We start from the raw sequence: 72,089 nt of genomic DNA on the forward strand, positions 1-72,089 counted from the left end.
GATGCAATAACTGATTGAACATGTCAGCTCAATGTATTTACAACATTAATTAATCATCTCCATAGCATGCCACGATGATCTGGAAAAGATAATCCTGCTGGTGTAACCCTAGATAACCCTGGACCTATTTGCCGGTAAAAGAAAATATGCAAATATGAATATTCTAATAAATAACTTTCCAAGATACGATGTCCAAACAATGTCTTCGGCATTGCCAAGTGTTTTCCATGCCATTCCAAGTGACGGTGATCACTATATCCTGCCGGTGTACCATATACCAGTGACTGTGCATTAGTCACTTGCTTGCCGGTGAATGTTGCTAGATCTCCAAAGTACCAAAGTTGATAACTGTTTAGTAGGTGTTGACATCAATGACAAAACCATACCAAAATACCAACATGAAATAGAAACTAAAACGTTCAATTAGGCTAGCAAAAGACAAGAATGGATTGATGCGATGGAAGAAGAAATGCAACAAATTGAGAAGAACAAGACTTGGGAATTAGTCCCTAGACCAGAAGACAAGAACATTATTGGCACTAAATGGGTCTACCAGAATAAGATGAATGAAAAAGGTAAAATTGTTAGGCATAAAGATAGACTTGTGTACAAAGGATACTCTCAAGTAGAGAGCATTAACTTTGAAGAAACATTTGCACCGATAGCTAGATTAGAAGAAATTAGGATGTTTCTAGTCTTTTCTGCCAACAAGGGTTATAAAGTATATCAAATAGATGTAAAATTTGCCTTCCTAAATGGAAATTTGGAAGAAGAAGTGTACATGGAGCAACCGCAAGGGTTTCTGCTACATGATGATGAAACATTTGTGTGCTGGTTGAAGAAGGCCCTCTATGGTTTAAAGTAAGATCCTAGAGCATGGTATTCAAGTTTAGATCAGTACTTGAAGGAGCAAGGATTCAAAAAGGGGAGCCTGACAACAATTTGTACATAAAGAAAGATGGAAACCACATGATTATTGTGGTTGTGTATGTAGATGACATTATCTTTGCAGGCAATAAGGACACACTTTGCAAAGAATTTATTGATCAGATGCAGTCAGAATTTGAGATGTCAATGCTTGGCTAATTAACATTCTTCCTTAGTTTACAAATATTACCTCAAGATAAGGGAATCTTTATCTCACAAATTAAGTTTGCAAAGGAAATGTTGAACAAATTTCAACTAGAGGATTGTAAACCGGTAAGTAACCCCATGGAGACTAGAAGTAAATTAAGCAAGAATGGTGAATCACCGGTGGTGGATTAGACTTTGTATAGATCCATGATAGGTAGTCTATTGTATCTAAATGCTTCTAGACCAGATATAGTACAGGCAGTATGCATGGTGGCTAGATTCCAAGCTGTACCTAAGCAGTCACATATGAATGTTGTAAGCAGAATATTTAGGTACCTACAAGGGATACTTAGTTATGAATTGTGGTACCCTAAACAAGGGGAATTCATCTTGGAAGCATATATTGATGTTGATTGGGCAGGTTGCATTGATGACCGAAAGAGCACAAGTGGTGGTGCATTCTTCCTAGGTGACTGGTTGGTCTCTTGGCATAACAGGAAGAAGGACTTAGTCTCTCTATCAACTGCTGAAGCGGAATACATCTATGCTGCTACATGTTTCTCTCAGGTCATTTGGATGAAGCAGACCCTCAAAGACATACAAATGGACATCACTGATCCTATTCTCATTTGGTGTGATAATTTGAGTGCAATCCACATATCAAATAATCTTGTGATGCATTCCAGGACAAAGCGTGTAGCCATCAAGTATCATTTTATCAAAGAGAAGGTTGAAGGACAAGAAGTAAGGATGGACTATGTCCCTACTAAAGAACAAGTAGAAGACATTTTCACCAAACCATTACCGATAAGAACCTTTGAGTACCTATGATACATGTTGGGAGTTGTGCCATCTTCCTTATGCACTTGAGAAAGGAAGGATTTATATGGTTTAGGCGGAGTTCATAACATTTTAAGGGGGATATCGGTATGGATCAAAGGGGTAGTGTATAGTACCCTTTGTCACTATGTCAAAGGGGGAGAAATGTAATAGTATGAAGTGTCTTGCAGTAAGTTGACATCAATGCCAAAGGGGGAGATTGTTGGCAATTTTGCATTTAGTTGTCATTAATGTCAACCGATTTGGCAAGGTCACCGGTAAGTAAGAAGTGGTGAACACTATGATAGCAATAAACATGAGAGTTCGAAGACAGAAGGAAGGCTATCAGTACACATGACTTGGGTCATCTACTAGTAAAAGAGGGCTTAACAGTAAGGCATAAATCAAGATGTAGGTTGTTTGGTTGTTATGAAGGCACAACAACTAGTAAACAGAACAGAGGGGAAGGTTGATGGTCATACAGGTAATATAGACTAAACTGGTAATCAACCTTGGTCGACAAAGTATGTCAAACCAACATAGGAATCCAAGCTTAGGTGGATGTTGACAAGCATGACAGTTGGATGTCAGGTGGAGGTATTGCATAGGTCAGTGGAGTGTGCATCGATGTAACAAATCTGCAAGCAAGTCGGCTTTTATGAGAAACTCGCAAGTCACGGAGGATGCCAAAAGATTGCAGCTCGAGGAACACAAGCTGTAAATATAACTGCACTAATCCTGCAAGACTTGATCTTTGACCTTGTTTGGTGAAGGAAACAACAAAGCCATTAATGGCAAGTGATAGAGAAAAGCAGAAAAGAATGGTGCAGATCTCCAGATTTAGAAAATGCACATTGGAATTATTTGCAAAGTTCTGCTGGTGATTGAATGTTGTCATAAAGATCATATCCCTAAAAAAGAAGATCGAATCAAAGGGGATGGATTGAGTTGGAAAACAAAAACCTTACATGGCAGTGTTTGAATGTATTTGTGGTAGGAATCCATGATTATAAATACATGAGCTCGAAATAGAAAAGATTGACGCTTGAGGAGAAGAAGAAGAGTGATGAGAGCTTGAGTGCAGAGAGCAATTGTCTTCCTTATAATTTATTCTAATAAAGTTGCAGAGTGAGTCAACAAGCAAACTGGTGAGAGGTTTTAGCTGGCATGATTGAGTACCGGTATAACTGTAGTAGTTCCAATAGTTGAGAAAATTGGTGAGATGTGGTATCGCAAGGTGGCATCCAAGTGTGACACAGTGAGTTGTGAGACTGTGTGAGAGAGAGATAAGAGAGGCAAAGAATCATAGAAAGTGATCTCATAACCGACAATGTAAGATCCTATAAAGAAGAGAAGACTGTTAACCGACAAAGATCTATTTGACCAAAGAGTTGTAGAATTCATTTTGAACAAGAAGCCATAACTGTATCTAAATTGTATTTCAATATACATCACTGAGTTGGAGCTTGGTGCAGGGGTTGGTTCCCTAAATTAGTAGAGGTTGGTGCTCCTTGGGTTGGTGCCCTAAATTCTTGTAATATAGTGTTTTACTTGTGAGTTTGGATTGGAGCAGTAGTCTCCAACAACATTTCTCACCGAGGTTTTTCTCATATTGGGTTTTCCTTGTACATCTGGTGTTGTGGGTTGCATCTGTGTGATTATCTTCTTTGATCTCCTCATTTTCTTTACTGGTTTGATTTTTTAGTGCTTAAGATAACAACCAGTATACTAAAGTTGCCTTTAAAGAAAAAATAGTTTAGGAACCACCGATTCACCCCCCTCTCAGTGGTACTCTGTGTTCAAAAACCATGTACAATCATTTCCCTCACCTTTTGAAGAAATCATGCTAATTTAATATTTCTCTTTGAGAGATGAATTGCCACATGGGAAAGCCACAATACTTTCAAAAAAATACGATAACGCTTTTAAAATTGTTATAAAAAAAGTGGAACTTGGCAATACCCTTGATTTGTAGATACTGGGATTTGGATGGGTTAGAACTTTTAGAAGACATTTGGTGGAACCAGCTGTTAAATTCAATGACAGTCCCAAAGACACTGACAGGGGGGGTGAATCAGTGTCTAACTAGTTAACAAAATACTTAAACTTATTAATAACTTTGCATCCCAGAATAATGTACCAGTAAATAAGAATTAGTGTAGCAAATAAGAATAACAGAGATAGCATAGAAACACACCATAACACAAGATGTTTTGGCAAGGAAACCCAGTGTGGGAAAAACCTCAGTGGGATTTGTGTCCCACAATATTCACTCACTAGCCAATGAATTAGTATTACTTACAAGAGGGGCCTGCACACGTAGGAAGGCCAACAACCTAGAGCTCACTGCTCAATTACAAAATAGAAGTCTCACTGGCTTACACAATGGATGATTAAATCCAATACAATGTACTTCTCAAATCAGCATCAACTATGCCAAGTTTAGTACCAGTTTAAGCTCAGTCTATAACCAAAACCTTTACTGTCCTAAATCACCTTATACAAAATTGCCTTCCTTCACATACATACTCTCTTTTCTCCATCCATGCATCATACAAAAATGACTTACAAGACTTCATACATATGAGTCTTTTACAATATACCAAGTTGGCTTATACAAAAGATAATTACAATTCAAAATAATAAATAACAGTTTATTCCATGTCGGCCTGAGTGTGTATGCTGGTTAGCTTCCAAATGAATACCAGTTGGTTGCCAGATGAATTTCGGTGGTTGCCATATGAATGTCGGTTGGTTGCCATATGAATGCTAGTTGGTTTCCATATGAATGTTGGTTGGTTGCCATCACTGACAACATCAACTATTCTCATAAGAGTGTAGAATGCCAACAATCTCCCCCTTTGGTATTGATGGCAACACACATGAGAAAAATCCAAAAATGTTTCCAAAAACTAAAGTCCAAGAAGATGTGCTCCCCTTGAGCAAGTGATCTCCTTTGTACATTTATTTTTCTCCTCCACTACTCTCCCTTTGACATCAATGACAAAGGTTGTCAAATATATGTCAAATGAGTTCAAAATTTCATCTCAAGGACTATAACCAGTTGGTTACAATCTGAAAAATATCTGCCAAAGTTAAATTCAAACTCTGCATAAACCTTTTGCTATCATTCAAATTTGCCTAAGTCTGTTGAATCATGTCGGTGAGATGATGCATGTGATCTTTCGATGATTTCTCTATTTGAATTAATGTCTTAGAGAGTTCATTCCTCTGAGAGATAAGATTGTCCAACTTAGGACCAAGTTTATTTCTAAGTTCCCGGGCATTTAACCTTATTCTTTACTTTTCTTTCTCAAGTTTTTCTAATTTCTCCTCAAAACCTTCCATTTCCTTCTCAATAAATGATATATGTTCAGATGAACCAATTATATTATCAGCTATGTCATCAATCTCTTTCTGTGCTTTGGTGATCTCCTTATCTATGTCTTCTATCAAGAGGTGAGGTTTGCATGTTTCCTTATATAGCTCCTTGTATTCCAAAATTGTAGAGTTAAGTATTGGTAACAATGTGTTCAAGTGTGTTGTACTCTTCTCTATAGTGTCTTCAAAGAATTTCTTTTTCTCTTTTTCAACTCTCCTTAATAGTATCCTCATTTACCTTGTCAATAGTTATTACATTATCAACAATAAATCTGGACAATGTATCCATTTTACCTATAGAATCTTTGATATGATTTGTGTTGCAATTTGGTGCAATCAAGTTAAGAATAGGTAGTGTATTATCAATTGCCTTGTAGGCCAATGCATTGCAATTTGTTATCTTCCTAATTGAATCCAAAAGTACCTCAGTAATGTTGGCAGGTCTAAATTCACCTATAGATGTGTCGGATGTCTGACCAATCATCTTTACCACCTCTTTGCTTCCATCCAATTTACTTGTGTTTTCCTCTGGTGCATCAGTCTGGGTTTGCATCTCAACCTGCAAAGGTTTCTCAGACTGATTCACAGATTCTATGATTGTCGGTTCCTTAGTCTGTGAGAGTACCTTTGCCTCTGATTGTTTCTCTATTGGTTTCACATTCTCTGGTGGCCCTGTGCTAGTACCTTTATCTCCAGTAATATTTTCAGTCTGTGATGGTTGCTCTGGTTGAGTTTGTACCTATTCCTCTGCCATGTTGCTATTGTCAACATTATCTATCTTTGCTTCAAAGGTTTCCTTATCCACAACAATGTTTACCTTTTGAGTATCCACATCCATTGTAAAAAGTATTTATGATTCAGGATTAGTATCATCATGTATGATACCTTCAGTGTCAATAACTAGTGGATCTTCTGAGTGTTTTAGTTTAGTATCCAAAGGTGGTGGTGTAAGATTGTTAGTAATCTTAATGTTTGGAACTCCACCAATCTTTCCTTAACCCTTGTCCTTGTATTTTTGATACACTTTGAATGTTTTCTTAGGTCTGTTCATTTCCTCTTGTTTTTCCTTTTCCACAAAAAATATGTCCCATTTATCTTCTATTTCCTCTGCAATTTCCTTTATTCTTCTAGCCATCAGGCTTACCTACCGGTGTCCACTAGAAAATTAATTTCTTCTTTGGAGTTAACCGGGTGAACAACCAAGAGTGCTTCAACCTTTAATTTCTTGTCAAGTTCCATCACAGATAGCCTTTTAGCTTCTAATCTCAGGTATAGATCATTTGGTAGCTCCTTAACAACTTCAATCAAAAATTTATTATAAATGTCTAAATGAAGAATAATACTTTCTTCAATAGTGTTTTTGTCAGCATCATTTGAAGAAGTATACCATTTTGTCACATTAGACAGGTTACCTTCCTCTATTATTTCATTTAGTAAATCATTCAATGTGGGGTCTGTCGGCATCTATTTTCTCTTAGGAGTAAGCTTCTTCTTAGGTTCCCTATCCGCCTATTGTTTCATCCTTAATGTTCTTGTTTTCTTCAGAGAAGGAGAGGGTACCGGTGAGGGTTTTCTCTTCCTTTCCACTCTTTGAACTCTGTTGCCTTGTTACTGTCACTGTCAGAAGATGTGTCAACTAGTGAAATATGTGCCTCTAGTTGGAGTCCTTCCAGCTCACTAGCCAATATGCCACTAAGGTTCATTACATTCTCTTTGATTTCCTTTACTTTCTTGGATGCATCCCTAATGAATTTTTCTCTTTTCTTAGTCTTTTTCTACAAAGATAATTTATTCTCTATGGTTTTTGCATTTCCAAAGAATTCTTGAGATGGCTCTCTAGGTGCATCAAGTAATGCTTTTGCATATGTTTCCAGAATATGTAGATCAACCTCATAGCCCAATTTAGTAATCCAGATAGTTCTAGGTAATACAGCTTCCATCCAGGTTTCATCTCTTTTAATCACAAAGCAGATTTGCTTGTCATAATTATCAACTATGCTCTGCGGAATCCTTACTCTAGCTTTTATCTTAGATTTGAAAGATTTAAAATACTCTATTATGTTGTTGTCTTTATCAGTTCCCATATCGGTAAAATCTTCCTACAGTTATTTTCGTACTGGTATATCATAACCAAAGTCTTTGGGTCCTGTACCGGGGATCTCTTTGGTTAAATATAGCATTAAACATACCAAAAGGTTTCCAAAGTGAAAAGTACCCTTCTTGTCACCCTTAATATTTTTTAGGTTATCAATAAGTTCATCTTTTAACCATTCACACACATCTATCTTAGCATTGTTGTTTATCATTTCATGTGCACTGTAAATACAAAGACTTGAAACATAATTGAGTCTATTAGCATGTGTGGCTTTGTATCCAGGAACCATACTTACATATCTCACATTGATGTCCTTAATGTCATTCACTCTCAGGGATCTACTGTTAGATGTTGCTCTAGTTAGGCTTGTCACCATTTTGTTTGGAATCTTCTTTGTCTTATCAGGTCTATTACTGGTTGAGGGTAAACTAGTAACTGCCCTAATTGCTTGTCGGGTTATCTTACAGACATAATCCAACCATAAGAATTCTCCATGTGCTCTACTCAATACAATTCTTACCACTTCCTCTGGAAATTTAGGGATATTCAATATCTCCACAAAACCTAAAGTCTCCACAATCTTAAGTTTGGGCTTAATAGTTCCATGTTCATCACAAATGACCTCATTAAATATTTTCATTAACTCCTCAGATCCTAGATCTTCAATATTGCAATGTATATAAATTCTAGGGTCTTCTGCAAATGCTACACCCTTAGGTATTTTCCAAAAAGCTCCTACAGAGTCATCTTGCTTCACAATTTTAGGAATTATCTTAAAGACGGGCCTGTGGCATTTCACATTCTCCACAATGGTAGGGTTTGGAATAAATTCAGGAACAGAAGATGAAGTAGCCATTATGAAAAATACCTCTTATCTGAATGCTTGAAAAACACTTCCCAGATTCACCTTGAATGCCTTGCTCAATTTCGCACTCACAAAAAGTTTGAATGCTCGATGAGTTCGAAATGAGAGTTTTCCTGTTGCTTTATAGCCAAAAATTTCTTCAAAACATCATTAAATGCTTGTCGGTTAAGTGAAAACTTAATACATCAGTCGGTAAAGAAGAAATCCATCTTCTCACCTTTAACCGAGGGTAGAATGCATGTTTTTCAATTCGCTGCCATACCCCCAAGGGGTTATTCCTCAGTTAGATGAAGAATCTCCTATCGGTGGAGTATTACTCTGTTCTACTAGTGAAGATATAGTTTCATCCGTTCTCTGATCTCTTTTCTTAATCCACTGTTTAGAAAATTCTTGCTTTACTTCTTCTACCTTCTCTTTTCCCTTCAAGTTAGATCTCATATTGTTTGCCGGTGCATTCTTGCTTCTACAGAATTTAGCAATATGTCCAATCTTGTTACAAACATAATAAGTTACATTATTCCTCTAAACAGCCTTTCCATATCCTATGTCAGTTTGTGTTCTGCATTGATTAGATAAGTGCCCAAATCTTCCACAAACATAGCATTTCACATTCATTCTTCAATTTTCTGAATTATGACCAACTTTGTTGTATTTGGAACATTGACTAGTGGGTGCATTTATATTCTAATTATTTCTAAATCTACACTGATTTTCTCTATGACCAAACTTGTTACAGTTAAAGAATTTCCCATTAAACTTATAAGTGTATATGGTGAAAATGGATAACAATAATAACAATATTGAAAGGCTAAATGAATTCAACCACAAAACCCTAGCCTAACAACAACAAAGATCCACCATAACATATGAAGATTACCTAAGACAATGCAAATCAAATGAAACCACAAAGATTATACCATCACATGTCCAATAGGGTTTTGATCTCCATTCTTCCTATCTCCATTGATCTTGCTTGATATATTTGCTCTCAGATTTTATGTGCACAAGAGCTCAACAAAGAACGGAATGTGGTTGCTAGTAGGATTGTAGTGTAGTCAAGTCTTTCAGATCTTTCATTAGGGTTTGATAATGAAGAAAGTATCTCCTTATATAAAAGACACAATATGAAATGGAGGGATAAGATTGAGAGGTGTAAAAGGAGGTCGGCTATGATTAGAGGGTAGGTAGAGGAAATAATAAAATAATGAAAGGGGTAGGTAGTGTAGGAATTAAGAGATGAATGACATGTGTCATGGGTAGAAAAGGTTAATGAATTAATTAAATAAATAAATATTTATTTAATTAATAGAAGAAGTGGGATCAATTAAATAAATAAGATATTTATTTAATTTAGGAAAAGGATAATTTAAATAAATAAATGTATTTATTTAAATGAGAAATAAGGCTAGAAGAGGATAAATGAATTAATTAAATAAATAAAGATTTATTTAATTAATAGAAGAATTAAGCTTAGATAATTAAATAAATAAAATATTTATTTAATTAGACATGACAATTTTGGGTGTCTACATTTTGCCCCTCTTTGAGACAATGCGGCTTGTCGCGTTGTTTCAAAGAAGATAAGATGAACTGATACAAAGTTGCCCTAGGATGGGAATGATATGCCCCCTAGAGAGATTGGATGAAAATGTCTGAAAAGATTGCAGACAATCTCTTGATAAGAAAGAGAGGCTAGAATGGACTGACCAGATAAAGTGACAAAGTCACGGGATAATGAAGACTGACTCGCGAGATGAGGGCTAGGGGTAATCTATAAGATAGACCACGGGGGAAAATACATCCTCATTGTCATCTACACATCTACGAGAGTAGATTGCAGAGCGAAAATAGAGCAGCAGCAGTCAGCAGCGATGGCCTTCATCCATAGATTCGATCGCGTTCGCCGATTTCAGAGGCCAGTAGAGGTAGGAGAGTCGGTAAGTACCACCAACCTCCTCGTACTTTGACGCATTTAATTTTGTCATTAATGCATGCTAGATAGGGCAATAAATGTGCTTAGACTAGGGTCCAAAAAGTGTCAAAAAACATCTAGGCGCGTCTACGTGTGAACCCGTGTCTATGTCGACTGCGGCCGCGTTTGTGTGTTTCAGTCGTGTTTGTGCCAAGAAGGCACGTCTGTGTCGCCCAGGCACGTCCGTGCAGAGCATAGGCACGTCTATGTAGGGCAGGCGTGTCTGTGTTTTTTAGGCGCGTCTGTGCAGTCTTCAAGCGTGTTTATGTCATGTAAGCACGTTTGTGTTTTAAAAAGTTTGAATTTGTCTTCTTCTAGGTCAAATCAGCAGTTCTGTGATGAACATACGCTGTCGATTAGATAAGCTGCTGAGAGGATACACTCAAGCAGGTCCTCTAGGAAGACTAGGATAGATCAAGGCACTTTGTGATGAACAGTGAGTACCAAGATAGAGTACTTTGTGATAAACAGGGAGTACTAAAGTATGAGCAACACTTTGTGATGAACAGGGAGTGCAAAATGAGGAGCAGCACTTTGTGATGAACAGGGAGTGCAAATGTGAGTAACACTTTGTGATGAATAGGGAGTGTCACACACGTAGTACTTTGTGATGAATAGGGAGTACTACTAGGATAGAAGCAACACTTTGTGATGAATAGTGAGTGTCACTAGGATAGATAGCTAGATGCATTTAGATAAAAAGTAGCATTTTGTGATGAACAGTGAATGCCACTATGACTAACATGAGTGATTTGCTTGACTACAGGAGTATTTGCCAATGCTAGAGTCACGGGAGAGATTCCTGTCTACTCAGAGGTTGCGACCTGAGTTGTCCTTCGAGGACTGAGTGGCTATCGAGGAGATGGGATTGAGACACATTCTGTATGTGCCTGAGTTTCGGGCGAACATGGGACTGTTGACTGCATTAGCTGAGAGATGGCACTCTGAGACCTGTACGTTTCATTTGCCGATGGGTGAGATGACAGTCACCCTTGAGGATGTATACCAGATTCTGAGGATACTGATCGATGGGGAGCTGATCCCATATGATCGAGACGGAGACAGGGAGGCCCTTAGACGAGTATTCCAAGACCCAGGATTGGAGATGAGGGAAGGACACTTGGCTTGGGATACCATGACAGCCACAGGATTAGCACTACCAGCAGTGGTAGGAGGAGTGATCAATGGGTTCCTGTGTCCAGATAGGGCAACACGAAGATTGGCTATGGGTTGGGGAGGAGCACTAGAGACCCTGGTGATGCAGCACACCAGATATGCTTGGGGACCGTGTGTGTTGGCACACTTGTACTATGAGCTGCATCAGTTCGTCTACCATGGATCAGTGAGATTGGGCTGTGGAGTGACATTGCTGCAGGTATGGGCTTACGAGCATCTGCCGATGACAAGGCCGATACACTTTAGAGGCAGGGGACATGGACGCAGCTTTGTGCATTTGTATGACATGATCACATCACAGCCACGGATTGGCAGGCTAGAGCATTGGCGGTGAGTGATTGATGATATTGATGAGGTCATATGGAGACCATACCTGGACTGCAAGCAGTGGGAGGATGATGTAGTTGAGCTCCCTTACACCTTCCGGAGCAGGTATCTGATTGGGCAGATGCCCTATGTGCTAGAGAGGCAGCTGGTGGACAGGGTTGGCCGACAGTTTGGCAGGATCCAGAGGATGCCACGGGGTTCACGGATGTATGCACGGACGGTCAGGGATCAGGCACAGTTTGGGCCCTTACTGTCATATGATCAGGCAGTTACATAGCTGGTGGAGATGATGCCCCTACCCTGGGACATTTGGCCAGAGATCGAGGACGCCAGCATGGATGCTGAGTATACAGCATACTGGGCAGAACATCCCTTCCCACGGTTGACAGATCCAGGAGAGCCATTGGATGGAGATGGTGGTGGAGAGGATGATGATGATGGAGGTGATGGGGGTAGAGGCCGACGAAGGAGGAGGGGAGCAGTTGGACAGAGAAGGGTTGCAGCTCGAAGGGAGGGTGGTGAGGAGAGGCAGGCTCGGGTGGTGAGGGGTCGCGGTGGATTGCTGCTACAGGTGCTTGCAGCACAGGGTCCCGGACAGGTACAGGCACAGGGACAGATACAGGGACAGGGACAAGTACCAGTACAGGTATAGGTATAGGCATAGGGGTAGGCACCCATACAGGGGGAGCCATAGGCAGAGGTGGAGGGGGCTGACCTAGTGGAGGCTGAGCTGATAGAGCTGAGAGAGATCTACCAGGGCCAGGCAGATGAGATCCAGGAGTTGGAGAGGGAGAGGGATCGACTCAGGAGGAGGCTCAGAGATACTGAGCGGGAGTGAGATCAAGCTATACAGCGCTACACTGAGGCTGAGATAGCATTGAGGGCTGGGAGGCAGGCAGCAGAAGACACAGGGGCTAGATATGCATATGTCCTACGGGCAGGCTGCGGGCAGGAGAGGAGATCGATTACTGGCGGGGTCTCTACTATGGTGCAGTGCCAGTAGATCAGCGGGCGAGGAGCTTCCATAGACCATTGCGTACAATGACAGCTATGAGAGGGAGCCAGAGGAGACAGGCATCGAGTGGTGGGGTTATGGGTCCTCCACCACCTCCAGATAGAGGGGACAGGTGGGATGATCCTGGGGCGAGTCCTTCAGGGGCTCAGATTCTGTCGAGGCCAGGCGGCTCCGAGGGAGGGAGTTCATCATAGCCATAGAGGGCTCGCTATGTATCAGTTTTGTACCATTTTTGTATTATGATGTAGACACCTATGGGTGCTTTTTGTAGCCATATGATTTTGACATCATTGTATCATGACACTTTATATATATATATGAGATGATTCATCTTTGCAGCAGCTATATGCATGTGTACCTATGTGATGTTTGTTTTATGGATGCAAATATGTATATGATGCAATGCAATGTTTTTGTTCTTTTATGTTTTATATGTTATGCATGATGTAAATGTGAATGTATGTAATGCAAATGAATATGATAATGCAAATGTAAATTGTGCTAACAGATGTTGTGTGTAGGATGTGATGCAATTGTGATGTCTATATGTGTGTATGAAATGCTTATATATGATAATGCAGGTGAAACTATATGAAATGCAAATGTTGTTGGTGTGTCATTATACTCAGTCATGTGATAGCAGACTACATGGACTCGAGAAGGACAATGGAAGTCAATCAAGAAAGGGGGATGGAAGACAGAAGATATGAAAGTGAAAGAGCTTCTTGTGCGTTATCATCATTGAGCTTTATTATGGCAAGTAGGTTATGACAATCGAGGTATATGTTCGACCCAGAAAGTTATTGTACCTGTTTGCATGGAGATAAGACAACCACAAATAAGGAATGCCCCAGTTCACACTAGACTCACAGTGTCCTCATATCCTTGGACAAGTTATAGCATTACTAAGAGACAATCCACAGACAGCAAATACAAGTAGGTGACGATACCCCATCCTCACCTTTCTAGTCAAAGACATCCTGGAGATAGAATCTCTAGTCAGAAACATCCTGGAAAAGCTAAAAGACATGTCACCAGAAAGAAAAAATCAAAAGAAAACCAAGAATCGACACCAACATCCACTGTAGTCCTCAAATTTAGTGTCTCTTGTCACTTGTATAAGTCTTATTTGATTGTGGTCACAATGTTTACTTTCACAAAATGGATAGATAGGACTGAACCGTAATGTTGTCTAAGTCTGTTGAAAGATTTGATTTGTTGAAGCCCATTGTTGTTGCTGCGTCTCATCTGAAACTGACTGAATCCATGAAACTGATACTTTATTGCGGAGAAGATGAAACTTTATTGCGGATTGTGCACGGATAGACTGAAGAAAGCTGGAAGAAACTGTACTCCTTGAAACATGTGATGTTCTCAGTTCCACACCCATCACTAGACGTAGGATTTTCCTTAGCCATAGATAGGATTTGATTTATTATGGATGGAAAGGGATGAAAAGGGAGGTTTATTATGAATGGCTAACCAATCTTAGGGAGATCAATAACAAGCCATGATGGGAATGGGTAAGTTTATTATGAACGAATAGGTTGTGAGTGTGTGCAAAGTGAAGTGATGAAAGAGAATCCTGAAGGAGGGAGGAGCAATGTCTCTACGCATGGCACTGGTGACCCAGTTTTCACCATGGTACTTGCCCAGGGTGCCACCGAAGTGGTTTTCACCATTGGACAAAATTATTTCTCTTTACTTTTTTCGATTTTTCAATGTTTTTTGTGTCACAAGGCGCCTATTTGCCAGGTTTTCATCAAGTAACGATTTTTTTGTTTTATAATTTTTTTTTGTATTTTTGAATTTTTTTTTATTTTTTTGTATTTTTGAAATTTTTGATTTTTTTTGTATTTTTGAAATTTTTTATTTTTTTTGTATTTTTGAAATTTTTTATTTTTTTTTGTATTTTTGAATTAGGATATTCCGAAGAGCTATGTGTAGAACCTGCAAAGGTGCATGCTGTTGATAGGATCCTCCAAAGGTTCACCTTCTGTAGTTGAGAGCTGATATGCACCAGATCCATATGCTGCTGTAATAATGTAGGGACCAAGCCAGTTTGGTTCGAACTTGTCCTTCTTCTCTCTGTCTTGTTGATTTTTAGGATTTTCTCTGAGAGCTAAGTCACCTACCTCAAATGTGCAAGGCTTGACCTTGTGATTGTAGCTATGACTCATTTGTTGTTGGTAAGCCTTGAGATGACTAAAAGCAATTTGTCTTCGTTCATCCAATAGTTCCAACTCTTGTAAGCGAGAGACTCTGTAGTCTTCATCACTGATGATGTTTTGCAAAGAAACCCGTAAAGAGGGTAGCTCGACCTCAATAGGCAAGATGGATTCAGTACCATAGACAAGTGAATAGGGTGTAGCTCCTGTAGGTGTGCGAACACTTGTGCGGTAGGCCCAAAGTGCAAGATTAAGTTGGATATGCCAATTACGACCAGCATCATCGACTGTCTTCTTAAGGATTTTAAGGATTGTTTTATTAGACGCTTCAGCTTGGCCATTACCTTGGGGGTAATATGGTGTGGAAAAATGATGGGAGATATGGAAGTGGTCACAGAGTTCACGAACATCCTGATTTTTGAAGGGACGCCCGTTATCAGTGATAATGGAAACAGGAATACCGTATCGGCAAATGATATATTAAGGATGAATGTAGCAATCTGTTTTCTAGTAACTTGTGTGAAAGGCATGGCTTCAATCCATTTTGTAAAATACTCTATGGCAGTGATAATGAATTTATGACCATTGGAGGAAGGAGGGTGAATCTTGCCTATGAGATCGAGTCCCCACTGACAAAAGGGCCAAGGAGATGCAAGTGGTTGAAGTTCTTGTGCTGGTGCATGTATGAGGTCTCCATGAATCTGACATTGCTTACATTTCTTGACAAACTGATATGAGTCTTTCTCCATATTGGGCCAATAATATCCAGTCTTGATGGGTTTCTTGGCCAGGGTAGGACCACTAGCATGTGGACCACATATCCTTCATGCACTTCCCATAACGCAATTTGAGCTTCGTCGCTTTCTAAACATCTAAGAAGAGTGCCATCTAGACCTCGCCGGTATAGGATATCAGCTAAAATGACATATCGAGAGGATTGGCAAATGAAGGTGCGACGTTGGTTATTTGATAGATCAGGAGGTAGAGTATTGTCACGTAGGTATGTGAAAATGGAACCATATAACTGGGATTCGGGACCGACAATGCATATCATCTCAGTAGGCATGATCTCATATGAAGGGACCAAAAGGTTATCCACCAAGAACTCATAGCGGGTCTCGTTGGGAGGTAAATCAATCAGTGAAGCAATTGTAGCCATGGCATCTGCAGCACAATTCTGCTCTCTTGGTATCTGCCAAAGTCTATCTTTGTAAAGTGTTGTTTCAGGTCATCCATCATTTGTTTATAAGGCATTAATTTCTCATCTTTTGTTTGGTAATCATTAGTTGCTTGACGGATGACAAGTTGGGAGTCCCCAAAAACATGAAGTTCTTGGATCTTCCATTGAATTGCAATTCATAATCCTATTGTTAATGCCTCATATTCTGCTATATTGTTAGTGCAAGGAAATGATAAGCAGTATGATTTTGGTATAGAATCCCCTTGAGGAGTTATAAAGAGGATGCCAACTCCTGCCCCATGCTATGTATATGAGCCGTCGAAGTATAGTTGCCATGGCTTTGCATGTGACATTGTTAAAATGGATTCATCTGGAAATTCTGAACTGAGAGGAACATCATCTATCATGGGAGCATCTGCTAATTGATCCGCAATGGCTTGTCCTTTTATGGCTTTTTTGTCTACATACTCGATGTCAAATTCACTCAGTATCATTACTCATTTGGCCAGTCGCCTAGTAAGTGTTGCCTTATTGAGGAGATATTTCAATGGATCTATCCTTGGAACTAACTTAGTCTTATGAGTAAGCATGTAATGTCGTAATTTCTACGAAGCAAAGACCACAGCGAGACATGCACGCTCAATTGGTGTGTAGTTTAGCTCATATCCCACCAATGTGTGACTGATATAATATACTACTTTTTCCTTTCCTTCAGCAATTTGTTGCGCTAAGAGTGCCCCCAATGCTATTGGAGTAGCTGAAATGTATAATAACAGTGGTTGATCTGGAACTGGTGGCATCAGAACTGGCGGATTTAGAAGATAATCTTTGAGCGTCTGGAAAGCTTGTTGACAGTTATCATCCCATTTGAATTTGATGTTTTTATGTAGTAGCTGCTGAAAAGGATTACACTTATCTGCCAGTTGTGCTATGAATCTTGGGATGGACTGGAGTCTGCCTTATAAGGATCGAAGTTGACTGATATTTCTTGGTGGTTGCATTTCCAAGATGGCCTTGACTTTTGCTGGATCAGCTTCAATTCCCCTTTTGGATACAATGAATCTGAGGAGCTTCCGGGAGGTTACTCCAAAGACACATTTCTTGGGGTTTAATCTTACTTTGTATTTTTCCAACCGATCAAAGATGACTGAAAGTATGTCCAAATGTGTATTTTTGTCTATTGATTTGCCCAAGAGGTCATCAACATAATCTTCCACGGTTATGTGCATGAGATCATGAAAGATAGTAGTAATGGCTCTTTGATATGTAGCACCTGCATTCTTTAGCCCGAAAGGCATGACATTCCAGTAGAAAGTTCCCCACGGACAAGTAAATGTTGTTTTGTGTTGATCCTCGGGTGCGATTCTTATTTGATTATAACCAGAGAATCCATCCATCAATGATAACATTTCATGACCTGCTGTGAGATCAACCATCAAGTCAATATTTGGTAATGGGAAGTCATCCTTTGGACAAGCTTTGTTGATGTCTCTGAAATCTGTACAAATTCTGATGCTGCGATCTGGTTTACTGACACGCACTAAGTTGGAGATCCATTCGGGATAATCGATTGGATGTATGAATCTGACATCCAATAACTTCTCAAGTTCTGCTTTGACTAGTAATGCCACTTGTGGATGCATTTTTCTTAATTTTTGTTTTACTGGTTTTGCCCCCGGTTTGACTGTCAAATGATGCATTACCAAATCCGGATCTAATCCAAGCATATCAGCGTATGACCAGGGAAAGTTGATTTGTCGTTCTTTGAAGAAACTTATGAATTTTGACCTTTCGGACTCTGTCAATGATTGAGCTAGAAATATGTTGTGTGGAACCTCTTCTGTACCAATGTTTGTTTTGATAGTCTCCTCTACCAACATGGATGACTTTTCCTCATATGAGGCTGGGAGAATGTCGAGCCTTCCATCCTCGGGTGCCTCAGAGAGGTTTTCACCCTCAGATACGTCCTTTCTTTTTACTTTTTTGGGGTCAGACAGCGCCACAGCGTGGTTTTCGCCATAAGACCCTTTAGTTGTTCTTATTTTCACATTTTTGCGACTGGAAGGTCCGACACCCTCACCAAAATATGCCACGCTATTGAATTCTATAGTGTATCCCGCTTTATGGTCTCCAGGGGGAAGATCGTCTCATATGCCCAGGTAGTCAATAAAAGCTTCATCATTTTGAAATGTGTCAAGCTATGCAGGTCCTTTATGATCCCAGTCAATGAGTTGGTGGTGAACAATGGGAAGGCATTCAATGTCTTCGAAGTTAGCGGAGCTAAGAGTAAAGATGTGGTTATATTCGGGTATGTCAAGGTAATTATCGAGGTCATCGATGGCACTCTCCTCATCAGTCTTGATCGCGAGCGAATCCAAATTATCATCACTAGTAGCGCACTTTGGGACAGGTGTTCTCATCCTATGTGATTTCAACCTAGAACCTTGAGACAAGGACTGTGTAGACTCCTCATGTGTTGTTTCTTGACCAACTCTAAACTTGTTATAAAATTCCTCTTCTTCTATGGGTTCATCTGGCTCTCTGAACATCTTGGTGAGCTTGTAATCACTAGAAGACTTGTCTGAACCCCATTCCCATTCCTTAGAATCTATGGAATAGAGATCCTCTTGTTGCATTTTGGCAGCTTTGATTTGCAAGGCTTTTTCTGTCCTTTGAGTGTGGACCTTAGGAGTTAAGAAACCAAGTCCTTTCAAGCATTCCTTCTTAAAAGTCAATTCAGGTTGTAAAGGTTCAATGATGCCTTCCTTTCGTAACCCCAGAGGGCTTTTTCCATCATACCCAAATTTTTGTAGAATTTTGAAGCCTTTGCCATATTTCTCACATGGTAGATTGATGTGATCTTGTGTTTCCTCTTCATTGTCTCTGAAAAGCATTTGGTATAAATCTTCCTCTTCTAGTTCACCCTATCTTTGAAAGGTAGTAGAGTCCCATTTGAGCATCATGATGGAAATTTGCTTGTTAGGATGTGGTCTTTCATATTCTTTTGGGGAACTCATGACTTGTTGTAAGTACATGGTCTGATTTAAAGTATATTCCCCCATGCCCTTGTCTTGAAACTTGCCTTTAAGCTCACCTTGTTTTGATGTCGAAGGTTTTAATGGCTCAGGATCAACGTATGCCGAGGAAGGAACAGCCTCACGATTACTAGGAATGATGGGCTCAGTCTTTGATTTCAGGTTATTGCAGTATATGAATGGATTTGGATCACCGTTAACTGTTACTTCCATGCCATTATGAGGAAACTTAATGCATTGGTGATATGTGGATGGAACTGCCCTCATTTCATGGATCCATGGGTGTCCTAGCAATATGTTATACGTGAGATCAAGATCAAGTACTTGACAAACCACATCCTTTGTAACTGGCCCAACTCTGAGAGGTAAGGTAACTATGCCCTTGGATGAACGCTCTTCATCGTCATATGCTTTGATGGTGATTTTGTTTGTAGAATTCACAGCTTTATCAAAATATCCCAATTGTGTAATAGTGCTTAATGTGCAAATGTTTAGACCTGCTCCTCCATCTATCAGGACTCTTTTTATTTGATGTTTGTGTATGAAGGCTTCAATGTGTAATGGTGCATTATGTGGTCGACATACGAAGGCGTCATCGGCTTCTGTGAATGTAAGGGAGTGTGGAACGGAAAGGTATCCCACCATGGCTTGAAACTGGTCCACGTTCAAATCAGTAGGAACGGTAGTGTCTCTCAAGATTTTGTCCAGAATGGCTTTATGTGCGGGGGATATGCGTAAGAGCTCAAGGATGGAGATAAGTGTGGGTGTCTTCCCTAACTGTTCTACAAGATCATACTCAGGTTTGGTTGATGAAGAAGCAGCGTTTTTAGTTGGAGCACCTTGCAAAGTGATTTTACCTCGACGAGTTGTGACATGACATTCAGAGGTAGATTCGGAAGAAGATCCAACACCTTTTAGGACAATCTTGGGTCTCTGGGTAGAATTCTCAGGGTTTTTGTCCTTGATTATGATAGTAGAGACATAATTGTCCATTGAGATGTGATTGATAGTTGAATCATAGTTGTAGGATGCTCTGGTATAGTTGGTTTGGTCATCTATGGCTTTAGCTTTTCCCTTGTCATGTTTTGGGAATGGTTCCTTAAACATCTCATGTTCTTGATTAGATGAATGTCCCTCAATCTCAATGTCACCTCTATCAATGAGATCTTGTATGATGTTCTTCAGTCGATGACAATTTCCTATCTTATGACCCTTGGTCTTATGAAATTCACAATATTCATCATCATTCCACCAATTTGGTTTAACCTTTGGTTCATATGGAGGAAAATCTGGAACTGTGATTACCTTGTTTGCCACAAGCTTCTTGAAGACCGACTCAAGTGGTTCTCCCAATGGAGTGTACTTCCTTCATGATCTGGAAGTTGTTTGAGTATTCACTTGATTGTTGGTAGAACTTGATCCTGAAAAGATGAATTTGGGTCGCATTGTGTTGGCCTCAACAACACCATCATTGACTGTGTTCTTGTTTTTATTCCAAAATCTTGGCTTGTCTTTTCCTTTAAAGTCATCTTTGTTTTCCTTGAATATCTTAATGACTCCTTGTTCAATTAGGGCCTTTTCTATCACTAAGCCTTTTTCAATAACATCCTTGAAGGTGGACAAACAAGCTTTCCTTAAGTCATGGCCAATGTCTTTGTTAACATTTTGTGTGAACATCTCTACCATTTGTTTTTGTGGAATTTCACAAGAGCATCTGCTGGCTAGATTTCTCCATCTTTGTAAAAATGATGCAAAAGATTCTCCCTCTTTTTGCTTGGTGTTGCACAAAGTAGTGACTGATATGTCTGTCTCTATGTTGTAGGAGAAATGTTGAATAAATGCCTCTGCTAAGTCACCCCATGACTTAATACCAGGTGGGAGTTGGGAGAACCATTCCATAGCTTGATCACCTAAGCTTTGTGGGAATAATCTCATCAAATATGTCTCTTTTGCTGCTACCTCAATGCAAGCTATGAAAAATTGTCTTATGTGTGCCTTAGGATCCCCTTTTTCTCTATACTTATCAAATTTAGGCGTCACAAAGTGTGTAGGAAATGGAGGCATTGGAATGCTCTTGTCAAATGGATAAGGACATATGTCTCTCATTGTGTATGTTGGCTTTGGTGTGTTTATGTCCTCCATTTTCTTTTGTAAGTCCTTGATTTGTTGCTCCAAATTGCTCTTAGGTGGAGATCGACTTCTTGGACCATACCCCCCACTTGAGGCACCAATTGGAGGAGGAGCATGTTGCATATATGGATGATATTGATCATACACATGTTCATATGGAGGAGGTCTATAATGATGCTGCGTATATGGACCACTTGGTATAGATTCATGTTGAGGAACACCATATCTATTTTGTGCATGTATACCATACTCTACAGGCATGTCATATTCTATTGTATTGCCCCCAAATTTGACACGGGATTTCCTTGTGTCCAAATTTTGAGCATGCCTTCGAATATCCCATTGCTTTGGTGGTTGATCCTTAGCATTGATATGTGATTGAGCATATTTTTCTCCATAAGACCTCCATAATGGTCTACGAAGGTGAGTATCATATGTTTGACCATGTGTATGTGGGACCTCTGGTTTTTGAAGCAAAGCTGATGGTGATTCAGGTACTATATGTGGTCCTCTATTTCCCCCGCTATTAGGTCTCCTTTGATCCATGTTGGAGTGAGTTTGTTGCAAAGGACGATTTTCCATTATTTGAGACATGTCAAAATCATGAGGTATCTTGGCTCCACTTTGTGCCATCATTTGTAAGAAGTATTGTCTATCCCTCCTCATTATTTCCTCAACCAATCGATTGAAATGGGGATTCATAATGGATTCTTCCACATCTGCTGAATGTACTGAAAAGTTGTCCATATTGTCATTGTGTGTAGCATTGTTGTTTATTGTGTCCATGTTCTCAACATTTGGAATGTTTCTATAGGCATCCATGTCAGGTAATGTAGTATGATCAGAATTGAAAAAGATATCATTGTCATACTCATAAGAACTCATGTTTGCGGACTCTTGAGCCTCTTTAGGTTCTCTCCTAGATTTTTGAAGACGAGTTTCAACCATGAACTAGGTATTGACCAAGATATGTGAGACTAGATGAAAAATGGAAAAAAGTATGGAAGACCAAGAGTTGGATGGAATGTAAATGAATATGAGGTGTACATGCAATGTCCAAAGTGTAAGACCAAGTATGCATGTAGTAGAGTAGGTGTGACTTCCAAAGAGAGGATAGTTTCTCTTGATGAGGTAAGTTGACCTTGACTCTAAGTAAGACCAAATGAGACCCAAAGGTAAGAAACCTTGATGAGGGACCACTTAGCAAAGTGTTGTTGTATGTAGTGTGTTGACAAAGTATAGTGAGGACAAGCAAGTGACCTTTTGACTCAAGTTTAGACAAGTGTGAATGTAAAGTGAGATGTGAAGCAATGATGGATTTTGTGAGACCCAAAGATAGGTTGAATGCTAAATGAAACCTTGGAGAAATGACCTAGGAAGCTCAAGAATTCTGAAACTAACTGTGTTTGTTTGCTGGACTATAACAGTTTTTCAATTCTGGACACAGACGCGCCTGTATACTTCACAGACGCGGCTCTGTTTAACACAGATGCATTTCTGAGATTTTTTTTTGCAAAGTGTGATGTTGACTGTTGGAACACAGACACATTTCTGCCCTTCACAGATGCGGTTTCCTGACATAGACGCTATTATGTACGACACAGATGCGTTTCTGTAAAATTTGTGCAATTTTTTTTCCAATCTGTGAAGTCATTTTTGTTGTGACCAAATCTGATTGTTTGACTGTTTTTCGTGACAAGAGGACATAGTGTTAATGAGGACTCAATGTTTGCAAGTGTCTAGACTCAAAATGACTCCAAGAAAAGTGTGTTGTTTGATGTAAAAATGTTTTCCATACACTTGAAGACACAAAAGACACAATGTTTTGTTGTTTGGTCTTGAATGTTTTAAATGTTTAAAATAAGTCAAGCACAATTCTTATGGCTGGCCAAGACAATAGTTGTTGATCCCACATGGGGTTTTACCCCCGAGGCTATGCTATTCAGAGCGGATACTTAGATGCTTGACCTCACTGGCTCCACCCTCGGCACTCACTTCTTGGGTCAGCCAAGCATCAGTCCCCATGAAAATTCCCCATGGTGAACTTTGTATCTCTACTAAGAACCGTATGTGTGTGGGCCGCTACTAGAGGTCTGACCTCCTGCCCCAACAACTAGAAGGATTTGGGCTTCTAAAACAAAAAGGTGCCAGTAAGGGCATCTACTCGTGTGGCCATATATGTGGCACTTTCAGCTCTGTAAATACAGAAGGCTCCCAGCCGGTAGGGGTTACGCCCTACAACTAATCAAATAAATTTGATCAAACAGGTTTATGGGGAGACATAGTGTCGGTATGAACTAATCAGCACACGTTATTCATAGTTTTCACCATGAATATAGTTATTTATAGTGGTTTGGAAGAAGATGGCTTTTCTTTTGCTACCACTTGGGTCGTTCTCTTCTCACTAGTAGTCCTAATGACCACACGGGAAGATAGGACCTCTAAAGATTAAACAAAAAGAGCCTATTGCTCAAGACACAAAAGATAATGATTCAATTTTAGTGCACCAATTGAAGTGTTTGCTAGTCTATGAAAACAAGGCACACAATAAAAATCCAAAAACCCTTGCCAAGGACCTGCAACAAAGAGGTGTTAGTAGTTTGGATTGTTTCAAATGATCACCCCTTCCTGCAAGCACACAAGTTAGGTAAATTTTAAAACCCAAAAGACTTTGTGAAAATAGGGGCCTTCAACCAAACGATTTTGCTTCCAAGACAAGCTGCACCAATTTTGTGAGCTAGATCTGAAAATGTTAGCTCAAGATAAACCAGATCTGAAACCCTAAATGCAAAATCCAAAAACTGAATCAATAAAAACTCAAAATTTGAAACTGATGAACACAAATACGATTACACTCGACGCAGACGCGACTTTGAGACATAGACATGGTTCTATGAGACACAGACGCGGCTACAGAGCACAGACACACTTTCTGTACACAGACGTGGATAAAAGCAGCTCAGACACGATTCTGTGACACAGACGCGCTTTCCTGGAACCTGCAAAATAAGATATTATCGAAAACACAGACGTGGCTCCAGATGTCGCAGATGCACCAGAAAATCAAAGACACGATCCGAAAGTGCGCAGATACGAAAATGTCGAAAATGCCAGATCTGCAACTTCAAACACAAAATCTGCAACAAAATGTTAAATGCAAAAGGGACAAGAGTCCCACTAGGCATGCCAAAATGTATATGGTGAAAATGGATAACAATAATAACAATATTGAAAGGCTAAATGAATTCAACCACAAAACCCTAGCCTAACAACAACAAAGATCCACCATAACATATGAAGATTACCTAAGACAATGCAAATCAAATGAAACCACAAAGATTATACCATCACATGTCCAATAGGGTTTTGATCTCCATTCTTCCTATCTCCATTGATCTTGCTTGATATATTTTCTCTCAGATTTTATGTGCACAAGAGCTCAACAAAGAATGGAATGTGGTTGCTAGTAGGATCGTAGTGTAGTCAAGTCCTTCAAATCTTTCATTAGGGTTTGATAATGAAGAAAGTATCTCCTTATATAGAAGACACAATATGAAATGGAGGGATAAGATTGAGAGGTGTAAAAGGAGGTCGGCTATGATTAGAGGGTAGGTAGAGGAAATAATAAAATAATGAAAGGGGTAGGTAGTGTAGGAATTAAGAGATGAATGACATGTGTCATGGGTAGAAAAGGTTAATGAATTAATTAAATAAATAAATATTTATTTAATTAATAGAAGAAGTGGGATCAATTAAATAAATAAGATATTTATTTAATTTAGGAAAAGGATAATTTAAATAAATAAATGTATTTATTTAAATGAGAAATAAGGCTAGAAGAGGATAAATTAATTAATTAAATAAATAAAGATTTATTTATTTAATAGAAGAATTAAGCTTAGATAATTAAATAAATAAAATATTTATTTAATTAGACATGACAATTGTGGGTGTCTACAATAAGCATTAGGTTTTCTTACCGGTTTACTATGATCATGATTATTTGCAGTACTGGAACTTTCTCCAACTTCAAATCCAAGTCCATTAGTATCTCCATCGGGTTTCTGACTTTTTAGCATCTCATCAAGCTCCTCCAAACTTTTATTGAATTTGTCTTTGTTCTTATTTGCAGTAGCCAACTCATTTTCTAGAATTCCAACTTGTCTTACAAGCTCATCCTTGTCATGTTGCATGTGAATCAGATCTATCTTTAGCATATCATTCTCATGACTAAGTCTCAAATTCTCATTTCCAGCATCATTAAGTCTCCTAGGCAAGTCTTCTTCATTCTTCTTCCTATCTTCAATGTCCTTGGATAGCCTCATGGTCAAATCTTGCATTTCATTCTTCATGTTACTGTTCTATATCCTCAATTTGTCTGCAATGTCTCTGAGTGTCTCTTTTTCTTCATCATCTTGATTCTACAATTGCATATGAAGTTCTTTTCCCTTATTCTTTGCAATAAACAGGTTATCTTGAAGTGCCTGAATGAATTCTCTAGCAATTTTAAGTTCATCCTCCAATCTGATGTTCTTCACTTTTTCTGCATCATAGTCTACAAGAGCTCCTTCCAACTATTGTCTTAAGTTCTCCATCAGTACCGGTGTCAAAATCTTCCTCAAGCTATTAGGATTTTGGAAATAGAGGACCAGGCTCTGATACCAATTGTTAGATTTAATGACAATCCCAAAGACACTGACAGGGGGGGTGAATCAGTGTCTCACTGGTTAACAAAATATTTAAATTTATTAATAACTTTGCATCCTAAAACAGTGTACCGGTAAATAATAATTAGTGTAGAAAATAAGAATAACAGAGACAACATAGAAACACACCATAACACAAGATATTTTAGCAAGGAAACTTGGTGTGCGAAAAACCTCAGTGGGATTTGTGACCCACAATATTCACTCACTGGCCAATGAATAAGTATTACTTACAAGAGGGGCCTGCACATGCAGGAAGGCCAACAACCTAGAGCTCACTGCTCAGTTACAAAATAGAAGTCTCACTGAGTTACACAATGAATGATTAAATCCAATACAATGTACTGCTCAAATCAACATCAACTATGCCAAGTTTAGTACTAGTTTAAGCTCAGTCTATAACCAAAACCTTTACTGTCCTAAATCACCTTATACAAAACTGCCTTATCCTTCGCATACATACTCTCTTTTCTTCATCCATGCATCATACAAAAATGACATACAAGACTTCTTATATATGAGTCTTTTACAATATACCAAGTCGGCTTATACAAAAGATAATTACAATTCAAAACAATAAATAACAGTTTATTCCATGCCGGCCTGAGTGTCAGTATGCATTATAGCCTTTGCCGGTGAAGTTCTTGCTAGTGTATGTAGAAGTCTATTATTGATGTCAGTGCATGTGTCTGTCGGTTGGTTTCTAGATGAATACCAGTTGGTTGCCAGATGAATGTCAGTGGTTGCCATATGAATGCCAGTTGGTTGCCATATGAATGCTAGTTGGTTGCCATATGAATGCCGGTTAGTTGCCATCAATGACAACATTAACTATTCTCATAAGAGTGTATAATTCCAATACCAGCTACCATGTTGTGGCCTATAAATCTTCTCTAACTTTCCCTGTTCAGTAGAACCCATGCTAGCCATACATACCAGAATGAGGTTCTCAATAAATGTACTTAATTCTTCCAATTGTAGACTAACAGTGAACAAGATTTTTAGAATAAAATTTTTACATTTAAGAGTATTTATGCATGCATATGGCACCCTATCCAATATATATTCTTGAATTGCTTTTGACATATTATTCCAAAAATCTTCAAAATTCAGGTCATATCTAATCTAAAATTCATAAATACTAGATCCCCTACCTGAATGGACCAATGTAATTAGTATTTCAAAAGATGCATTCTCTTAAAACCATTTGCCTTTAAGAAATGAGGATTGTTATTAAAGACAATCATTTGTTTAAAAATGGATAATTATTTACTATAATTCAATCCTTCATTTTAATAATGCATCCATCTAATTCTTTATACTTAATGCTAGGAAGTGTGATCCATAAGCATCAACAAATTAGTTTTAAGTTTCTTAACCAATAAGATTGTGAGTATGGAAGCAAAATTAGTTCTTGGAAATATCTTGGCGAGCCAAGAAACCATGTTTTTTTAATTTTTTGGGATTAAATGGGATAAAAATCAAGTTATGATTAGTGAAAGTTAGATAAAAATAGCTATGTACAAAAATCAAGAAAAAATGTCGCCTTAGAATTTTTAACCAAAAAATCATGATCCAAGAACAAAAACACGCATAATAAAAATTACAATGTGTTGGTGGGAAACATCAGTCAACAAAATGGCATAGGGGGTGATAAGCAATCATAATAAATTGCAATTTTTTTTAAACATACGCTTCTATGGAACTTGTGAGGTTTTTATACTCATTTAGCTTATTCATATTAAGTTTATAATTGGCAATCTTAAGAATGTGTACCTTGAAAGTTCATCATTTGAAATCTAACACATTGAACTATCTTCTCATTGTATGGGAAGAAAGACAACACTTCCTCTATTCTAGTTGTAAAGTATGTTAAGGAGGAGACCTATGCATGTTTCTTCTAGCATAGAATTAAAATTCATTTAAGTTTTCAAGGGATCATGAAGTAGTTGGCATTTTTAAAAAAAAATTTATACAATAACTTCTACTTTGATTAGTTCATTATCTACCACTAAAAAATAACAAACATAAAAAAGAAACTGATAAGTAGGATATATTTTTCACGGCAAGTCAAATTGTGATATTGCTATTAGGATTCAACTGTGTAGTTTTTTAGTCAAATTCATTGAACCATGATTCATAAGTAGTGGTTCACAAGAACCCATCTCTCATGAGAATGAATGGAACACTTAGCACTCATTGAATCTAGGTTATGCTCACAGAGGTGAAGGATTGGGACTTCTTGGGAGGTCACCCATCCCATTACTACTCCAGCTCAAGGGAACTTAACCATGGAGTTTTCTCAAAGGTTAAGCCCACTTGGCTTGCAACCCAATTCTTAACCTTGGAGGAAACTCTATGGTTAAGCACACTTGAGTTGGAGTAGTATTGGGATGGGTGACCTCTTGGGAAGTCCCAATGCTCATGAGAGATGGGTTCTTGTGAACCACTATTCATGAATCATGGGTCAATGAGTTTGACTCAAAAACTAGATAGTTAAATCCTAATAGAAATATCACAATAAACAAGAAACATTAAAAACAAAAATATAAATTATCAAATAACTAAACATGAGAGGATGTTGGATATTGCTGTTGCTAGGTTATGTTTTTGTCATTAATGTCAACATATTCTTGTGTTTTGGTGTTACTGAAAGTTGTTTGGTGATCCAATGTTTGCAATGAGTTGATCTAGTTGGTTCATTTGTGTGGGATTCTAAGTCAACTATAAATACTTCATTCTTTATTGATTCCATGATTCTATGTGGTGATTTGGTCAAGTTGTGGATTCTGGTATGAAGATTGTTCTTTTGTGTTCAGTCGTTGGTAGAGTTTGGTATTTGATCTGTCGTGCTCTGGTATGAACATATCTTTGGTTACGGATTTGGGAGAATGTTTTGGATGTTCATGTGTATCTTCATTTAGGATGGTTCAGGATTTGGTGCTCCGTAGGTCATCTTTCTAGTCCAAATTGCTCTTGATAAGTGTTCTTGAGTGTTAGCATGTTGATCAATGAAGATTTGAATAAGTGGTGTTGTGTAGCTATTGCAGATGATTCTAACATTCTTGTTGGTGTTTCCTAATTGTGTTCTATTTGTTTTGATGGTATGCATTGATCCATGTGTGATATATTGAATATCTTTTGGGTCCACTGATATTCTTTGTGTTATTTAGTATTTTTGGTGGTGTAACGTGTTGTGGTTGATCTTAGTGACATTTTTGGTGGTGATGCATGTTCAAGGGTTTGGTTTAGGGCCATGCTATATTGTCTATGTCATTGTATTAGTTTGGTCATTAATTTATGTATCGTGTGGTGTAATTTTGTAATTAAGGGTTGAGCGTTTGGCTAACCTTGTAGTCAAGGTTGATGATCTATATAAATAGGTGTTAGATTCACGTAATTTGGGTGTTTATGTTGTGTCTGCATTATCAGAGAGTGGTGTATGTGAAAACAAATGAATTCATCAATATGTGTGGTGTATTGAGAAGAGATTGTTGTAGAGCAGAAAAATGAGCTTAAGTAGAAATATCATCAGGCATTAGCAGATGCTATCTTTGCAGTTCATGTATTCCGGATTGTAGCCAGAACATTATTGTAAGGTAGTGAACCTTCCTTGTGATGGTATGATAAAAGAATAAGAATCTGGTCAACTACTAAGAGGTGGGGGTGAATCAATAGATATAAAAACTGATACTAACTTCACCAATCTCAAAATCAATCTCTCAAAGTAAACTTAGAACTATCAATGCAATATCACTGTCAAGATAAAAACCATCAAGATAAACTGATTGACTGTTACAACATATTAACATTAAACAAATTCAAACTCATAAACATCCAAATGCTTTTATTGACATAATTAAAACTTCATTTCATAATGTTGCTGGTTATCATGACTTATCAAAGTGGATTAAGTAGTTAAGCAAATTAACCATAAGAACATAACCACAAAAACATTCACCACTTGACACAATATTTTTGACGTGGAAACCCAAATGGGAAAAACCATGTGATGAGACTCACAAGATAACTATCTAAACTCTTCTGAAGTTTGCCCTATTAGGAGCCTAGCCTGTTAAAGCTTTACAAAAGTCTTGTTAAGAACAGATCCTATTAGGGACCACCTGGTTAAGGGATTGACTATAATGCCTCATTAGAAGCAATACCATATAAGGAGTAACCTTGGTAGAGGATTTGAAACCCAGGCTAATGGATCACTTGGTTAGAGGATTTGAATAGCACTAAGCTTGTTAGAGCTTACCTAGTTAAGGGATTTTACTGTTGTAATTGTTAGAAAAAAATAAGAGTTTGCTGATATGTTTGAATAGCACTACACTTACTTGTTCAGTTCCTTTTCATGCTCCTATCTGCCCTTACTCAAACTATGGATACATCATCTGGTTCGGCAACCACAGACTCAACTAAAACTTTGCCAACTCTGAAACTAAATAAATCATCGACCTTATAAACAAATCAATTAGGTCGGTAACACAACAAAAACCTAATTCTCTCATAGAGATTACAAATAAGTCAGTTCAAGTATGACCATTGGATTACATAGCAATCTCTGCACATCATTCAAGAAAGCCTCGACCGCTCCTTGATCACCACTTCATTGAACTTAGTAACTCATCACGTGCTTTGCATTACATGAAATATACTTTCTCTTTCCCTAGACAAAAACCATTTCATCAACCTGCCAAAATCACTTTGAAACTCTCTTCATACAATAAGCATACATGCCATAATCATTACCGCTCATCATCAGATCATAAACCAATATAACCAATTCACCAAACTTAATCGGTTAGGGTTTATCAAATCAACAGGTAGGGTTTACCAGTTACATTTTCCTTCACTAGCTCTTCCTATCGGTTACAAAAAATCATTACAACAATATCAACAATATCATTACCAGTTAATTGACATCAATGACAACATAACATATCATTAATTCAATCTTCATGCAAACGCTAGCAATCTCCCCCTTTGGCATTAATGGCAATACAAATATTAGTACCATTGATTTTTGTGATTGTATTCACCTTGTCTTCAGCTTGTCTTCCTTCTCTCTATCAACCATACAAATCACATAGTTCTTCTCCCCCTTTGACAACAATGCCAAATTGAAAGTAAAACACGAAATGTCAAATCTCACTGTTCAGCATCAACAACCTGCAACTTGATGCTCCCCCTATGGAATAACTCCACTTCTACACCAATCCTGCTGTAAAATTCTGCAAGTAGCTCCAGGACTGATGTAATCTACATCATGCTCAATTGACCTCATGAAGGGGTACAACCCCTAGCTAACTTCTAAGATACTCAAAAGTGGTCTTAGGCATAGGTTTAGTAAAGATATCTGCAAGCTGCTCCTTGGTAGAAACATGCTCAAGATCACATCTTTACTCTGCACTTTTTCCCTCAAGAAATGATACTTCAATTTGATATGTTTGGTTTGTGTGGGCAAAACAAGGTTCTTGGAAATATTTATGACACTTGTATTATCACATTATATCTTTACAGGTTCTAAAATCTTCATCTTAAAACCTTCCAATATGTGCCTCATCTAGATAGCCTGGGTATAGCTCATATAAGCTGCAACATACCCAGCTTCAGTAGTAGATTGTGATATACAACTCTTCTTTTTACTACTCCATGAAACAAGTCTTCCTCCAAGAAAAAATGCTCCATCGGTTATGCATTTCCTGTCATCAACATTTCTTGCCTAATCTGCTGTGTACACCTTCAACTCAAAATTTCCTCCATATGGATACCATAATCCATAGTCAATAGTACCTTTCAAATATCTGAAAATCCTCTTGGTTGCTATCAAATGTGTTTCCTTAGGATTCTTTTGGAATCTAGCAACTAGGCCAACTGCATGAGCTATATCTGGTCTGTTGTGAACAACATAGTGCAATTTTCCAATCATTGCTTATTCCTTCTCATCAACATATGTGGATTCATCTTCCTTAGACAACTTACAACCTATAACCATTGGTGTCCCAACTAGTTTACAGACACTCATACCAAATGTCTTCAAAACCTCTTTCACATACTTAGACTGTGTGACGAAAATACCACTCTTCATTTGCTATATTTGCTAGCCTATGAAATTTTTTATCTCTCCCACTAGAGACATTTCAAACTCATTTTTCATTTCATTTGCAAAATCATTGCTCATGTCATCATTACCTCCAAATATGATATCATCTACAAATACTTTGCTGACCAATATTTTATCTCCTTCAGATTTGAGATATATGTTACTATCTTCACTGGTTCTCATAAAACATATATTCATCAAGTGTGCATGAAGCCTTTCATACCATGCTCTCGATCCCTGATTTAATCTATATAAATCCCTATGCAATCTACATACAATGTCTTTCCATCAGTCAAAGCATAACCATCTGGTTGCTTAATGTATACTTCTTCTTCTAGTATCCCATTCAAAAATGTTGACTTTATATCCATCTGATTTACCTTGAATCCCTTATGTGCTGCAAATGCAAGTAAAGTTCTGACACCTTCCAGTCTAGCCACTGGTGCAAAATTCTCACCATAATCTTCTCCCTCTTCTTGTGCATAACCTTTGCAAACCAACCTATCTTTTTTGCGGACTACAACACCATCGTCATTCAGCTTGTTCCTGAATACCCACTTAGTACCTATCAAATTTCTATTTACCAGTCAGGGTACTAGGGTCCATGTGTTGTTCTTCTCAATCTGATCTAGTTCCTCTTCTATATCTTTAACCCAATGATCATAACCAAATGCTTCCTTAGCAATTATTGGCTCAATAGTGGAGATCATGCAAGAATTCTCTTTGATTCTTCTTCTGGTTAGTACTCTAGCATCCTTATCTTCAATAATCTATTTAGGATTGTGATTGAGTCTGACATAATTCAGAATAACATGATCATTATCTTCAAGTTCATCTTCTTCTAAATTTACTTGTTCTGGTTGAACTGGTACATCAATATTTGCTTTACCAGTTTCAGGTTTCACAGTTTCTGGTTCCAAAAACAAAATGCAAGGATCTTCATCCTTTTCCTCCACACTAGTTTCCTCTAAGACTTTAGGACATTCATCCACTCAAACATCAACACTCTCAATAATTCTCTATTTCTAATTGTTAAAACATGTGTAGGCCTTACTCTTGGTGGAATAACCAAGAAATATACCTTCATCACTTTTAGCCTCAAATTTTCTAAAATAGTAACATCTCTTAATAAAATAATTGCTTCCAAATATCTTTTAATAACTAACATTAGGTGATCTACCATACCAGTATTCATAAGGAGTCTTGTCCTTACCTTCTTTTACCAAAATTTGGTTCATAGTGTAGATAGTTGTGCTGACAGCTTCTCTCCAAAAAGTTTTTGCTACACCTCCTTGTATCAACATCATCCTAGCAACTTCAACAACTAACTGGTTGTTTCTCTCTACAATACCATTTTTCTCTAGTGTCCTAGATGTAGAAAGGTGTCATTTGATATCATTTTCTTCACAATATCTAGTGAATTACTCAAAAGTAAACTCACCACCTTTATCATTCCACAAACACTTTATCTTCTTACTGCTCTCCTTCTCAGCTAAGGCCCTGAATGCCTTGAACTTACTAAATGCTTTAGTATTATCCTTCAAGAATGTGACCCACATCATCCTTGAGCAATCATCAGTGAAGATCATAAAATATTTGTCACCTTGAATACTTTTAGTCCTTATTGGTCTACAAAGATTTGTATGAACCAAATCTAACAGATGTTCCACTGAAAAAGATTTTCTCTTGAAATTTGAGGATGTCATCTTTCCCAACTAACATTCCTTACATAGAGCATTAACTGGCTTGTACAACTGAGGCAAACCTCTCATTGTCTTAGACTTACTCACTTTAACAATGTTATCAAAATTTATATGACAAAATCTCCTATGCCAAAGCCAACTATCATCTATATTTGCAATTAAACAATTGATGACTTTAGGATTAAGGTGACAAAGGTTACCTTTAGTCTACTTCCTAGTTGCAATCAGTTCACCTTTGCTCCAATATATTTTGCACATACCATTCTTAAACTCCAATGGGTATCCTCTATCATTGAGTTGTGCAACACTCAAAATATTATGCTTTAAACATTCAACCCAGTAGACATCATCTGCACTGCTCTTTCCATTAAGAGAAATAGTTCCCTTACCTTTAACCATGCAGGTTGAGTCATTACCAAATCTTACAACTCTACCATCAAATTCCTTCAAGGAAAGAAATTTAATCCAATCACCGGTCATGTGATGTGAACAACCACTATCAATGATCCAATCATTAGAGTTATCCATTCAAGACACTAACACCTTCTGATCAGATACCTCCTCATTAATAGCTACAAACACAATATCTTCATTAGCATCACCATCAGATTCCGCATCAATGATACCACCATCAACAACAATAAGACAAACTCTTTTTCCTTTTCCCTTATACTTCTTGAATTTATCTCGCTTGTGCTCATTATCACCATTAGGACAGTTAGCAACTATGTGTCCAATCTTGTTGCATGCAAAACATTTCAAAGGTAATTTACCTCTATATTTACCAGTACCTCTAGGCAACAGCTTGGCCAACAATGCTTCAAGCTCAACGAAATTGTCTTCATCATCAACTTCTCTACTAGATGTAGATTCATAACTGTGACTGACATCTCTACTTTTCCTCATAGATGGGTTAGAAACAGAAGCTCTAAATGCAGACTCAAATTTCTATACACTACCATCATAACCATTTAATTCAAAAGTAGTAAGCTTTCCAATGATGGAGTCAAGGGTTACCTTAGTTTTGTTAATAGACTTTAGCTCTTGAATGGCTACAACTTGGATAGCTTAGACCGATAGCAGGGTTCTCACTACCTTACTAATCACTATGGAATCTTCCACTTTACCTTCTACACTCTTAATTTCACCGACTATCTCTTTTATCCTTTGACCATACTGTTGGATATTCTCACCTTCAACCATCTGCATGTCATCAAAATTTCCTCTTAGGCTTTCTTCTTTAGCAATATTTACATGTTCATCACCACTATAAATCTCTTCAAGTTTCTTCCATACCTCATATGCAGTCTCTAGACCATGAACATCTACATACTCTACATCAGACAAAGAACTGATAATAGCCTCTAATGCTTGAATGTTTTCTTGTTTCTCTTTCTTCTAATCATCAGTCATAGTCCCACTAGGTGCAACATATTGAGTAACAACATGTTCCCAGTATTGATTTCCTAGACTCTTGATATAAATTTTCATTTTCACTCCATATCCTATAGTTCTCTCTATTAAACTTCAAACCTTCCTTCTTCATCATGATCTTCAAGATCTTTACCTCAAACTGTTAGGCTTAGACCTTAGAGGACCTAAGACACTCTGATACTAATTGATGGTATGATGAAAGAATAAGAATCCAATCAACTACTGAGAGGTGGGAGTGAATCAATAGATAGAAAAACTGATACTAACTTCACCAATCTCAAAATCAATCTCTCAAAGTAAACTTAGAACTATCAATGCAATATCATTGTCAAGATAAAAACCCTCAAGATAAATCAGTTAACTGTTACAACAGATTAACAGTAAACAACTTCAAACTCATAAACATCCAAATTCTTTTACTGACATAAGTAAAACTTCATTTCATAATGTTGTCGGTTATCATGACTTATCAAAGTGGATTAAGTAGTTAAGAAAATCAACCATAAGAACATAACCACAAAAACATTCACCACTTGACAATATTTTTGAAGTGGAAACCCAAATGGGAAAAACCACGATGAAATGAGACTCATAAGATAACTATCTGAACTCTTCTAAAGTTTGCCCTCTTAGGATCCTAGCTTGTTAAAGCTGTACAAAAGTCTTGTTAAGAAAATATCCTGTTAGGGACCACCCGGTTAAGGGATTGACTATAATGCCTTGTTAGAAGCAATACCCAGTAAGGAGTAACCTTGGTAGAGGATTTGAAATCCAAGATAATGGATCACCTAGTTAGAGGATTTGAATAGCACCAAGCTTGTTAGAGCTTACCCTGTTAGGGGATTTTACTGCTATAATTTTTAGAAAACAATAGGAGTTTCTTGATCTGTTTGAATAACACTACACTTGCTTGTTCATATCCTTTTCATGCTCCTATCTTCCTTTACTCAAACTGCAGATACATCATCCGGTTTGGCAACCACACACTCATCTAAAACTTTGCCAACTCTGAAACTAAACAACTCATCGACCTTATAAAAAAATCAATTAGGTCAGTAACACAATAAAAACCTAATTCTCTCATAGAGATTACAAACAAGTCAGTTCAAGTATGACCGTTAGATTACATAGCAATCTTTGCACATCATTCAAGAAAGCCTCGACCACTCCTTGATCACCACTTCATCGAACTTAGTAACTCATCACACGCTTTGCATTACATGCAATATACTTGTTCATTCCCTAGATAAAAACCAATTCATCAAACTTAATCAATTAGGGTTTATCAAATCAACTGGTAGGGTTTACTAGTTGAACTCTCCAATACTTAGCAATATCGGTTCACTCCACAAACTTACCTATCGGTTACATTTTCCTTCACTAGCTCTTCCTATCGGTTACAAAAAATAACTACAACAATATCAACAATATCATTACCAGTTAATTGACATCAATAAAAACATAACATATCATTAATAAAATCTTCATGCAAATGCCAACACCTTGAGGGTTGAAGCCTTCTGGGTTATCATATTTTGAGCAGTGAGATCTAGGAATTGTTCCTGAATGCATGTGCATTACCCATTATAATATTTACACATACTATTGCAAAGTATCATCTTATTGTGGGTAGGTTCCCACAATGGTTTTTTCCTTAACCAAGTTTTCCACGTCAAAAATCTTGGTGTTATGTGTGTTGTTGTTATTGTGTTTATCTTTATTCTTGCTGCAGTTGATTAGATCTAAGATTGTGTTTAAATTATTTAATTCATTGAAAATTGATTCACCCCCCTCTCAGTTTTCCTTCATTGTTGTTGCCAACAATTGGTATCAGATCTAGATCCTCCGAAAGAAGCTTGACCGCTTGAATAGATCTAGGATGGAAACTTATGTGTTCAAGGAGGAGAGTCAGAGATTTGATGGAAGTAATTATACTATTTGGAAGGACAGGATGGAAGTTCATTTGAAATGTTTTGGAGATGAGTATTGGAAGATTACAAATAATTTCTACAATGTTCCTCAGACTAGACCGGTTACTGCTACTGAGATCAAGGATGTTGAATATAACATAAGAGCTAAGGAAGCATTACTGAGTCCCTTGACCGATTCAAGAATGACTAATGTAATGGGTTTGCAAACTGCACATGAAATTTGGAAGAATCTAGAGACCTTTTATGAAGGAGATGCACAAGCTAAAGTTACTAGGTTGTAGAGTTTGAAAGGAAAGTATAAAGCATTGAAGATGGGAGAAGATGAAAACATAACATCCTTTATCGCTAAGGTGAATGATCTTGTCATGAAAATTAGATATGTCGGTGGAACTCTTGAAGAAGATGAGACTGTTTCTAAGGTGTTGAGATCATTGCCTCCTTACAAACATAAAGTAGTTGCTATTGATGAAATACAGAGTGTGACTACTATGATAAGAGATATGTTGGTTGGGAAGCTTGCTGCATTTGAGTTGAGTTAATTTGGAGAATCACATGGAAAATCTGAGACTGCATTTAAAGCCTCTGTATTCGTGAAGCAGAAGTATGATCTAGGAGAGTGTTCATGTTGAGTATCCAGTTATGAAAGAGAAAAATAGAGAGATGGAAGAGCAAGAAAGAGAATTCAATGAGCTTGAAGCCTGTATTGCTCAGAGATTGCCTAAGGGAGCTGGTAAGTATGATGGAAATTTACCTACCTTTGAAATGTTTCTCTTGTAATAAGATAGGCCATTTTTCTTCTAGGTGCCTTGAAAGAGTGTCTAGTTATGATAAGCATGAAAGGTATGATAGATCTGATAAGTATGATAGATATGAGAAGCATGGAAATAATGATAAGCCCTACAAGCCTAACCGGAAGTTCAAATATCAAAAGAGATATTGTTATGTTGTTGATGAAGGTGTGATAGATGAAGAATCATAGAATAGGAATTCAAAAGACGAATTTGTATTTATTGCTATCAAGGAAGATGATCCGGTACTGGTGAATTCTACAAGCTACATTGTTGAAGATAAATCTTTGGCTTCTAAGATTGAAGAAAAATATGAATGGGTAATTGACAATGGTTGTTCACATCATATGATAGGTGAAAAAAACAAATTTGTGAGTATTGAAAGGTATGATGGTGGCATAGTGAGATTTGGAGATGACAAAGCTTGTGTGATTCATGGTAGAGGTTCTATATCTTTAATGCTAAGCATAATATTGATGATGTCTTGTATGTTGAAGGTTTTAAGAATAATATTTTGAGTGTTGGAGAGATGGTTGACAAGGGATATGATTTGCAATTCAAGAATGGTAAAGGTAACATCCTAAATGCCTCTGATATAGAGATTGCATTAGGAAATAAGACAAAAGGTAATATATTTCACTTGAATGTTGGTGAGAAAAGTTTGTTTGACTGCTCAGGTTGATGAGAGTTGGTTGTGGCATAGGATTGTGTGCCATGTTAATTTTGATTGCATGATAAGGATTAGTTCTACTCAAGATGTTAGATATTTGCCTAAGATTGTGAAGCCTATTAATTTGGTATGTAATGAATGTTAGATGGGAAAGTAAACAAGAACTTCATTTAAGAGTAACTTGTATTCATCTAATGGATTGTTAGATCTTATTCCTACAAGAGTAAGAAGCATACAAGGAGACATATATTTCATGTTGTCGATTTATGATTATTCTAGGATGATGTGTGTTACCTTTCTAAGGGAGAAATCAGAAGCGTTGGAGAAATTCAAGTTATTCAAAGCTAGAGTGGAGACTAAGACAAGATTAAAGCTAAAGTTCTTGTGATTTGATAGAGGAGGAGAATTTACATTAGGAGAGTTTGATACATTCTATGAGAGGAATATAATTAGAAGATAGTTATTTGCTCCTAGAACCCCTCAACAAAATGGAGTTGTTGAAAGGAAGAACAAAACTATTTTGGATGCTACCATGACTATGTTGATAGAAGGAAATGTTGCACAGATCTTGTGGAGAGAAGATGTTAGCACTGTTCTTTACACATTCAATTGGGTGCATATTAAAGGTGATTTCAGTTAGACTCCTTATGAGATATGGTTTGGTCATGTTCCTACAATTAGATATTTTAGAGTTTTTGGAAGTAAATGTTATATCAAGAGAGATGAGGATATAGAGACATTTGATGCAAGATGTGATAAAGGAATCTTCTTGGGATATTCTACTAATAGCAAGGCCTACTAGTGTTACAACAAGAGACGGAGAAAGATAGTGGAGAGTGCAAATGTGAAGGTAGATGAATGTCTTAGAAAATAGATCAGAGCATGTGGTTATGATTTTGATGATGAAGATGTTGTTTCAAATCCTGTGCAGACTGAGATCCTAAAGTAGAATGATTCGGTGGAGATAGTTAATCAGGATATTGTTGTTGTTGGTGAAGAAGAGCTTGACAATCAGAATAATCAAAAGACTCCAAGGTATGTAAGATTAAATCATTCAAAAAATTAGATAATTGGTGATTAAAATAAAGGTGTGATGACTAGGAGGAGGATTACTGGTGAAGAAATATGTTTGATTTCAAAGATTGAACCTAACAATGTTGCAGATGAATGTAAAGATGAGAATTTGATAAAATCAATGGAAGAGGAGTTGAATTAGATTGAGAAGAATAACACTTGGGAGCTTGTTCTGACACCTAAAGACAATAATGTGATTTGTACTAAATGCATGTTCCAGAATAAACTAAATGAGGTCATGAAGTTGTCTAAAACAAAGCAACATTGGTATGTAAAGGTTGTTCTCAGATGGAAGGAATTGACTATGAGGAGACTTTTTCTCTAGTAGCTAGAATTAAAGTTGTTAGATTGTTGTTTGCATATGCATATGCTACTTACAAGAATTTGAAGGTGTATCAGATGGATGTCAAGTCATCCTTTTTGAATTGTAATTTGGAAGAGGAAGTCTACATTGAGAAAACGGATGGATTTTCTCTATCAGATGAAAGAGATATGGTATGCAAATTGAAGAAAACATGAAATAGACTAAAGGAAGCCCCTAGAGCTTGGTATGCTAGATTGGATAAGTACTTGTTGAAATTGGGAGTCTGTAAAGGTACTTATGATAGTAATTTATAATTTAAGTTTGAGAATGATAACATTTTGATTGTTGAAGTCTTTGTTGATGATATCATTTTTGGAGGAGATGATGATTTGAGTATGAAGTTTGCTAATGATATGAAAAAGGAATTTGAAATGTCTATGATTAGTGAGATGAAATTATTCTTAGGACTATAGATTACACAGATTGAAAAAGGAATTTTCATTTCTCAATCTAAGTATGTGAAGGAATTATTGAAGAAGTTTGAGTTAGATTATTCCAGACCTTTTGGAAGTCCTATGGTGACTGGATGCAAGTTGTCTAAGAATGATGAATCTCATAATGTTAATCAAAATTTGCATAGATCTATGGTCGGTGGATTGTTGTACTTAACTTGGAATAGAGCAGATATTATGCATGTTATTTATCTTTGTGCTAGATTTCAAGCTAATCCTAAAGAGACTCATGTTACAATTGTGAAGATAATTTTTAGGTATTTGAAGTGGATTGTTGACTATGGCTTATGGTATCCAAAGAGTGATGATTTCATGATATGAACCTATAATGATGTTGATTAGGAAGGTAATGTTGAAGATCGAAAGAGCACTATTGGTGAAGTTTTATTTTTGGGAAAGAAGTTTTTTTCATGGTCCAGCAAGAAACAAGATGTTGTATCTCTATCTACTGCTGAAGTTGAATACATTGTTGATGCCAGGAATTGTACTTAGGTAGTTTGGATGAAGTAAATTTTGAAGGATATTATAGTTGTTTATGATGATCCTACTATTATATAATGTGACAATTCAAGTCCTATTAATATTTCCAAGAATCAAGTCCTATAAAGCATGTATCATCAAACTATCATTTCTTGAGGGGGAAAGTCAATGATGAGGAAGTCAGATTGGAATATGTATCTACAAAGGATTAGATTGTAAATATTTTCACTAAACCTTTGCCTATAGATACATTTGTATATTTGAGAGAAAATTTAGGGGTCTCTACCCCTCCGGATGAGAACTAGATGTGTGGAGTTGCATCAATCTGGTGGACTTCAAAGCTTTATCTTCTTATCCGAATTGATGAGTTGGTGTTGCTACTCAGCTAGAGTAGTCAGTGATTCAGATGGTTTGAGTTGTGATTTTATCCTAAGGGGGAGAGATTTTCCTTCTTAGAGGATGCATTGTGATGAGAAAAAAATGATTTGCATTATGTCTATGGCATTGTTGTCAAAGGGGGAGAGAAGCTTGTGAAAAATTGCTTTATCTTTAAGCTTTGTGTGCTTGATCTAAGTGGGAGTTTGTTGCAAATTGCTAATGTTGATTCAGTTCTTTGCATTGATTTTTTTTCACATTCATATGTTGTCATCAATTCTAGAGGGGGAGATTGTTGGATATTGTTGCTGCTAGGATATGTTGTTGTCATTGATGTCAACATATTCTTTTTAATGGTATACATTGATCCATCTGTGAGTTATTGAATATCTTTTGGGTCGGGTGATATTTTTCATGTTATGCGGTATTTTTGGTGGTGTAACATGTTGCAGTTAATCTTGGCAATATTTCCATGGTGATGTGTGTTCAAGGATTTGGTTTAGGTCCATGCTATGTTTTATATGTCATTGTATTGTTCTTAAGGATTATTTATGTATCATGGGGTGTAATTTTGTAATTAAGGATTGAGGCTTTAGCCGACCTTGTAGTCAAGGTTGATGATCTGTATAAATTGGTGTTACATTCATGAAATTTGGGTGTCGATGTTGTGTTTGCACTATCAGAGAGTGGTATATGTGCGAACAAATGAATTCATCATTTGGTGTGTTGTATTGAGAAGAGATTGTTGTAGAGGAGACAAATGAGCTTAACCAAAACTATCATCAGGCATTAACAGATGTTATCTTTACAGTTCATGTATTCGAGATTGTATTCCGATTATTATTGTAAGTTAGTGAACCTTCCCTGATAGTTAGAGCCTTCTAGGTTATAATATTTTGAGTAGTGAGCTCTAGGTAGTGTGCCTAAATGCATGTGCATTCCTCATTGTAATATTTACACATACTGCTGTAGAGTATCATCTTATTGTGGGTAGGTTCCCACCATGGTTTTTTCCTTAACCGAGTTTTCCATGTCAAAAGATTGGTGTTATGTGTGTTGGTGTTATTGTGTTTATATTTATTCTTACTATAGTTGATCAAATTTGAGATTATGCTTAAATTGTTTAATCTAGTGAAAACTAATTCCCTCCCCCTCTCAGTTTTCCTTCATTGTTGTTTCCAACAGAGGATAGGTGAAGAAAGTAGGAGAAGGCATGATAAACACATACAAAATTTATTTAAGGAAAAATTCCAATGAGGCCTCCCATTGAATAAGTAGTAAATATAAATATATATCTGCTAGTGTGTTCTTTAATTCGGGTTTAAAAAGATCTCATCATTTCCTAATGTAGGAAGTACCACAAGCATAGGATCTTGTAAATCCTCTTTTAAACTTTAGCATCAAGTGTTGGAAGAAATGGTGTCTGAACCTTGTATTTTCATGAGGTTCCTATTTGTAGTAAGTTTTCATTTGAATACAAAATGGTGCAAAATTCTTCCTGAAGCTTCTTGTTGGCTAGATATGCATTCCAGTAAAGTTACATTATAAGATCATAGCTAGTTATGAAGATATTAAATTTTGTGTTTTGGAGGGTTCCAATGAAAGGTTTAAATTTAATTTTGAAGACTTTAGAGGCCACAAGATGCCTTGAAAAGTGAGCATAAGTGACACAGTGTCTTACGAGGCAATAGAACACTTTGCGAGCTTTCCAATGCTTTAAAGGTTCATTAATAGGACACACGGTTCTCAAGTTATGGCATCTAAAAGTTTGTAATCCTGAAATAGGAAATATAAAATGTATCAAATACATAATTGAGCTATAAAAGGGAGGGACACGTGTTGATGTGTTTTTTGACACACCATAGGGCATCTAGAAGGGAGATAAGGCTGGCTACACCTTATTGGGTGGTTTTAGCCCATGGTTTTGTAATACTATTTGACGGTTTCTTGTATTGTATCTCCAATATATTAGGTGCATGAGATAGAGGTTGTCTGTAAGAATCTTATGGAAATTTTATTACCTCTTGTTGGAATCCAAGAGCAGTGAGAGTTGGGGTGAATTAGTGTTCTACCGGGCTGAGCATTTTTAGCCTTATTATCAAATCCACTTATTAATTGGTATGCATAAAAGAATGTAACAATGAGTAATAAGAATGCAACCACAAGAATCAAGACCATAACACATAGATTTATATGCGGAAAACCTCAAAGAGGAAAAACCACAGTGGGATTGGTGACCCACAATATCTATCCACTGGCCAAATGAATAAATATTACAAGAGGGGTTGCACATGTAGGAAGGCACACTGCTCATTACAATAAGCCTCACTAACTATAGATCCAAAATATTGAATTACAAAAGAAATATGAACTCTGAATGTGCATTTGACATGCTAGATGAGTTCCGGTTTAAGTACTATCTGTACCAGTTAACAATGTATCCTTCCTTACCGATAACCTTGTTCGCTTCCCAATCCTTTTGAAAAATAACCAAGACCAACTATAGATCTTTATATTCACATTATTTCAATCAAGATCTCATATAACATCACATAATCTATCGCATCTATATTTGTATGCAGGAAAAGTGGGCTGACAAAACTCAATATGTGAAAATTTTGTTAAATACTAGTTCACACACACACAAGACTTCTTGATGCGAGCTATGGAGTAATGTAGTATTACTCAGCTTCCCAAGGAGGGTCCCATGGTTCTCTATCTCACAATGTCCCTCAAACCAATGTTTTTGCTCTCAGATCACTGAGCAAAATGGTTTAGGGATGGCAAATGCAAGAATGAGAGATGCTTTGATAGATTTTAGTATGAAAAATATGTTAAGCTATGTATGATTCTAGAAATGCAATAAACTAGATGATAAGATGACAAGGTTAGTATGAATACTATCCTAACATACTATATTTAGTCTATGATTGAGCTAAATGATAAAGAAATTATTCTAAACATGAATATTTAGTCTAATTCCTGATTTAAAAGAGGCTAAATGATGAGCATAAAAATGATATGAAAGCTTGAAAGTATTTGAGCATAAGTGTGATGCTTCAAATTTTGAAGATGATTGTTGAAAATGGAGGAGTGAGAGCTCTATTTATAGCAAAAATAGGGCAATGGATGGTCAAGATTGAATGGTTTAATCAAGGGTTGAGTTTGAAAGTTGGGGATCCATGTTTGCAAATTGCACCAATGAAATGGTGACAAGTGTCAACGTAGGGTTGGGTTGAAAGAAGGGGTTGGAGACATTGAATGCCTGAGAAGACCTCATGGTTATCTAGAGGCTAAGGGTCAAGTCTAAGTTAGGATTACCCACTGGATTAAAAGTTAATCCAAGGATAAACCTTTGTGCAAATGATTAAGAGATAATCATGGTCAAAGCATTAAAGTCCTAATGAGACCCTTGGGTTTGGTAGAGGTTGAGTCAAAACAAATGTTTTAACCATGTAGGAGGGTTTGGGTTAACCATTAATGGTTATTGGAGACTTTGGGGATTAAGTGGTTGAAGGTTGGAAACCTTCAAAGGTTATCAAAGACTTTGAGAAATTTAGTGGTTGAAGGTTGAAATCCTTTAATGGTTATCAAAGACTTTGAGGTTTTGAGAAGTGACTTCCCTTTTCTTAGGGATGTGACAAAGTTTAGAGGAGGGGTTAGGTTAATTAGAAGTGCTTAGAAGATTCTAGAAGGGATTAGAAAGGGGTTTGGGATTTTGCAAGTGGATGGAGGGATAATAGGATTTAATTGAAATAAAGTAATTTAATTCAATTTGGTTGCAATTTGGGGAAATTAAATAAATTAGATTTATTCAATTTAGGATAACTATTTAATTAAATTTGAATTTAATTAAAAGTGGATAGGGGGGATTTAGTTGAATAAAATGATTTATTCATTAAATGGGTATAGTGAATTTTATTTAAATAAATTGAGTAATTTACTTAATAAAATAGAAGAATGTGGATAATTTAATTAAATTAGATTTAATCAAATAGGGAAATGAACATAAAATATTCATTTAGGAATATGGTCATTTTTATACGTCTACAATATTTTTTTAAATGGCCTAACCGGACTGACTTATATACCCTTTGATACATAAACATAAATGCCTTATGTCGACTTACAATCATATTACAAATTATTTACATGTCAGCCTAAATAGAACTAAAAACATTAATCTTTGTAACTGATGTCACTGACCGTTGCTGCATTAACCTATCGGATGAATCTCATATGTTGGCCTCCAAATACTGGTTCCTAGTTTGCCGGTTTCCCTGAATGTCAGTTTCCTTGAATGTCGGATGTTAAACCTTGAATATCGGTGAGTATCAGTTAAGTATTCAACCCAAAATGATGTGTGTTTCCATACTTGACAATACCATGAACTCGGATGAGTGTCAATTGCCAACAATATCCCCCTTTGACATTGATGGCAACACTCATGTGTAAAATGGATCATTGAAGTGTTGTACTTGTTTCCCGATCCTGTCCAAAATCTGATCTCCCAAAACTACTCTCAGAAGGATGCTCCCCCTGAGCTATACATTACTTCTTATGTCCCTTAACATTTTTCACATCCAACCTCTCCCCCTTTGATAAAAATGCCAAAGGTTGGGGCAAAGAATAATGAATGAAAGAATGAAATCAAAATTGTTTACCGGATCTATATGTACTTGAATATATCCAGATAAGAACCCTTCAAAAATGCCAAATAAGTGTCCCAACCTGATTTTAAAGTTCCCAAAATTGATACAAACCCATTCAGAATGTAAGTGTGTAATTCTTCTTCTGTTAGGGTTACCAGTGTGGGCATATTCATCTGTTCCATACATTCTCTCTTATGAAGTAACAAAGTGTTTAACTGGGGACTTACTAAGCCTCTCAATTCCCTGGCTCGATGGATTAATCTAGCCATATCCTTCTCCAAGGCTGATATCTCTGATTCTATAACCAAAATTTGACCATCAATAGCACTGGTCAATGACTGAGTACAATCAAAATTGTTAGCAAGATGCTCCAACGGGACCTTAGCCTCTTATATTTTTACCTACAGGTTTGTTGTTAATTTGGCAGTGTTAGTGCAAGACCAATATATTCTACTATATTGATGAAGAGCTTAATCAATCCTTGTCAGTTCTTTTGTTAGCTTAACCTTGTTGGATGTGATCATATTATCACAGGTGACCTTCCTAGCTGCATTGTACCTTTCTACCAATTGTTGGTTTGACACTTGTTGAAGAGTTTTGTACTCTTTTGCAATATGTTCATTCAAACCTTTCAACTTACTAGAGGGACTTGCAACCTAATCTATCTTGCATTTCAGTGCAAGCTGCTATAAAATTGGAATTACCTACTCAATAACCTTCTTATCGTCTGATCCTTCCTTCATCAATTTCTAAGCTGCAACAAGCATTAATTCAAAACTGCTCAGGTGCTCAATATTCTTTTTCTCAAAATGACCAAAATCTTCTTGACCTGATGAATCAAGTGCCAACAATGAGTGATTGTCCAAAATTTTGTTGGTATCTCCAACCTGTTGACTTGCACCAGTGGCTTCATCACTTAGTGGAGAAACCTGCTCTACCTTGACCTCTTTCATATGTACATTCATTAATGGAGGCTCAACATCCTCAACCTGTTTATTAACTATCTCAATATCAATAACCTCTATATCTGGAATGATCTGTTCCGATGTGACCTGCTCAACTTGTACAACATCAATTATTGGTAATCCTATCTCAACATCCTTTACAAGTAGTTCATCAAGAGGAATGTCCTGAGTTAATTTCTTTCCCAAAAATGGTGGATTTTCACCTAATATACCTTTACCCTTAGCATCAACTGGAATGTATGGAATGTCAAACTTACGAGGTACATCTGGCTATGTAAATAAATTTGGTCTATCAATAAAGAATTTTACCCATGCCTCGTGGGTTTCCTTGAATATTTCATTCACTCTACCCACCATAAGACTTACATGCCTGTGTCTACTTCGGAAAATTGTTTCATTAGCAAAATCTAGACACTGATGCATCTCTTCTCCTATGATAGCACCACAAACAATCAATAATTCCTGAACCTTAATATGTTTATCTTCCTCAATAGTAGATAATCTCATAGCATCTAACTTATTATATAAATCTACTAGTATTTACTTCTCTATTTCAATTAAAGCTTTCTTATATATGTCTAAGTATAACAAAATTGATTCCTCAATCTCCTTTTGTTCCTTATCATCCATATGTATATAATAATGCTATATATTACTCAAAATTCCATCCTTAGTTATTTGATCAATTAATTCAGCAACAAAAAGAGGAGGGATAACCTTAACACTTTTACCAGATTTAAGAGCCACATCTAAATCTGATTTCTTCTTCTTACCGAGAGTGGGAGCAGTCTCTTTTATCAGTTTCCTCTTCTCTGTAGGATTCCTCTCCTTCAAAGGTTTATTTGGGGCTGTCGGAGGGGTGACCTTTACTTTCTATTGTTTTCCTTTCTCGGGCTTCTTCCTTTGAATCCTCATGTAGATTTTAGGAATATTGGGGGGCTCCTCTTTAGTCTCAGAACCAAATGCAATAGGGGCAATGTAGGTCTCTGGTTTCTTCCTCTTCATCACACCCTTGCTAGTTGTTGTTGTCTGTGAGGCTTGAACTATTGCCAGAGGAGATGTCTCTGATAATCCAATGATTTGTTTAATCTCAGAGGACATCTTCTCGACAACCTATCCAACCTTCTTTATTTGGCCTTCCCTCTTCTTCTAGCTAAAGCCTATCTGCACTTTTGATTCCTTTCACTTTGCAGTTCCAAAAGTTTTCTCCTTCTCATCAACTGAGGAACCTATAAGCATCTTGGCATAAAGGTCCAAGATCTATGCATCAACCTCATAGCCCATCTCATTTACCCATATTGTTCTAGACTGCACCACCTCCATTAAAGTTTCATCCTTTTTAACCATAAAACATATTTTGCTAGAATACTTGTCAACAATATGCTTTGGTATCCTTTCTCTTAGTTTCATTTCTTTCTGGAATGCTTTGAAATAACCCCATATCATGGAGTCTTTGTTCGGTCCCAAATTCCTCAAGGCATCCTTAATTTACTTTCCTATCAAAACATCAAAGGCCAATTTTCTCTTGCTAGATCTCGATGTCTCATTTAGAAAGAAAAGCATTAGACAAACAATGAGATTACCATACCGGAATATATCTTTTTTTTCTCCCTTAATCTTTCCTAGGTTCAAAATCATTTCATCGCACATCCACTGACAAAGATCATATCTCTCATTTTCCTTTACCATCTTGTGTACACAATAGATGCAAGAACTAGATATAGAGTTCAGCTAGTTGGATTGAGTTACCTTATATCCAATGACCACGCTGGCAAACTACATTTCCTTGTCTCTGATTGTACTAACCCTCATTGACCAGTTGTTAAAGGTGGCATTAGTTAACTTGTTTACTTCATTGTTCAAAATCTTCCTCTTGCCCGGTGTCTATCGAACCTAGGGTAAATCGATGATAGCATGAATCGCCTACTTGGTGATTTTATAGGGTCGGTCCAACCACAAGAACTCCCCATGAACTCAGCTCAGCACGTACCAGATCATCTCATCTTCGAACTCAGGCAACTCCAAAATATTGGTGAAATCCTGATCCTTCAGAATTTGAAATTCCTTTTTGATCATCCCATCCTTGTTCAACAAAGTGGTCATGTACATGGTTTTAATCTCAAACAAGCCCAAATCCTCTAGAATTCAGTGAATGTAAGCTTTTACATCTTCAATATAGAGAACTTCATCAGGAACCCTAGAAAATGTGCTAATTGAGTCATCAACCTTTGCAACCTGAGGGCATTTCTTGAATTCCGGATGTGGATGATCCTTAATGTCAACCACAACAGGGGTAGCCACATCTTCCGGATTGGGAGCAGATCCAAAATCCATTGCAATTGCAAAAAGATAGCTTGAAAACAAAGAAAATACCTCACCAACTTCCTTGGTGAAAAACCCTTGAAAATTCACTCTGAAAAACACTGGAAATTGCTAGAAAATGTTCTTAATCAACTTGATTGCCTTAAAATCACTTTGAATGTTGTGTGATAAAAAATGAAGAAAATTTTCCCTTTTATTTTGTGAAACCCTAATTTCTCATTAATATTAATGCATGCCGATATATCATACCGGATTCAAAATTCATCATGTCAGTGCCAGTGAACCTTCAGACTAACTTCTCCAAGATCTGAAACAAGCTTTTAGACCACTACCAAGGGTAATGCAAGATATTTCATTAATTTGCCTCCTCCTAAGGCTAATGCCTTAGTTACCGAATGAGTTTCCTGTCCGTGCGGGAATCTTTTGCTCTGTCGGTTGAGTAACCGAGGTGTTTTCCTCTGCCAATTGATCTTTAGACTTCCTAACCCACTATTTAGCATGAGTTTGTTAGATTTCATCAACCTTTTTCTTTCCCTTCTCATTGGATGAGTCATTTCTTGCCTGTGAATTCTTTCTTTTGTAAAATTCAGCAATGTGTCCTACTTTGTTGCATGCATAACAAGTGACATTGTTCTTCTAAATTGCCTTACTATATCCTTGATCATTCCTTGACCTATATTGATTAGCCATATGTCCAAAATTTCCACATGCATGACATCTCACATTCATTCTACAATCTGTTGTCCTATGACCATACTTTTTACAATTGAGACATTGAGTGGGAATTGAGTTATTATTCTGATTTTCTTTATTTCTACATTGACTTTCTCTATGACCAAACTTATTGCAAACAAAGCATCTACCATTAAATTTATATGCATTGGGTTGCCTTACTAGTGAATTCTGATTCCGGTTGACCTTCTGACTAGATGTGTCATCCTGATTTGCAGTACCAGAGCTTACTCCATGTTCAAATCTAAGACTTCTAGTGTCTCAAATGTCCCTTTGATCCTTCAATAATTTATCAAGCTTTGCAAAACTGGCCTTAAGCTTGTCTTTGTATTCATTTGTAGCATCTAGATCTCTTCTTAGGACTATCATCATTCTTTCCAACTCTTTCTCATTGTTCGGTGATTGCACGGATTCAGTTCTCAAAAAATCATTCTCATGTGCCAACCTAATACATTCCTCGGATTTGTCTTTCAGAGATATGGCAAGATTTTCTTCATTCTTCTTCTAGTCTTCAATCTCCTTGGACATCCTCATGGTTAGGTCTTGCATTTCATTCTTCATGATACCATTCTCCTGATTTAGCTTGTAACATAGTTTCTTAAGGGCATTCTTCTCTTCATCATCTGGACTTTGTAAGAGTTCCTTCTTTTTAGCTTAAGCAAATGATAACCTCTCCTGTAGCATAAGGATGAATTCCTTTGTAGAATTCAACTCATCTTGCAGCTTCAAATTCTTCAACCTTTGAACATCATAGTCTTCAAATGCTACTTCAATTTATTTCTCTATACTCATCTCCATGGATTTCGGATTCAGGATCTTCCTCAAGTTGTTAGACTTATTCTGAGGAACTAGGCTTTGATACCAATTGTTGGAATCTAAGAACACTGAGACGAGGGGTGAATCAATGTGCTACCGGTTTGAGTATTTTTAGCATTATTATCAAATCCACTTATTAACTGGTATGCATAAAAGAAAGCAATAGAAAGTAATAACAATGCAACCACAAGAATCAACAACATAACACATATATTTATACATGGAAAACCTCAAAGAGGAAAAACCACGATGGGATTGGTGACCCACAATATCTATCCACTAGCCAAATAAATAAATATTACAAGAGGGGATCGTACATGTAGGAAGGTACACTTCTCGTTATAATGGAGCCTCACTGACTACAGATCCAAAATGTTGAATTACAAACAAAATCTAAACTCTGAATGTGCATTTGACATGTTGGATGAGTTTTAGTTTAAGTATTGTCTGTACCGGTTAACACTGTATCCTTCCTTACCGATAACCCTGTTCCCTTCCCAATCCTTTTGACAAATAACCAAAACTGACTAAAGATATTTATATTCGCATTTTGTTGATCAAGATCTCCCTCACATAACATCACATAATCTATAGCATTTATAATTTTTTAACTGACCTAACCAGACTAACTTATATACCCTTCATACATAAACATAAATGCCTTATGTCAGCTTACAATCATATTACAAATTATTTACATGTTAACCTAAACAGAAATAAAAATGTTAATCTTTGTGACCGATGTCGTTGACCATTGCTGCATGAACCTATCAGATCAATCTCCTATGTCGTCCTCTAAATCCTAGTTCCTAGTTTGTCGGTTTCCCTGAATGCCAGTTTCCTTGAATGTCGAATGTTAAAACTTGAATACTGGTGAGTATCGGTTAAGTATCCAACCCAAAATGATGTGTGTTTCCATCGATGACAACACCATGAACCCAAATGAGTGTCAATTTCCAACACCTCTGAGTCTCTGATTAGTGGCACTCATGCGGAGAACTTGCTCTATAGGTATATTGTAATCAGTTATTGATTGCTGAATAATATATTGAGATACTTTTGGAGTGTGGGGTTTTTCTCTTGAAGGGGTTTTCCCAATGTAAATCACTGTGTTATTATATGCATGTTATTGTGTCTATTTCTGTTAAGTTTATGTAACTGTTGTAATGATCTATAAAAGTTTTTGTATTATCCTCCTCTTAAGATTAGTGTAGGAAGTTGTTCCGCTACTTAAATTCCTGTAATGTGGTGAAAAGGTGATGATTGGAGATCAAGTGGAAATCTTTACTCCCCTCAAAAGAGGAATGAAAGTTTCGCAAAGGATTACCTTCAACTTCTCATGCACATTACATTTAAAAGAGGGGGGAAATTCACTAGATCCAATCCTAATGGAAAGAGATTGAATGCTAAATGAATTGAAAATGAATTTGGAAAGTGAAAGTAACCCCTCTATTAGAATGGATAATTTTAATTATGCGATTTAAGACTAAGTGTAAAGATGACAAAGAAATGATTATAACTTGTGATAGAAATGCGGGATGAACCTGTACACTTGGAATTAGAAGTAAAATGCTGAGATGAATCTCCCTTGCAAATTTTGGTGAAATTTTTTGGGATCGAGTTGAAAGTGTACTTGGTCCTCCGAAAAATCTATGCACCAAAAAGGGCTATTTTGTCTCTAAAAATGAAGTCCAAATTTCTGTAAATACAGCTACGCACCTGCAACCTACACACATAAAAGAGAGGAAATGTTGTTGGTATTGGGGGTTTGTCTTTAGGTCAAACCCCGGATTTGGAGCAAGTAAATCAAAGGAAATGACTGAAATAGAATTCACCTCAAGAGAGGATGCAATTGAAATGTTGATAGAGTTGTTTGAAAGGATATGTAGAATTGAATGTCAAAAGAGATCTCCACTTCAGTGGTTGAATCATTAACTTGAATGCAACACTTAGCCTTGAAAGGAGACCTGAGATGCTCAATACATGCTTGAATGGATATTTGAATGCTTGATTTCACTTATGCAATTTTGCTTAGGATAGCAATTTCCACTTATTGAACTTATTGACCTTATGCAAATAAGAGGGAAAAATGTGTCTTATATATTTGTCAAATAGGGTCATTTGACTAATTTTTCGTCTTAGGTCGACATAGGGAAACTTTTTACACTTCCCATTTGATAAGCCCAATGCAAGTTTAATGCAAAGGGGGCCCAAAGTAGGGCAAGGATAGGGACACCATGCCCCTGTCCTAGTGGGGATAGGGGTGCCACGCCCCTATCCTATTCTAATTTAGGATAGGAAGCAAGAACAGGTAGTTTAAGATGCAAGGAAATGCCAGTTTTGGTAGGTATGAGCATGTCTTGGGTCTCCAATCAGGCTTAGGGATTTGTTCACCAATGTGAAGACCCAAATGAGGTCAAAAATTGCAAGGTCACAATTTTATGATGCTACATTTAGCCCCCACTTTAGCGGGAGTATAAGAGTACACCAATACTACTAGCAAAGTAAAAGCAAACACGATTGAAATAATTTCACCACATCAAGGAGGCAAGATACACCAAGCCCCTAGTGGAATAAGGATCTTACGATATTTATTGACAAAGTAAAAGGGAAGATCAAGAGGGAAGAATCATGACTGCAAGTAGTAAAGTTTCCCTCACTATGAGTCATGAAAAGAAAGGATACCAAAAATTATAATGCAAAGCCAATTTTTCTAAGTAACTTTGAGTATCAAAAAGGAAAATATCAGTGGAGTGTATGCCCCCATGATAAAGAGATCGTGCACACCATATCGGGATTGATTTATTTAAGGTAGGATACACCCAAGAGAGATAAAGAGAGAGGATGGTATTGCAAGGATTTTATCCCTCAATCAAGGAATAAACCCAAGGATAATGACCACAAACACAAAGCAAGAGGTAGTTTCACTTTCCTTGGGGTCAGTATGCTATATGATAACTCGTGTATATTATGTATATATGTGCATAGAATAGTCACCATTCCCCAAAGAAAGGAAGCTACCTTGGAAGAAAGGGAACATAGGTGTCTTTTGAGTCAATGTGAAAGAGATCAAAAGAGATCTCAATGCTTTTCATCATCCTCAAGTAGACATTACTAGGGAAAATAGAAGAACAAGGATACACATAGAAGAATGGTCACAAAAGAGAAAGAAAAGAGAGAGAGGTAGAGGATCTGCAATGCTAATGTAGCTAGTCTAGCACGACATTGACCTCCCAATCTTCTTGATCACTATTTTTGGGGAAGGTGGGAAACACACTAGAGGAGAAATGTCAAGCACAACAGATGGAGCTATCACAAGATTCAAACAAGGACTATGCTCATGTGCTAAGTCACTTTGTTTGATTCTAGGAGCTAGGCTTTAGGATTTTGAAAATTCAGCAGATAAATGTTTGTCAACATCCACATACTCATATTCACTATCAGAAGCATTAGGAGTTGTATTTCCATCATGAATAACATTTTCACCTATTTCTTCATCAAGATTTATAGAAAGAGGAGCTCGCACATGAATAGAACTAAAACCATCACATATTTTTTGCAACTTATGATTTGGAGATTTAGATTCAACATATTGGTTAAGAGAAAAGGGAATCATGTCAACTCCTGGAGTTTTGGGAGATTGAATAGTTTCAGGAATAACTTCATGAGATGAAGAATGGCACTTTCGTCAGTGTTCTCTTGCACAACGATTCTATTGAGTCTTAGCGGAAGACTGAGAAGAAGGATGAATATTTGTTGAAGGAGGAATATTCTCATCTTTGGTAGTTGGAGGTTTAGGTTGAGGTCTTTTAGGTTGAACAAGAGGAGAGGCAGGTCTCTTCTCTTTATAAGAGAAAGGAGGCAAAACTACACCATATAAAGGAGGAATGTTTGTTGTAGGAAGGAGACTGGATCCATCGTGAGGAGGAGGCATGGGTCTAACCTTAGGATAAATATTATTGTTCTTCTTAGGAGAATTCATAGTTTCATCCATAGGAGTAGGTTGAGAATCTTCCTTAGGAGGAAGATTAGTTCTATCCATCAAGGGAAGAACCTCATCTTCAAGAATGATGGGAATATCAAGTTTTGGAGTTCTAGGTTGGCTTAAGGATAAGATCACAGCTTTCTTCCTTTTTTGATAAGATTGAAAGAGAGCATCACTTCTTGATGGAAGAGATTGAAATTGTTCAGGCTAAAAGAAATAAATAGGAACACTTGGGCTTCTTTCGGCTGGTTGAAATAAGCTATGGTTAATAGTTATGATTTCTTCATTATGGAGAAATTTAAAACACTTATGGATTGGAGAAGCAATAGCCTTCATGGAAGATAACCAATGGTAGCCTAACTTCACACAAAATTTCTCAGAGGAAGGAATGATAACAAAGTTGACATCCATAGGTTTCATGTGAACATCAATAGGGAGTGTGATAGAACCAATGGTAGGACAAGAGAATCCATCAAATAACTTAACGACCACATTAGTATCATCATAGATTGGTTTATGAAAATGTAAAGTGAAAAGATACTCATCAATGTTGACATTAACCATGCAAGAGGGATCGATAAGCACACCACAACAAGGTATTTCTTGAATATTCACAACTATGTATAAAGGGCCATCAGGTGCTCTAATAGTCTCACTAGGGTCAAATGTGATACATGGATCCTTAGGTTTTCCTTATTTCTCTACCATATTCACAAAATTTTGAACTATGGTAGTCACATTAGAAGGAGAGAAAGAGGTATGTTAAGTTTCAATGATGTTAGAGGTATTAGAAGGTAAAGGATCAGTAAAAAACTTAAGATTTTGATTAGGAGGAGCTACTGATTTGTTTCCCTTATCACTCACACTTTCCATAGATATAGTATTGTTATCAATCAGGTCTTGAATCTTACTTTTTAATGCAAAACATTTCTCAGTATCATGACCAGGTTGACGATGAAATTGAGAAAAAGAGATATTATCAAAGTAAGGTGAGGCTTCCTTAGAAGGGTCAACTGGTTTTATTGGAGGAAGTTTGATAACATTTCTCTGTAACAACTAAGACATAATTCTATGCAAAGATTCATTCAAAGGAGTAAATTTTCTTTCTCTTTTGAAAAATTTAGAAATAGGAGGCACACCTATTGTACCATTCACATTGTTGTTGTTGATGGTGTCATTGAATTTGATGAAGCATTTACTTGGTTTGAACTTCACAAATGGTTGTTGAGCACTATCACCCTTATCACTCGGAGCCATAGGAGTGGATTTCTCTAGTTGACTCACAGTCAGTTGATAATTGTGAAGTGTTACACACAATTGTAGAAAGGAAGTAAATTTAGAAAGGATAAGTTTTTCTCTAATATCTTTTTGCAAACTAGAAATGAAAATTCTTTGAATATCATTATCAGGCACTGGAAAAGAAATTTGAGAACACAAATGCTTATAACTACCAATGAAATTAGTTAATTTTTCTTTAACACCTTGTTTACAATGCATTAAATTAGTCAAAGTGATTTTAGGATCTATGTTGTTTTGAAATTGTTGAATAAAAGCATTTGCTAATTGTTGAAAAGAAGTAATAAAATAGGAAGGCAAAGAGAAATACCATTGTAAAACCTTATCTCTTAATGTTCTAGTAAAAAATATTTCAAGCAATCTTTGATCATAAGAAAAGTTAGTACACAAAGTTTGGAATGTTTTGACATGTGTTAAAGGATCACCTTTTCCATTATAGAGTTCTAATTGAGGGACTTCAGCATGTTAAGGAGGGACAACTCTAACAATATCAAGAGAAAGTGGGCTCGCGACATCAAATGTGGGCATGCTAAACTTGGATTGACTCATCGAGGCTATTTGTTGTTGCAGTGATGACATAGTTTGAGCAAGGTTATTAATGGTTGCTTCTATTGAGGAATTTATGTTAGACATGTTTTATTGAGAAGGTGGTGTGATGTTGTTGAAAGAAGGAATTTATTGAGAATAAGGTGGTGGAACACTATGGTAATTAGGCATAGGCAATGATTGAGTAGGAAATGGGATACTAAAAGGAGGGATAGAATGATTGGATGAAATGTCCCCTTGCGTCACATTGATTGGTTGAGAGACAAGAGGAATACTTATTAAAGGCATAGGTAAGTATGGAGGATTGATTGAAGAAGAGTGATTGCCCCCATGACTAATGGTTGTAGGTATGACATTTTGAGTTGATGTAGCCACAATGTTTGAAGTGAAAGTAGGAATGCTAGCCATTGGAGTGGTTAAAGGAATAGAGTGATTGATTTGTGTAGAAGGTTAGGAATAACCTAAGTTTTCAGCATAACTCTTTAGAGGCATGGCATTAGAATCAACAATATGAGCAATGCCACGCAATATATCAATTCCATTCTTATCACTTTGAATCATGCACTTTAGACCTTCAATTAATGGAAAAGCTTCACTATTAGGATATTCTTGGGACATCCATTGTTGGAAGTTGTTGAATTGGTTGTCCAAGTTTGAAAGTTGATCTATGGAAACTCTAGTCAAAGCTTCTTCTTCATCATTGGAATCATCAATTGGGTAAATAGGGATGTTTTAGGATGAGAAGAATTAGTATTATCCTCATTGAAGAAGTCACCCAAACTAGGCTCCACCTCCCTGGCAATTAAACCTTTGGAAGCCTTAATTCTAATTTTTTGTCTAACAGGGATAGTATAGGTAGGACTAATAGTGGTAAAACTCATGCACTAGAGGAAAATTTTGAATTTTTAGGAACAAAGTTTCAAAATTGAATAATGCAAAATTCAAGAAAATTATGATTACATAATTTGAACTTTGTTAGAAGGAGAAATGACACAATTTCCAAAATAATTTACGATGAATGAAAAGAAATTGAAAATTTAAAATTAGAGCCAATGTGATACCACTTAATTTTAAAATTAAAATTGCCAAAATTGGAATTTTTAAAATCAGGGCAGATTATAATTAACCATTTAATTTTAATTTTTTTCTTGAAAGTTTTGATGTTGAAATTGGGAAGTATTTTGTATTTTAGAGGGATCAAAATTCAAGAAAATAAACCAATTTTATGGATTTAATAAATTAAATACAATCATAACAATCTCCCAAAATTTTGAGAAAAAAGTCGAGGACCAAGTTGAAAGTGCAGATGGTCCACCCAACTTTTTTGAGAATTTTCAGGGTGAAAGTTACGATAATTTTAAAGCTAATTTGAATTTCAAAATAGGACCCTATTAGGGTTTTCAAAAAAGATAAGAAATTGAATGTTAAATTTGAAAAAGGTCAAACCTAATGGATAGGACCACCTTGAATAATGTTTAGCAAACTGAAATTGATTGAAATTGATTGAAACTTACATAAAATCAAATTAAATTTGAAAATTAGGGTTTTAAGACCTAACCACTGAATTTTAAAATTTTGAATTTTGGAAAAAGGAGGGAAATTGAAATTTTGAATTTTAGACAAGAGGACAAATCTGAAAATAGTTCCAAATCTAAAAAATTAAATGTGAATTCAATTTTTTTACAAGTTCAAGTTGATTTTTGAAAATTAGGGTTTTGACAATTAACCACTTAATTTTGTAAATTTAATTTGTAAATTGAACAAGACAATGAAGAAATTGAATTTGACAAACAATGCAATTTTCAGATCTAAAACAATAGATGGAAATTTTAACAACTAGGGTTTTGATTGAATTAACCAATAAGTTTTGTAAATTTCCAAGAAAACTAAATGTGTAAATGAAAAATATGCAATAATTTGTAATGTCAAGCATGTAAGACATTTGGTTCACCAAAATGTAATGTCGTGAAAATGTGATGAGAGGAGATCAAATGGAAAGCTTTTCTCTCCTCAAGAAAAGTAGTGAAAGTTTCACAAAGGATTCCCTTCAACTTCTCATGCACATTACAATTAAAAGAGGGGAAATTCACTAGATCCAATCCTAATGGAAGGAGATTGAATGCTAAATGAATTGATAATGAATTTGGAAATTTAAAGTAAACCCTCTTTTAGAATGGATAAGTTGAATTATGCGATTTAAGACTAAGTGTAAAGATGATAAAGAAATGATTATAACTTGAGATAGAAATGTGGGATGAAGTTGTGCACCTGGAATTAGTAGTAAAATGCTGAGACAAAGCTCCCCTGCAAATTTGGGTGAAATTTGTCGGGATTGACCTGAAAGTGTACTTGGTCCTCTGAAAAATCCATGCCTCGTTATTTTGTCTCTGAAAATGAAGTCCAAATATGCAAATATAGGTATGCACCTCCAACCTACACACATAAAACAGAGGAAACGTTGTTGGGATTAGGGGTTTTCCTTTAGGTCAAACCCTGGTTTTTGAATTAACCAAGTGATGAAAAATACTTGCAAGTAAATGAAAGGAAATAACTGAAGTAGAATTCACCTCAAGAGAGGATGCAATTGAAATGTTGATAGAGTTGTTTGAAAGGATATGTAGAATTGATTGTCAATAGTGATCTCCACTTCAATGGTTGAATCCTTAACTTGAATGCAACACTTATCCTTGTAAGGAGACTTGATATTCTCAATAGATTCTTGAATGGATACTTGAATGCTTGAATGCTTGATTTCGCTTATGCAATTTTGCTTAGGATCACAATTTCCACTTATTGAGCTTATAGACCATATGCAAATAGGAGGGGAAAATATGTCATATATATTCATCAATTGGGTTTATTTGACTGATTTTTCAGCTTAGGTCGACATAGGGAAACTTTTCCCGCTTCCCATTTGATAAGCCCAATGCAAATTTAATGCAAAGGGGGCCCAAAATAGGGCAAGGATAGGGGCACCACACCCCTATCCTAGGAGGAAAGAGGAGCCATGCCTCTATCCTAAGGGGGACAGGGGCACCACACCCTTTTCCTAGCCTAATTTAGGACAAGAAGCAAAAATAGGCAGTGCAGGATGCGAGGAAATGCTGGTTTTGGGAGGTATGAGCATGTCGCTGGTCTCCAATCAGGCTTAGGGATTTGTTCACCAATGTGAAGACCCAAATGTGGTAAAAAATTACAATGTCATAATTTAATGATGCTACACTGCCTTACAAGTGGTATCAGAGTCTGGTCACCTTTGGTTTCAGTTTTGGGTTGTTGGGTTTTTTGTACTAATCCAGATTTGAGTGGGAGCTTGTGCAGAAGACACTTATTGATCTTGTTGCTAGAATATTTAGATGGTAAGTTCGCTAGGGAGTATAGAGGTAGAGAAAATTAATGGTAGTAATTTTAAGATGTGGAAGATGAAGATGGAAGATCTACTAATAGATCTAGATCTATGGGTGTAAAGTGGAAAATTGGGAACCTTAGCCAAATTCATCACTTGGGAGAAAGATGGAAACTTAACTAAGGTTCAGTTTTTGCTTAGGGAGACTTTACATTCAAAAGAGGGGGATGAATCTACTAGATCCAATCCCAAAGGATGCAAGTATTGAATACTAAGTATATTGGAATGGAATTAACCCTATTTTGTAAGTTGATTGATTGAATTAAGATAAAGTGCTAAAAATGGAGACAAAGTATGCAAAAACGGTGAGCTATAGATTCAGGATTCAACCATGCACCTAGATCTGAGAAGTTTGAGATGATTTGGATTTGCTTTGTGAAATCCGAGAAAAGTTGCAGGGATCGTGTGTCTAGACAGGGGTGCCCTCCTATTGGTTATTTGAACTTTCTGCATGTTGAAAAGGGTTTTTCCATCTCTGTGAATAAAGCTTAATTCCAAAAGTACAAATGTGCACCTGTTTCCTACACATAGAAAGAAAGGGAAATGTGTGGGGAATAGGGGTTTGTCTTCAGATCAAACCTCGATTTTGGAATTAACCAAGTGGTTGAAATAATGTAAATGAAATGAGTAAAAGTAGAAATCCTCCTCTTTGATGGGATGTTGAATTGAATTAAATTGAAATTCTTACACCTCCTTGTAAAGTTTATCTTTCCTCCATAGGGTTTTAGAGTTCATGAAGTAGAATGTTGATCTCCTCTTCAATGCTTGAAATCTTGTCTATATTACTACTCCAAAGCTTGAAGGAAAAATGCAAATGCTCAATTGCTCTTGAATGCTTGAATGCTTGATCTCATGAATGCTCATATGCTTGATTGGATTTTGTTACATGTCAAATGAGAGGGGAAATCATTCTTATATACTTGCTAGTAGGTTTAATTGACTGATTGTCTGACTTGAGTTGACATAGGAGGGGATTCCCACTTCGAATTTGAGTTAGGTCCAAGGGGAGAGGATCAAGGGAGGTCCCAAATAGATCCCAGGGTGCCACGTCATGGTCCCAATGGATCCCAGGATGCCATGACCTGGTCTTGTCCTATTCTAGGGCACAATCAAGGTGCAGGTAGATTAAAAGGTTGATTTACAATGTATTTTTTATGTGCATGAGCATATTCGGGTCTTTGATCAGGCTGATGGGCACAAACACTAAGGTGAAGACCCAAATGTAGTTTAAAATTGTAAGGGGTGCAATTTTAGGACATTACCTTTAGTCCCCACTTTAGTGGGAGTATAAGATTATGCAAATACTATTAGCAACAACAAAGAAGGAAGATTGAGAGGGGGGGTGAATCAGTCTTTATCAGATCAACAAACTTAATCACAAAAAGATATTTGCACTAGCAACAAAGAGAGGCAAATTGGAAGCACAACTCACAACACCAAGATTTTGGTATGGAAAACCCGATTAAGGGAAAAACCACGGTGGGAACCTACCCATAGTAAGATGATACTCTGTAGTAGTTGTATACACCTCAAAAAAGTCTAAAGATAATTAATTAAATAAGCAATTATTTAATTAATCTCTCTTTCCAATTTAATTGAATTCACTAGTAATTTGATTAATTCTCCATTCATCTACTTGTCAATAAATCTAAGGATTTATTCATTAAGTTCATTTCAATAGTCCCCTTTGATTAATTAATCTAAATTGATTAGTCCCCTTCCATTTAATTGATTTCTTGTAATCCCCTAATTAATTAAAATAAATCAATTTATGAGTTTGTTGAAAGTTAATTAGCCTTTTCCTATTATTTGAATTTTTAAATTCAAATTCCCCACATGCCTCCTAACCTAACTACCACCTAACCTAACCCATTCCACCTAATCTTGGGTTTAACTAACCTTATCCTATCTTGCACATCCTAACCTCCTTATCCTAACCTCCTATGGGTTGGATATTCTCCCCTTGAGACACATGGCACTTTTGCCACATGTCTCCTCCCTTGAACACTTGCCCTCTTGTGAGAAAGATTCGTTGACACTTGTCACCAGAGAGATGACAAGTGTCCCTCCCTCCAAACTTTTCTCCAACCTCCTCTAATTTGACCCTTGATATCTTCAAATTCAATCTTGACCGTTGATTCCTGCCACCTCACCTCTGGCCTTGGAAATCCTATAAATATTTCCCATTTTGGAGCACAAATAATCCCATCTCATCCCTTCTAGTTGCATTGTTATTATAGGCATATCATTTCTAGAATTCTAGTTTAGCATTGTTAATCATTTGTTGCATCTTAGATCTATCTTAATTTGATCATCTTCTATCATAATTGTTGAATCATATAGCATAATCAATCTCTCATCTAGCTTAATTGCACCATCATTTAGCAAAATCATGCATATCATTAGCATAATCATGCATATAATTAGCATAATTAGCTTCTTGGATCAATCTAGCATAATCATACATTCATCTAGCTTTCACATCATATCATTTTAAATCCTCTGCCTTGGTTTAGTCAAGTCATTGGGATTGCTCATCTAGATCTGAGAGTAAATCCACACTTGCATCTCTTAGGAGGCGATAGGTCACTTTGCCATGGTTTATCTTTCATTTGATTTCAATTTACTAACCATGCTTGTAATGATGTATTGAGTGTTTCTATTGCAACTGCAAGTACCCTACTTCACACACATGACATTTTGGTGCCCACCATGGGGCCGGAAGTCTCATTTTTGGCCTCTTTACATCATCAAATCTTCAATCTCATAGGTTTCTGGCCATATCTGTCTCAGAATTTTGTACGAATACCTTTGTAGAACCATACGAGTTTCTTTGTGTGCTTACGCGGGTATGTGGGAATACTCAAACTATCAAGTGAGAAAACTCGTACAAGTTTCTGCTTTTGTGTTTTCAAAATAGTTTGCATTTTAAGGGTTTTTATGCTTTAATTTGGCTATTGCTAATGCTAACCCTTTTCTGATTTTGAGTTTTCTAGCAGCCTAACTAGTTTTTGTAGGATGATTGTCGAAGATTATGCTTGCCAAAGAAATTCAATTCATTAAAATAATATGATTACTAATATATTGGTTTTGCATATTGCCTAAGGAAAATCAACCAAACTTTATGTATTCTTAAGTTTTCTAGGCACACTTAATTTTCTATTGGTTAATGAAAATCTTGTTTTCTATGTTTGAGAAGTTTTCTAAAAGGTAGGAGAGTATGCTCTTGTCTGTATAGACAATCATAACTCTCAACCCTTGAATTGCTTCTAGTATGAGATTTGAATACCTTTAGCGGGCCTGTCACAAAGGGAAAAAGTAATCACCCTATGACAATGACCCAAGTGAGTACAACTAGACCTAATATTTCCAACTCGCTCTAAAAAATAGGCCTCTCAGAATTAAAGTCTTAGAGGATGGGATTATTTGAGTTTTCTCTTTTGAGATCTCTCATATTGGATATTTTGTAGGGCCTCGCAGTCTCAATCACGCTTGCGTGACTAGTTCTTATTTCGGTACCTTGTTGGGCTATAGCCCTTAATCACGCCTATGTGACTACATGATAGTTGTAATACTAATATGTTTAGTACAGATGCCAAGCTAACAAGATGAGAGGGGGGGGTGAATCATACAAACTTAATCTACCCTAAACACAACAAATTCAACAACGGTAACCTTATTAGATAAATAGTAATGTATGCAAACTCATAAACAGATAAGATCACAAAACATATAACACCAGATTTAATGTGGAAACCCAAATAGGGAAAAACCACTATGGGATTTTAGACCCACAAAGAAATATACTCTTCTAGAGTATGCTCGGTTAAAACAAAATCCTGTTAAAGATTACAAACACATTGCTAGATGTGACCTGGTTAAGGGATTTCCCTTAGATCTGTTAGGATCTTCACCTTGTTAGAGGTGACCTTATTAAAGGGTTTCAAACACTCAATCTGAATGTCACCTTGCTAGAGGGTTTTACAAATAAGACTGTTAAGTCCACTCGGTTAAGAGATTTTCTGTCACTTCACAAACTAACAGTAATAAAATATATCTACAACTTCACATCTAAAAATGCTAAACAAGATTCTTATTTACTCAATATAATCTAGTCATAGGACTTATCTTATCCCTCTATTGGGATCTATACTCTGTTATCAAAATAGGTCTTCAAGCTTTTGTGCTCGATAATCACTATGTAGCATTCCTATGCTTACACTTGCCCGCATACATTGTTTATCAACAATTCCTTATTTATAAACAATTTACCAACCACTTAATCTCCTTGATCACATTTCTCATGATCAATCATAGCCATCAGATCTTCAAACTCGACTAGGTTCAATGTATCCTTCGATCTGAAAATGTTTTACCTCGCCTTGGAACTTGTGCTAAGATATTGCGGTTCAATCTGAGCTGTAGATCTTCCTGCCGATCTTCCATTGCCATAGATTCTTAACAAACTTCATGCACGACTTACCAATCATTTAATCAACTCCAGCTCATCAGCTTCCTTCATTAAATAATGCTTTTATACATTCAATGCATTCTATTATTACTCAGTTGCAACTCGGTAAATACTAAACTTCATTCGGTAGACATTCTGCCTTCATTAACCGATAGTGATAACCTTAGGGTTTACCAACTAGGTTCCTTAGGGTTTACCGACTAGGTTCTTTTCTCGGTAACATAGTATAGTATTAACCTTACAAACAATAGCATATGTAGGATATCAAAACAATCTAAACATTATGATCTCATCATTGTCTAACTTAGTAATAGTTGCCCATGAAAAATTTATTCTTCCCTTTATTCATCACATTCTTTCTGTCTTTTACCTACATCTTAACTCTTTTCAAAACATACTTCTTAAGATATGGCAACATCATACTAAATCAGAAAATCAATTTCTTGACATCAATGACAAAATAATAATATTTAGACAGTGAACATCCTTAATCAGTTATATCCATAGTCATCAACAACCTTCTCAATATCCTTATTGAAATACCAACAATCTCTCATTGTAATTGGAATGCCAACAATCTCCCTTTGTCTGTTATAATGCCAACAATCTCCCCCTTTGGCATTGATGGAAAAACCAATTGATTTGACCTAAATGATTCAGATTGGTGTGAAATTCTGAAATGTTGAAATGCTCTCCTCCTTTTATTAGTCTTCTCCCCCATACATTAGTCTTCTCCCCCTTTGACAACAATGCCAAAAATGAAAAGAACTAAAACATAATTTCTTGCACTGAGAAGTGAATTCCTTGCTGTTATGTATCTACTCAGTCTCGGTCAGAGCATTTTGTCTTCAATTCTTGTTCCCTGCTATTGTTTCCTACACACCTTTAGAAAACCTCCTAAAGTGTGTAAATCAGCATCAACTCCTAAAAGATATTCTGTAGAGTCATCGAATTGATGCTTTCACCAAACTCGGTCAGTGAATGGAAGATAGGGGTAGGACCCCTAACTGACTTCTAAGATACTCAAAAGTGTCCCTTGGCAGTGGCTTGGTGAAGATAACTGCTATTTGTTCCTTTGTACTAACATACTCCAACACCACTTTCTTTTCTTGAACTTCTTCTCTAAGATAATGATATTTGATAGAGATGTGCTTTGTCTTAGAGTGCATTATAGGATTCTTTGAAATGTTTATGGCACTAGTATTGTCACAAAATATAGTTACATGCTCGATAACTTGCTCATTTATGCCTTCCAACAGTTGTTTGATCCATGCTATATTGGTGCAATTCAATGCTGCAACAACATATTCAGCTTTTGCTATTGACTGTGAAACACATCCTTGTTTCTTGCTAAGCCAACTCACTAGTTTTTCTCCTAAAAAGAAAGCTCCTCCACTTGTGTTTTTCCTGTCATTAATGTTTTTGATTAATTAAAAATAGGTTTTAAGGGACCCGAAACCCAGTTACATATGAAAGATATTCAGGATAGAAACAAAATACAACAGCGGCAAAAAAACCAGCAAAAAGACCAGCAACATAGGAAAGGACAGCAAGAGGCCAGCAAGAAATTGGCCCCAAGCCTAGCAAAAACATAAAATTAGAAATTCTTCATGGTTTCTTCTGCATCCTGCACCAAAAGCATCATTGCCTTGGCCGCTTCCCTCAAGTTAGTATTTTCCTAAGCAGTCTGGCTTTCTTTCATCTTCATATCCTTCTCCGTCGTAGTCTGCCTGGTTCTGCACCTAGGGGTTTGGTGGCTTAGGCTGGAAGTCGGAGCATCTTCAATAACACCCAGGTTCTTCTCCTAGTTTTTCTTTTCCAGATGATTCACCAACACGTTCATGTTCTGGGAGGAGACTTTTAGAACCTGGAGGCTATGGTCCATAAGGCTTTTCAAGGCTTTCTCATTTCTAGCCATCCGGGCATTGACATTGTCCTTATCCTCCTCCACATGTTCCTTCAGTATTTTGATGACGTTCTCCAAATGTTTCAGGTCACCTTTTATCAGGTCTTTCTCCAGCCAGTCTTCCATTTCCATTTCTTCCTCCGCTTCACTATTCTCCGTCTCCTCATGCTGCTTCCCAGAGTCGGACATGTTGATTAGCTTGTTGATCTTAACTTCCAACTCCCTTTGTTTACCCTACATGCTGGTAATGTTTTCCACCACCCACTTCTGAAAATTGAAGAATTCAAGGGTGCAATTGCGGGCGATATCCAGAATGGTGTCCGCAGAATCCTTGCTCTGTTCCATCTCTTCCGCATTAGGGTTTTCACCTTCCTTAGGCTTCATAGCCTCTTTCTTAGTTTTTGAGCCTTCAAGATTAGGTTGATGATTCTCAGAATTGCCCCCTTCCTTTCCTTCCCCATAATTCTCCTCCTTGTTAATCTCCATTTCAGAAATGTCTTCCTTATTCTTTCCCTCTTCTTCCTCACAAAGCACATCCTTTTCTTCCTGCACAATATCAACCTTCCTTTTTTTATGGGTAGGGGTGCTGGTCTCCCTAGTCGAATCAAAGTCTATGCATTTCTCAGAAATCTGAGCATTGAGGATTAAAGGGTCATCCTTGGTAGCCCTAGTCTTATCCTTCATATATTCATAAATCCGCAAAATGAGGCCCTGGTGCGCTAGAGGGTAGGAACTAGGTTTTTTAATATGGTCGACCAAGCTCTCATTAAGAGAAGAGGCTAAATAGAAGGGAAAAGATATTTTAGCCCCATGGCAAAAGTGGTTCAGGATGGCGAAGTGATAATTGTAAATTTTTGTAAACCTACCATCCACAGTTAGATATTCCATTAAAGCCCTAAGAATTTTTTGCCAAAAAGGTTTAACCTGTTGGGGGGTGAAGTATGATATATTGTCCTTCTTTGCCAAGTTGCCCTTCTCGTCCTCCATCTTAGGGAAATTTTTGAAGGCCTCAGTGGTGTACTTTCTATCCCTATAGAATTTGGTCCCCTCCATCTTGAGTCCCGTTACCTCTGAGATCAAACTTTCATCGATGTGCCAGATTTCCCCAAACAGGGTAGCCCTGTTATTGCTCCAGGTTTTTGCAAACCCATGAGAAACAGAGTTTCTACTACCATGGAGCTTCTCCATATAATCCGTGAAACCATGTCAGTGGAGCCTTCTCCACACCTTTCTTTCACTCTTCCAATCCTCACAACCTGATGGTTCATTCCTGTTAAGGTTGCCTCCCATTCTGCTTTGCAGGTCACAATCTCCTCCGTTACAACTCTCGACCCACGGGTAAAACTCTGAGTTTCTGGTTTCTCCTTGTAGAGATTCTTTCACAATTTTGAGATTGCCACTCATGTTCATACGAACTTGGCTATTATTACAATTACTTCTTGCACACATATGATCTTGGTTATGATACCAAGAAAAACTCATCATCTGGCAGTTCATCTGCCCCCAAAATCTGTCATTGGCACTTGTTCCCCAAAATTCAATCATAATATTAGCTTGCTCCATTAAGGCGATCAAAATATAATTGTTCCTTAATCTCCCACTTGATGTGATCTTCCCCTATATATTTGACTCCCTTTTCCAAATTAACCCCTTCATTAGCAAGGATATCCACTACCTTGTTACCCTCTCTAAAGGTATGGGTTAGAATAATGCTAACATAGTTATTAAGGATATCTTTAGCATTTTTAATAATATTGGCAATATTCCAGGAGACTGAACTAATACCTTTGAGGGCTTGTATAATATTTAAGGAGTCCCCTTCGAGCCAGATTTTTTAAAATTTGAATTCCTAGGCTAACTGGAGGCTCTTAAGCATGGCCATAGCCACATGGTTGTTTTGGGTTCCGAAAGGGGAAGCAAAAGCAGCAATACACCTTCCTTGAGCATTTCTGATAACTCCACCTCCACCAACCTTTCCAACATTCCCTTTGGCTGCCCCATCAAAATTAACCTTTATCTAGTCATAATCAGGGAACCTCCAAACAATGTTATCTCTCTTCTTCTTCTTGTCCAATCTATAGACCTTATGAATTAGGTTCCATTCAGTAAGAATGTATTTTTCCATATCATTCATATCAATAATAGCCCATTGCTGATTATTCTTGTGAGGGATGTTGATGTTCTCCTTTATAGCCCTGCATATTTTTTCAAAGACAACTTGAATGTTACACTTTTCTTCCCTAAATATCCTGTTATTCCTTTCTTTCCAAATGCCCCAGCATATCATGGGGAGGCTCAAAGACCATAAGTTTTTAATAATTTGACATTTGGTAGGATAATTCCATTGCCATATCGTATCCTTAATGCTTTTGTTCATGACCCAGTTAATTTTCCATTTTTCCCACATTTTACACCAGATTTCCCTAGTGAAGGAAAAATCCAAAATAGGTGATCAACTAATTCCCCCTCCTTCTGACAGACCTCACATCTATTAGGGAATTTGAAGCCCCTTCAAATTAAATTATCAATAGTAAGGGTACTATTATGAGAAGCAAACCAAAAGAAAATGTTGACTTTAGGGATCAAGATGTTGTTCCAGACTTTACTCCAAATGGGATTGCTGATTTGAGAGAAAGTGTTTTTATAGGTAGAAGAAACTGTGAATTCACCTTTAGGATAACTTTTCCAGAGGAAAACATCATCATAGTTGTTGTTAGGGGAAAAGGATAGCAACTTTTTCTAAAGAGAGGAAAAACCAGGATGGATGTCCTCAAGTTTGACCCACTTATTCTCCTTCCAATAGTCACAAACCATCAGCCCAAACCTCCTTTTACATTCTTCAATAACTTGATTGTTGTTTTGATCAAATAGGGCTTCATTTTTCATCCAGGGGTCTTCCCAAAACCTTATTCTGTCACCTTTTCCAAGGACCCATCCAGCTCCAGCTTTTGCAACTTTTATGGATTTGGTAACACTATTCCAGATGAAGGATCCAACCGGGATATCTTCAGAATTGAGGATTCCTTGGATAGTCTGATTCTTAATGTATTTGTCAAACCAAATTTGGTTCCAGTCTTTCTTAGTGTCATAGGCTCTTCATAACTACTTGGCAAGAAGAGCTTTGTTAAAAGTTTTAATAATTTTAATCCCCAACCCTCCTTTGTTCTTTGGTCTACACACCTTGTCCCAGGAAATCAAAGGTATTCTCTTCTTTTTTTCCACTCTTGAACATAAGAATCTCTTCTGAATTCTTTCCATAGCTTCAGTAATTTTGGCCAGAATACCAAACAGACTGAGGGCATAAATAGGGAGATTTTGAAGAGTAGCTTGGAGGAGCTACATTTTCCCAGCCTGAGATAACATTGAGCCTTTCCATCCTGCAAGTCTCTTATTAATTTTATCAATGATCATATTCCAAAAGGAATTTGGGGGAGCCAACCCTAAAGGAAGACTCAGGTAGGTGGAAGGCAGTGATTCCACTTTGCATCCAATAATATTGGCAATTTTCTGTTGTCTTATGACTGGAGTATTGAGAAAGTACATAGTTGATTTGTCCTAATTAACTTGCTGACCAGTTGTTAAAGCATAGGAGTTGAGAGCGGTTTTGAAGGCTTCAGCCTCCTTGACTGGTGAATATCCAATGATGATAGTATCATCAACAAACTGTTGATGAGTGCAAAACACATTGGTAGAGGAAGGTTGAAGACCTTTGATAGTTTTTCTTTGTTTCAATTTATGAATCATTCTACTCATACATTCAGCCAGAATGGTAAAAAGGATAGGAGATATGGGGTCTCCTTGTCTTAGCCCTCTAGAGTTTTTAAATTTTTTTGTAGGAGATCCATTAATCAAAATAGAGAACATAGGAGTAGTGATTAGTTGTCTGATTATTTTGATAACCTTATCATCAAAACCAAAAGCCCCCACAATTTTAAATAGAACATCCCATTCAACTCTATCATAAGCCTTTGCCAAATCCAACTTTATCAAGAAACCTTCTTTCTTTGCAGCACTGAGGGAGTGAATGTTCTCATGAACAAGAATGATTGAATCAAGAATCTGTCTACCAGGAACAAAGCCTTTTTGCTCTTCAGATATGATGAAGGGAAGAACCGCCAAAATTCTAGTAGTCAACACTTTGGATATTATTTTATAGAATGAGTTACATAAGCTAATAGGCCTAAATTTGCCCATAGAATCTGCCCGAACAACTTTGGGGATTAAGGCAATAAAAGTGGAGTTCAATTCCTTAAGGATTCTTCTGGATCCAAAAAATTCTTTCACCGCATTAACTGTATCCTTCCCCACAATATTCCAAAATTCTTGAAAGAAAAACATTGGGAATCTATCAGGGCCCGGAGCTTTATCCCCTTGAAAAGAGAAGATAGCTTTTTTGATTTCTTCAGCAGACGGGATGGCAGCAAGGGTCTTATTCTGAATAGAGTTTATAATTTTAGGAATATTATTAACCAGATTGAGTTGATGGGTTTGATCAAGATCCTCGTTACTAGATAGAAGTTGCTTAAAGAATCTAACAGCTTCATCCCTGATATCATCCTTATTAAGTAGAGTGTTGTTCTCAACAGATAGCTTTGTGATTCTATTTGATGCCTTATGTTTTAGGGAAGTCATATGGAAAAACTTAGTGTTTTTGTCCCCTGCCTTCAACCATATAGCCATGGATCTCTATCTCCAATATATTTCTTCCCTAGAAATAATGGTGTGAATGTTGTCAAGGACCTTATCTTCCATGGCTTTGGAATACTTTTTGTAGCCTTCTTTCTGGATGGAAATTTGAATCTGGTCCAGTTCCTCCTTTAATTTTTTCTTTGAATCAAAAATATCACCAAAGACCTTCTTGTTCCAAGCCTTAATATTGGTTTTGACATATTTAAGTTTTTTGGCAACTTTATACATGGTTGTTCCATTAATATCAAGATTCCACCATTCAGCAATGGAATTTTCAAGATTGGGGTGGGATATCCACATCTTTTTGAAGCAAAAAGGGAATCTCTGATTATGCTTAGAGTTCTCAGCAATAAAGGAAATAGGATAATGATCTGACCCAATTCTATTGATAACAGAAAGGGAACAACTATGGGAAAGAATCCAATCATTAGAGAGAAGAGCTCTATCAAGTCTTACCTAGATAAGATCATCACCATCTCTTCGGTTTGACCAAGTATAGGAGGCTCCATTGAGATCCAAGTCAATGAGAGCATTGTCATTGATAAAGTCCATCAGGTCGGATATGCTTTCTGGTTGAGCTTGACTACCTCCAAATTTTTCTCTGTCTTGCAGAGGAGTATTGAAATCTCCCATGACAACCCAACTATTCATAGAGAATTTTTTCCTTTTTGCTGAACTTTTTCCTAGAATTTACTTCTAGCATATTTGGAATTAGCGGCATAGATATTAGTTATAACAAATTCCTTTTCATCAAAAATATTTCTAGCTTTTAGGGATAGAATATTGCCATCCTCATCTATCATATCTCCAGAGGTTGTGCTTTTATTCCAGAATATTGCAACCCCTCCAGAGGCTCCATTCGAGCTACTGCCACAAACTCCCCCATTTTTATAAAACTTTAGTTTCTCCACTTTCTCTTTACTCATTTTAGTTTCCTAAATCAAGATAATATCCAAATTTTGATCTCGAATAAGATTCCT

The sequence above is a fragment of the Cryptomeria japonica genome, chromosome 5, assembly GCF_030272615.1.
Source record: "Cryptomeria japonica chromosome 5, Sugi_1.0, whole genome shotgun sequence".
NCBI classification, from domain to species: Eukaryota; Viridiplantae; Streptophyta; class Pinopsida; order Cupressales; family Cupressaceae; genus Cryptomeria; species Cryptomeria japonica.